Raw genomic sequence first — 72,089 nt, forward strand, 5'->3', positions numbered from 1 at the left:
TCTATAAATAAATTTTTATTAACAAGTGTTAACTCTTAGTTATGAAATTAAAAATATTTTGACAAGTAGCATGCAAAATTCTCTATTAGCCAGTGTCAGACATGATGCAGGCAATTTATGACAATTTAAGCTTTCCAATCTAGATATGTAAAAGTCATAATTGTTTTTTTGAGTTTTTATAATGACATGGGCAGAAAATAATGCAAGAAATTGAATAATTATTATCATTAAAAAAAAATCGCCATGAGCCTTTGATAGAAAAAATAGTGGAAGATGGTTAACATCTCTATTTATTTCTCTTGGCTTGGTAAAACTTCTACTTGGCCACATTTTCATAATAAAAAGTTTCAATCTATAAAAAAATCAGTAGAGTGAGATCGACTTAAAAGTAATTGTTGATTTGACGGTTACAACTATTTTAGCATGCATCCATTATGCGATTAAAGTAAATATTGAGACATTTTATGATCACTACGTGAATATGTCATTATCCGTGAGGGTAAATTAAAAGTGATGATTACCAAACGTATACCGACAAAAAATATTGTTTCTGAGAATATCGTTATTACCAACATGAGTATCTGTGACGATACTGACAGTTAAAAACATTTTTATCTTCGCAGATAGTTTGTTTGTATATCATACAATTTTTTTTAGTCCGAGAGTTCATTATATTCTATGATAACAAATAGTTAATTAGTAAAGAATTGTCTTTAACAATTTCAAACTTTAATTGTTCTTGAAAGTTCACTATTTATTACTACAAGAATCTGTTTCGTATAAAAAAATAGTAATATTTTATTGAGAAATAAAAATTAACTATTGTTGAGGATAGAACCACATAAATCGCTATTTTTAAATGTATGAATATTACCGACAGGTGTATTCGTAAGAACACTGATAATGTTAAACAATTTTATTCTTGCGGTTAAAATAAATTCTCATTGGCAGTAAATAGAAGAAGAAGATTAATATCCAGTCTTAATTTTTTCGTTTTATTAATTATTGATGTTGACGTGTTACATGCCACTAGGTAAGCACGCACTGGGGCTCTATATCTGCTCCCATTTAAATATCCTCTTGGTCACCTCTGAAGTCTTTCATTTGGGCTGTTAGGTAAGTTGAACCTAATTCTCTATTGGTGTCTTTTTCCAAATTTAATCACCCAAAATCTAACCTGGTGCCCATACAGAGAGAATACAGAGAGAACTCCACCTCTATAATTTTTTTTTTTTTTTTATAATTCTTCATTTTCCTGTTACCTGAAAAGAACTGACCGATCCAGTGTAATTACTTGTCAACATAATTGGATGCATATTGCTGAACAATGACTCGGAAGAAGGTTCTTTAAATTAATAAATAAACTAAAATCCAGTGAAGAAGCAACACCACGAGATTCTAGAAATAACCAGATAATGTGTTAAGTGGAAACAAGGCCATTTAATTTATATCTGGCAAAAGCAATCCCCTTCCTCTATTTGACCAAATCAAAACATGACACCAATCAATAAAACAGTAGAACATTCCAAGATGAGACTAATTAATTACTATAGCGGTTTGTGTGTATTGTGTGTGTGAAGCGAACCAATCTGGAATCCCAATTGGCTGAGTTGTGATACATGCCGTGTACCAACTTGGCATGACTCATACCGACCTGGCCAACCCATTTATTTAATTTCTTCTGATAACTGTGGTTTTTAGTATATCTCATCTTCACCGAATATTTTTAATTTGGTCATCAAAAGTTCAGTGGTAGATATCGAAAAGATATAACCGTAGATACTGAAATTATGAAATTTGATGGATACCAATTTGATTGAAAATATATATACTGTATTTTTTTTTTTTTTTTGTATAATTCTGAAAAAGTTGGGTGGTTGTTCCACTGGTTGAAGAGATAGACATCTGTGTTGCCTAGCAAAACAAGTTTGAATTCTTCGTTGGACAATTAATATTTCTTTTAGATAATTCCTAGCGATTCACACTATAGAACCTTTGGTTCTCTGTTTCAAATTTTTGGTGCAGTTCCCATAACAGGTCATTGACAGACACTAGTGGAAAATAAGCAATCAGGATCGGTTATATAAGTCTATTAGTATCGGAATATAACCGATCTTGATGAAGGCGATACTGATACTATCAGGATCGGTTTCATATTTTATAACCAACCGATCTTAATAAATATTATCTAGATCGGTTATATCACAGAACCGATCCAGATAATTTACTATCAAGATCAGTTATACATAAAAACCGATCTTGATAGTTTAGTATCTGGATCGGTTTTCCCTATATCACCGATCTTGATATAATTTTTCAAATTTATATATTCCTATATTTTGACATATCAAGATCGGCTGAACATAAAAAAACCGATCCAGATACTTAACTATCAGGATCGGTTCTTATGTATAACTGATCTTGATAGTAAATTATCTGGATCGGTTTCGTGTTTTTATTTGAAACCGATCCAGATACTTAACTATCAAGATCAGTTTTTATGTAAAACTGATCCTGATAGTTTAGTATCTGGATCAGTTTTAATTTTTTTATTTCAAACCGATTTTGATAGTTCAAAATATAATAATAAAAAAATTTCCAAAATTATATCAAGATCGGTTTCATATATAAAACCGATCCAAATACTACTATCTAGATCGGTTTTGTATATAAAACCGATCCAGATCTATCAAGATCGGTTTTGTAAATAAAACCAATCCAGATAGTTGTATATGGATCGGTTTTATTTACAAAACTGATCTTGAGAGTAGTATTTGGATCGGTTTTATATATAAAACCGATCTTGATATGTTGAAATTTAATTTTTAATTTTTAATTAGTTTTCTAGATCGGTTTCGTAAACAGAACCGATCCTGATGTTTTGGTGAATCTAAAAAATAAAATTTAATTTAATAGGCCAGATTCCATATATATATATACTGGCCTAATATGCTACAGATACAAATCACATAAAAATATTGAAATAGATATGCATACAAACATACACATCCAAAGTTAAACATCATACACATCCTAAGTTAAACATCATACACATCCTAAATTATTACAAACAATTCATGTTCATGCAAATTAAATTTACACAACACATCCTAAATTATTGTTGTACTTCTTGTCGACTTGACCTCATTTAGAAAATATTGAACCCACATTTTTCGTAAGTTGCTCAAGCGTTGCACAGTATGTTTAGCGGGAATGTTCTGCATTTTTTAAAAGATGAAACTGCATGCACAATTATATTTGAAGCAACAATGTTTAATTACTTTTTGAAAGTATATAAATGCATACCTTCAAGTTTGGAAAAGAATCCATGTGTTCGTTTATTATGTCTTCCACGAGCAACATGACATAATATGCACATTCCCAGCTGGCAGGTTGTTGTGGGCACTATATAACAAGTTTGAAAATATTGAAATGTATGGTAATAAGCATTCAACTGGCTTTTATGTCTAGATGTTAACTTTTTTTTGCATCTAGGTCCCTATAATCATATATCTCAATAGGAACTATTACCTTGCAGTCGTTATGAATCTTTAAAGAAGTCTCCATTACCCCGACGAAGACACTGTTGAAATATAAACACATTGAACAATCAGTACTTACGAGAGATATTAAAAATGATAAAAAAATCTAATGCATTCTAGACAAGCGTAAAATTTCAGAAGGCACTTACTCCTCGACCGCAGCAGTGATCATTATCATTTTTTTACTCTTCTTGTCGGAATCGTACACGTACAATGCACTTTCGCTTGGCATAAGCACAGCCAATATCCAATGATTTCTGCATGTTAGGTTTGTAGCATGTCATATTCTATAATTTATATGAATAGAAAGAAATATAATGAAATTAGAATATATATATAACACTAACATCTGATGATAAGGTATAAAAATCAATCTCTTGTCCTGATTTGCTTTGAGTACTTCCCCTATGTATCGAAGAACACCTCCTCGGTCATCATTCAGCATGTTGGCATTCGTTCTCTCGGGGTCCATGAAACCAACATGCTCATCGGGAAACTCCTCCTTGATGAATTTGTGCCAGTACCTAAAATAGAAAAAAAGGGATACAGGTGTTCTCAATTTTGTGAAATTAGAATTAAAAGTACTAAATTATGTAATTATTACGAATATTAACCCACAGCATCCAGATCTGAATTACTGGTACAGTGAGCCACTCCGACGGTGCGAGCAAAGCCGCATAATCATCTGGATAAACGGATATGGGGTCTGGTGAACAGAAAAGATCAAGTGGCGGATCAATTGTGAATGGATTGCCATCTAGCTCCGAAAACAGATCACGCAGATGCTTGAATGTTCGTCCCAGCTTGTCAAAGTTGATACCATCAAACGCCTTGCAGTGACTCGTTGCGTTCCGACCTCCTGGAACCTGTACCTCTTTGCGTGGTTCCTTCAAAGTTTAGTAATAAATTGAAATAAAATCCATAATCAATTATAACTATGTCATATATATAGATACAAATTAAGAAGTATAAGAACTTAATAATATACCTCATCTGAACCGACCACTATCATGGACATCGGCCATGCAGTGAAACTGCCGAGGACCGATGCAAGGGTTAACTGCTCACCATTTGGTACAGGATCAAATATTTGCACTCCGGGTTGCCATAATTCTTTTAAATCCTCAATCAATGGCGCTAGATACACATCTATGTCGTTCCCGGGCTGTTTGGGTCCTGATATGAGCAAGGTCAACATGATGTATTTGCGCTTCATACATAACCAAGGCGGAAGATTATAAATGCACAATAGAACCGGCCAACTGCTATGCTTGCTGCTCATGCTACTATGCGGATTTATTCCATCTGCACTCAGCCCAAGCCTTAGATTTCTAGAGTCACGTCCGAATTCGAGAAACTCTCTGTCAATATTTCTCCACTGAGGAGAATCAGCGGGGTGCCGTAATTTCCCATCTTTCTTCCGGTTTTCGGCATGCCAACGCACTAATTTCGCATCTTTAGCATTTGAGAACAAACGTTTGAATCTCGGTTTTACGGGGAGGTACCACAATGCTTTTGCAGGAGGTCCTTTATTCGGTTTACAATCATCACTTTTATCACTGGCAATCTGCTTTGGTTTGTAACGTGATGCACCACATTTTGGACACTCGTGAAGGTCTTCATACTCATTTCGATATAATATACAATCATTTAGACAAGCGTGTATTCTTTGAACTTCCAAATCCACTGGGCACAATATTTTCTTCGCTTCATAAACATTACATGGTATCTCGTTTCCATCCGGAAGCATTTCTTTCAAAATTTGTAATAACTTAGTAAAACTTCTATCACTCCAACCGTTAGATGCTTTAAGGTTATATAATTTTAATACACCTTTCAATTTTGAAAATTTTGAACAACCAGGATACAATTCCTTATTAGAATCTTCGTACAAATTCTCAAATAAACAATACTGCTTATCATTATCAAAATCCTCTTCTAAATCACGTAACATTTGATCAAAATTATCACATCTATCTACCACCATATCATCATTTTCTTCGGTATGGTATTCCTGATGCTGGGTACGAGTGCCTATGTCGGTTTCCAATCCACGGAGATTATTCCCGTCGTTATCACCGGTATGGTATTCCTGATGCTCAGTACCAGTACCTGTGTCGGTTGACAAACTCTCACCGTGACATAACCAACACTTATATCCTTGCTTGAATCCACGACGGATTAAATGGTTCCTCACTTGGTTCGGGTTGGAAATTTTTTGACCATTGTTACAATCCCGACAAGGACATGACATCAGTTTACTCCCCTTGCTCGCCATATCTTCCATAGCAACTTTGATAAATTCCTCGACACCTGTATTATATTCATCAGATAGACGTGATGCTTCGTACATCCAACTGCGGTCCATCTGCAATTATAATAAAACCCAATTAATTAAGAAAAAGGTTGGGGTACTCAATGCTGTTCACAATAGGGCTTACATGGGGCCGGGTTACCATCCTATCCCACTCTGTGAATACTTTGTCTCAGTAGTGACCACATGTTAGTCGTGTTTTAGCATTTAAGAAAATTTCGGCAGCATTTCCCCTTAGTTCCCCGAATACTCGGGGAACTAAGGGGAAATGCTGCCGAAATTTTCTTAAATGCTAAAACACGACTAACATGTGACCACATCCTAAAGGAGACAAAGTATTCACAGAGCAGTCCCAAAATGGGGACTATTCAAAATTAATCCCTAATGAATTAATTTTGAACGGGTATCATGACCTAAAAGCATTAATCATGCAGTTGTGGCTCGTAAGACAATACTCTAGCTACATACCTAAGCTAATATAAATACATCGATCTATGTACGTACTCTAGCTGTACACTCTTACCAAAAAAATACATTAATGCACAAAACTAATTAAACATGAGTTCTAGGTTAAGTTGTAGTACTTACAACTTTTTTTGGGATGCCAGATCGAGTGAGATTAAGATTGCTGCACCAAATCTCTCAATAATACCCAATCTACATAATTAAACCGGAAAATCGGAACCTAATTAAGAGATGTACATATATAACATATATGCTATATATCATGCATATATACAAGTTGAAATAAAAAAAAAATGCTCAAATAGCATATATATATAGCAAACTCAAAAGCGTGTGCATGCAAATCTTGAAATAAGAAAAGGTACGTATTCAAACTTATAAAGAAAATCTCCACATATAAATAATATGTAGGTCATATATATAATATATTTGCTCATAAATTACACATATAGCATGAGTAAGGCTTGGGTGCTATGGATAGCATAGAGGGCTACCGTGCTACGGCTCACTATTCGAGTTTTTAAAATCCAAACGGTCGATCCGAACCGTTCATCTTGTTCTTCATATTAATATGTGTTTGGAGACCAAATTTTACATTTTTTGAAATTTTTTTACTATTTTTTTAGATAGGTAGAAAATCAAATATCTTAATGGTGCATAATGTTTTAGATCAAGTGATTTTCTACCTAGCTAATAAAATAATAAAAAATTCCCAAAAAATGTAAAATTTGGTCTCCAAACACATATTAATATGGAGAACAAGATGAACGGTTCGGATTGACCGTTTGAATTTTGAAAACTCAAATATTGAGCCGTAGCACGGTGGCCCTCTATGCTATCCATAGCACCCAAGCCTTACTCCATATAGCATATATAGCATATATATGCATGTGCATCCAAATCTCCAAATTTAAAGAAAAACTTGAAATGAGAAGAGGTATTCAAACTTAAAAGCTTGTGGAACGAATAAAAGAGCTAGATCAACACTTATAATGTTTAGATTTTGAACGGCCGGGGATCATAACTCACTTGTATAGGATTTAGGGTTTAGGGTATGAAAACCGAATCATATATAGCCAATAAATGGTGCTCCATTAATATCAAATTAGATAAAAGAGATGATCAAATCTACCTGAGAAAAGAGAGCTGAGATAGCTGAATTAATGCAGGGCGAAATAACTGTTGTGCTCTTTAAGAGGGGCGAGACCTAGGAAGAGAGACGACTATCTGACAAAAATTAGTCTGAAATTAGTCTGAATTCAGTATTATATGCACTATTAGGATCGGTTGTTAGTAATAAAACCGATCCTGATACTATCAGGATCAGTTATTCTAAACACAAAACCGATCCTGATACTATCTGGATCGGTTTTCATAAAAACTGATCCTGATAGTGTATGAATAGTTTGAAAAATATGTAACTTAAAAATCTGGATCGGTTTTATTGATAAAAACCGATCCAGATAGTATCTGGATTGGTTTCATTGCTAATAACCGATCCAGATACTATCTGGATCGATTTTGTTGAGAATAACCGATCCTGATAGTATCAGGATCGGTTCTAATAAAAAACTAATCTTGATAGTATCAGGATCAGTTTTGAATGACAACCGATCCAAATGATTGAACTATTAGGATCGGTTTTTTATTAGAACCGATCCTGATACTATCAGGATCAGTTTTTACGAAAACCGATTCTAATAGTTCATAAATTAAGATCGGTTGTAACAAAAAACCGATCTGAATTGTTTTTAGGATCGGTTGTTTTGTGAAAATTGATCCAGATACTTATTAGGATCGGTTTTCTTATCTAACCGATCCAGATAGGCCGATCCTGATTCCTGTTTTTCCACTAGTGAGAATATTTAAATTTTGAAAAAGCCATTCGAGTGTTGTATACGATTCATCACACAAACTGCGTCAAAAACTAGTATACAGATCCAAATTCTTACATTTGAATAAAATTGACCCAATTTTTGGTGTTATATTACTTGTAGTCGGTACAGAAACTGGTAAAACAGCGCTTCTTACGTGTCACCATAAGCAATCGATGACGTCATCTTAGGAAAGCCACTTAACAGGTTCGGCACCAGAGCTCTCAATTCATTAAACGGTGGCAACCTATCTGATATTATTTCACACGGCACAATGTGTTTCTTGTACTTTTACTAAAATTTTAATTGAATCAACAAATGGCATTTGTGAACTTTACTCTTAAACAAGTGCCATAATTTTTTTTGAGTGAGTCTATGGTAATATGCATATCACGATTTGGCACCGTGTTACGGCTTTATATTCGAGTTTTCAAATCCTAAGGATCGATCCGAACCGTTCATTTTGTTCTCCATATTAATATGTGTTTGGAGACCAAATTTTATATTTTTTGAAATTTTTTTACTATTTTTTTAGATTTATTGAAAATCACTGTTTTTGGATGGTCCAGAATTTTCAGATCAAGTGATTTTCTAAATATCTAAAAAAATAGTAAAAAAATTTCAAAAAATGTAAAATTTGGTCTCCAAACACATATTAATATGGAGAACAAGATGAACGGTTCGGATCGACCGTTAGGATTTAAAAACTTGAATTTAGAGCCGTAGCACGGTAACAACCCGTGATATGCATATTACCATAGACTCACTCATTTTTTTTTTGACAAACATACATTGCTTGTGACATTGAACAAGATCAAGGGATCACTTTTTCTATTTTGGATCGTAAAATCGAGGGATGCTTTTACTATTTTGAAGCAACAATTATCAGATCGAATATTTTCTGAGCTTAAAAGAATAGCTAGAATAAATTTAAATAGCACCTACAAAGAAGATGAATAAGTGCAAACCAAATACAATATATTTGTTCAGATAATTTCGACCCATTCAGAATTAATTTACAAATATAATAAGGAGAGACCAAATTCCCACATCTAATTCTTATATTTGGTGTGTCCCTATCCTTCGAAAATTGATTAGTCTAGTGGAGCCACTAATTATAAAATAATGGGTTGAGTTTATGGATTCTTTGAGAATTATGAGATAAATTCAAGAAAATTCACAAGTGAAAAAGGGTCATTGATAGGCTTATATTAAATAAAAAATAATAACAACTTCAGGAGCCAAAGTTGTCCATCCAATTTTATTTGATATATTCCTTTGTCAAAACTATCAGAAATTTTTTGCTAATTAATAAATCTGCCATTCGGTACAAAGATGCATGCATCGGAATCTAAAATAATTAAGCGCCCCAAATTTGATTATACCATACACAAAATATTCCGCATAATTTGCGAGCATCTGAAATGCTATATATATATATATTTTTTTTGCTTTCAAATGCCCGTAGACCTAAAATGCCTTTTACGACTCTAATTAAACACAAAAGATGGGAATATGTTTTTATTCTCATATGCTTATCATGCATAGCACATATAAATTAAGTTTGTGAAACTTCACGCATTCCACGTTTAGTCTACTTGTGGGATGATGCATACTGGTGGATAAGTGCAAGGCATCACAACCAAACTTTGTAAACGCAACTACACATTATCCTTCTGAATTTTTTTTTTTTTAATGAAAAGAAAATTCAAACTCTAGATGAAGAGCGTGCTAGAGCATCACTGATTACGTGTATACTGCGTTGACTTTGAATCCATCTCCCTACACACGGTTCTATGCAGAGTATCAAACAAGTTACTTGGAAATTAATTCAATAAGCTCTGGCGGTTAGTTGAACAAAAAGTATGCAAAATTGGGAGCAAGATCTCTCCTTGGAACATGAAGTTGTTAATATAATAATTAATAGTGATGCATGTATCTCACTAACTGAAATGGAAATAGGAAATAGAAAGTACCAACTGCGAACAAACAAAATTTCATTACATACATATATGCATCTCAAATTGAATATTCTCAACAGTAAATTTAATTTATCGCTTCAGAAACCCTAGCTAGAGGCATCAATTCAATCAAGGAATAGGAAATTATGAAAAAGATATATCAACAAAGACTAACAACCACCTACAAAGAATGAACAATAATTCGCTGTACACCACCAGAAATAAAAGAAATTAAAGAAGAGCAATTATTCAACCATATACTACAGTTCTAATGTTCTACTAAAACAACGAAGTAATTATTCTTTTCCTTTCTTTGCAAATTTAGTTCAAGCTTCAATCATAAGTCTCGGTTTCTTGAAGGCGAGCGGGCTCAGAACCTCCTCCTCCTCAGCCGGTAAGCACCTCCTGCCGCCATCGAACTCCACCTCAGGTACTGCTGGGATATTCAGATCAAACCTCATCTTACCACTCACTTGCACCTCTGCCCCAGCCGCAGCCGAAGCTGCCACAGAAGACGCCGATGCACCACCACCAATCGTTCCTTCGTAGTGGCACCTCTTGTGGCCTCCCAGTGCCTGCCCAGTCGGGAACGTCTTGTGACAAATCGAACACTCATGCAAACGACCGCTGCCAGTAACAGTACCAGTACCAGCACCAGTACCTGTACCAGATCCAGTTGAGGAGGTAGCGACCTCATCGGAGCTCATTGCTTTATTACGATGACTTGCCTTGTGCCCGCCTAGTGCTTGGTATGAGCCGAACGCCTTCCCACACACCGAGCACTTGTATTCAGCAACCTTTGACTCTGTCACCGCTGCATGCAGCTGAGTCGTCTGAGACGGTGCTTCTTGCACGTACCGACCGTCGTTCGATAGCATGAGGAGACATAAAGCGAGGTACTCTTCTTCAGTTGGGGGATTGTTCAGGAGCTTGTGGCTTAGAGATGGAAGGTTTGCGCGCCTGGAGCGTTTACGCTTCGCCCAGGAACCCTCTATGTGAGGCACCTCCTCTGATGTCTCCGTTTTAGTAGTAGTTGCTAGAGCTTCAACTGCCATGGAAATCTTCTGTTCTTTTCTTTTTCTGTGTGTTTTCTGAATATGGAGGTTTGAGAGGACAAAAGAGAGGGGAGAAATTAGAGAGAGTGAGTGTGGAATGGTTGGAATTAGAGTGGGTTGAGGGTGAGTAGATTTATATTAAGAAGAGGAGTGAGTGAGGTGGGAAGTTGCGTCAGGTCAGTGGCAATTAAGAATTTAGAGAGAGAATAGTATTCAAGTTTTTTTGTTAGTTGAATGCAAGTAGGCTGAGAATAGTATTAGTTGGTCCTTGGGCGTTAAGAAATAGTCTTGGCCTCTTGGGTCAACTAGAGAGAGAGTGTGTAGACTTGGTTCTAGATGAAAACAGCGGCTGGGTTGATGATGTCAATGGTGAAGCAATTGAGACCTGAGAGAGGGAATGGAATTCGTATCCCCTCAGGTTACCTGACTGAGTAGAATTGAACCGGACGGTCCGAAAATGGATTGGCACGAATCTCAAAGCACAAACAATCCTGCCCGTCTGTCATCCCGAATCCCGACTTGCTGAGAGTAAATCTGAACCGTCCGTTTCAATTGTGTTGAGTCAGGTACCTGGGAGGATACGGAACCGAGGGTATGGGGGGTGGTGTGGCGGCTTCTGCTAGCGAGTGGTAGGTCGGCCAGCTATTCTCTCTTCCTAAGGTTACGCTGTGTGCCACGTGGCTTTATACTGTTAGAGGCGGTGGTGCGAGATGATCTCGGAATTAATTATGATTTTCTGTTTCACTTCTGTTGGTGTAATTTGTGTACTACCCATGTTTTTCAAACTGTTAATACAAATATGATAACTTAATTTTATTATCATAATGAATATTTTTTCAAAATTCCGAAATTATCACTATGTGAGTGCTTTTATTTGCATATATAGACGAGAGTCTGTTACATGAAACTTTTATGATACTTTAGCAACAAAAAAAGAAAATATTTTTTTGATTAGTTCATTATTAGTTTGGGGATGCTCTATGAAAGGTAAGCATAGTGATTTTCTTGCAAAGTAACTTGGACACGTTTTTCTTGCTTCCCTTTTAGGAATTGTATTGCTAGCTACCTAATTAGTAGAAGTACAGTAACTGCGCGCCGTTTGCTTACTACTAACCACTTCTAAAATATAAGAATACTAGAAGCTTGTTTGGCTTGATCTTCTCCTAACCAATAGTTGATAATCACTAAGATCAGAGAAGTTGAAGTTTTTATTCATTTTTGTATAATAATTAATATGAGAGTTGAGACCTTGAAAGTTGCATGTAAATATATATATATAAAGAGGTTTATTTTATTGAGTCGACTCGAGTGTGAAGGGGAGTTGGAGTCGTCTAGAACGAAAAGTGTGTACACGTGGAATTATCACGGTGGAAATTCGCATGTAGTTAGCGGTTTGGTGGCACCGTACGACAAGTAAGAGTAGAGTGGTTCCTTCTATCACTGATTTTATTATTTATCCAGAGCTAGTTCTCTGTTTTTTTTACCTCCAAATTTGAATCGATCTGAAAAACCATCAAATTTAAATATATGTCAATTTTTTTTTAAATTTTATTAGAATACGTGTCTCATTGTTGTGCCAGAAACGGACATGTCAAGTGTGATATGATATTAGAAGTAACTGTCGTAGCTAATACATAGAATGAAAAGTGAGTAGGTAAAGTTTTTTTTTTTCTTGGTTTTTTTTTTTTTTTCAAGAATACTAAGATTTAATAATAAATTGAATTAACAATTAATGGTAATTTTTGCTCTGTTTTCTACAACGTTAAATTTGAGAAGTCAATGAAGTATATCTTATGCTTAATTGTTGTTTAATAATCTAACTTCAAAATTTTAACATGAGTCCAAATTGCCGGCTTTTTTTTTATTCTAGTCTCAAAGGGTAGGACACTATTGCTCTTATATATAATGAATAATTTATACTTCATAAAAAATGGTTAAGGCTTCTAAGACAAATAAAGTCTTTTTTGAAATGCTTGGTAGAGACTACTAAGACAAATAAAGTCATCATCAATTTTAATCATTTCACCAACCATTAATTATTTCTAACTTAACATATGGTTGGAAATGATTTAATTTCTTACTAATAAATGTTGATATATTAAAAAATTAATTACCTTTATTGTGTAAGCATCTTTCAATTTCTTTTTTATATATATTTTTTATTTTACATTATGTTTAATTACATTATTCTCAATTTTAGAGTTAAATTATATTTTCAATACATATGTATTTTATTTTCAAAAACAAAGTTCGAAATAATAGTGCTAAACTTCATCATAACTTGTGATAAAATTCATGTCCAGGAATTCCAAGATTTCACGAAAAATTTATTAATTTCTCAAAAAAAAAAAAACCTTCTTAGTTCTTAGTAGTTGACTTTTAAGCAACCCTCATGGCACTGAGAACATTTTATTGCAGTGTGTCGGCTCAAATCAGCAGTCCTATGATATATGATTAGGGTTTGGTTTATGTTAAGCTGTCATTACCTTTGTCCAGCTTTTCTTAACTGTATGAAATCTACCTTTTATTCACGTTCCACATGCCTTGATTCCAAATTTCATGGTATAATCATGTGATCTGGTGTATGCCACCTACCAGTTCAGTAAGGATATATAGTCCCTATACCTAGGGGTGTTCATTGGGTCCGGTTTATTCGGTTTTGAACCGATCGAACTGAATTAGTTCGGATCAAATGGTTTGTTTTTTTTCGGTTTAATGGTTCGGTTTTCTTTTCAAAACCGAATTATAACTTCGGTTCGGTTTGGAAAATTTCAAAACCGAAATAACCGAACCGACCGAACTTTTATATATTATGAATTTGATCCGGATCGTCTCGGTTTATTTCTTAATCAATTGCTTTAAATACTTCGATTTATTTCTTAATATCTTAATTTATTTCTTCATACCCCGGTTTATTTTTTAATATACTTCAGTTTTTATAAATCAATTGTTTTAAATAAACAAATTAATATATTTCGGTTTGAACCGAACAAACCGAAATAAAACTTTAATTCGGTTCGGTTCGATTGCAATGCTATTTCGGTTCGGTTCTATTTTTAAAACCGAATTATAACTTTGGTTTGCCTAGTTCGGTTCGGTTTCAACCGAACCAAACCGATAAACACCCCTACCTACGCCACTGCTGGACATTGTTGGATAGTAATTAGTATGGTAATCTGAATGTAATTATGTCAAATTGTTTAATTGAAAAGCTTTTTTTTTAATCTCAAAAATTCTATGTTTTTAACTTCCTAAAATAATGTTTTCAAGTTTAAAATATGGTTACAAGATCTTTTGTAAATATTTAAAAACGAAAGAAAAATAATCTCTCATTTTATATAAAATATGGGATATCTATAATTTTGTTTTAATTATTTGGTTTTAGGTACCTTGCAAAGTATATACCTAAATCATTGTATAATTGGTAAGATATGCCAGATTTCTTAAGTTACCATCAAAATATTACAGATACCTTGCTAGCATTATTCTGTTACTAAATTTTTTTAGATAGAAAAATAAAGAATTAGCTTCTAAATTTTATTTAATGTCTATAAAAATTTCTAATTTAAATTTTGAACCCACAATCTTTTACACGAAAAAATGTTATCTTTTATCACGAGATCAATTCTTTATTCTATTGCTAATTAAGGTGTTATTTTTTATTTCAAAACCTATGCTTTGTAATAAAATTTCAGTCGTTGACCTGAGTTCTGAACGGTGCAGTCATACATTATTTATTTTTCGATAAATGGAGCCAGCATTGCAGAATTCTCAGTCAAGACTCAAGAGTGGCAGTTGGATATATCCAGTCGGTGGCTTGGTTTTAATAATGCGCTGTTCATGTGCATTGAATGAATGAATCTCTCCCAAAGAATACTTCACAATGAAAAAAAAAGGAGAAAGAACGAGGACGAAAACGAGAAAAAGAAACAGAGAATTTTCTTCAAAAGGAGGAGATTTTAAATCGCGTTTTCAGAATGAATCAACAGTATTTCGAGGAAATTTGTAAATGTAAACCCACATGTGTAAAAATAACTTTGACATTGAAAATCAATTACAACCGTTGACTTCTATGTGAAGCCAATTCAAACTGATTTACAAGGTTTTCAGGTGTGTTTGGTTCAGAAATTAATTAGAAGCTTCTTTCCAAGAAGAAGGAACCAAGGAGAAAAATAAAGAAGAAAGAAAACAAAAATATTACCAGAAAGAAGCTGCATAATTATTGAAGGGAGCAGATGCATGATACACCTGTTTTGGATAAATTTTCATCAACATATTTTAGATTCATACTTGTCCCTGCAAAATTAGTACTTCCAAAAATATCTAAATGATCACTTTTGCCTTTACAGAAACCAACACAACATTAATAGTGCTGTATCGTTGGCGCTTGGCATCACAATTCTTTAGTTCAAGTTTTTATTACATGAGGATTCTTCAAATAACTTTATTTTTAAAATTATAATAACTTAAATTTACAACTTAAATGTTAAAATAAAATTATTAGAAATGATTTATATCACTTTTTCTATGTACACATAAAAAATTTTGATATTTCAATTTTGTTTTAGTTAGTATCAAGAGTACTAGTTTGCAAAATACACCGATGTGGTTAAATTCTGGATGGTTATTTTGCAACTTATTGATTCATATAAAATTAAAATGAAAAAGTGATAATTCTTTATGTATACGTAGGAAAAATAATATAGATCATATTAATAATTTTATTTTTTTACATATAATTGTAGAAATTTTATCATTAGAAAATTAATAAACAGAGGTATAATGGAGGCATCAAATATGAAGGCATTTAAATCCTCTTATAATATAATTAAAAAAAACTTTTTCTTGCATATCTCCATTTCTCCATTCCATTATTAAGCACGTTGGGTGTCCGATCAGCTAACGGTAATAATTGAAAGATATTTGATATTATATTCGAATCAAACTATTATTTGATATCATTGGTACTTAAAAATACAGAATCATCACATCATCAAATTATTATGAGATATCATGATTCAAGGTAATTAAAAATATAAAATTAAATAAATTCTCTATGGGCATCTCTCAATTTTTGAATAATTATTATTCTTATTGATACTTTTTTCTCTTTTCTTTTGAAGGTTGGCAAAGGCCAACAAATATATTAGTAAGAAAAAAATTATATGTACAAAGCACAAGGCCCTGAATAATTACATTGAAAAAAAAAACTAAAAAAGGGTCAGGAAAACCCTAAATCCCCTCTCATCTCCTGAAGTCAAGGTAGTTCAAATGGTGGCGAGTATTGCTAGTTGAAGCACATACGCCTCCGCCTCATCTAGCCCTCGAAAACCTCTCGTACCTCTAAATAACGAACAACCATTGCATGATATCGATTGTCGTATCATTTAACAAGATATTAACTGGTTTTCTCTTATTGGAGAAAATTTTTATGTTTCTTTTTCTTCAAATAGCCCACACGCCTGCTACCCATACCATCCTCTGTTGTCTTGTTAGTCGTACCGTTGAAGACGTTTTAAGTTCTGTTATTGATATTTTTTTCATAAAAATATATATTTTTCACTTATAATATGTCTTATAATATGTTCCGTTACAACGCACATGCACAATATTGTACTAGTATGTTTATATTTGTTTTGTTATTATTGTTTGTTCTCAAAGTGAGAGTGCAAGAAAAGATGGTAATAAATCTAGAATTTGAAAATAATCCGGTAAAATTTTAAAAGACGTATTCAAATATGGTGCCTAAATAATTCGCAAGGTTTAAAATAGTTCATTTTTGTCATAATCCTAGTAGTATTAATAAATCAAATGATGATTACTAGTCTCATTGCGTAATATGTCTAATAAAATAGTCAAATTAGCCTCTATGTGCAATTTATTATTTCTACAAGTAATAATGTTTCATCTCTATAATCAATTGGTTAATTCATCCAATAATTCATAGCAAGAATTAAATGAAGAATTCGTAGCAAGAATCAAACAAATATCATTAAAGCTTACTCAGGTGTTGCCATTGGAGATATCATTAGGTTTTTTCAGGATTTTAAATAACATGCTATAATATTTTTGGACTATAAAGATTATGGTGCTATTGACGCTATAGCATGTTATAGTGTGCTATAGCGGTGCTATATGAACATAGAGCTATTTTTTAACCGTTTCGTTATGACGCGATAAACACTATTTAAATCTTTGAGTTTTTAAGTGAAAAGAACAAGATCTTGTGCAATAAATATGAACAAAAAAAGAAAAAGTAAAGAACATATCACTAAGATTTTGCAAGTCTTATATAAAACTTTGAGCGAGTCTATGGTACTATGCATATCACGGGTTGTTACCGTGCTACGGCTCTATATTCGAGTTTTCAAATCCTAACGGTCGATCTGAACCGTTCATCTTGTTCTCCATATTAATATGTGTTTGGAGACCAAATTTTACATTTTTTGAAATTTTTTTTACTATTTTTTTAGATATTTATAAAATCACTTGATCTGAAAATTCTGGACCATCCAAAAACAGCGATTTTCAATAAATCTAAAAAAATAGTAAAAAAATTTCAAAAAATGTAAAATTTGGTCTCCAAACACATATTAATATGGAGAACAAGATGAACGGTTTGGATTGACCGTTAGGATTTGAAAACTCTAATATAGAACCGTAACACAGTGCCAAATCGTAATATGCATAGTACCATAGACTCACTCTAAAACTTTTGTTTGTGGAACTATTTCTAAGTTCCAACAAAAGGAGTCCATTTCTCTAGTGGAATCTCAGGTCAAGGCCCATGGGCCGAATCGTACAAAAGTTCAGCATATGACATATGAGCCATTTCCCATAGTAATAGAAGAATATACTAAAAAGAGGAAATAATGTATTAACATCAAAATTAGGCCCAGCTCATGGCATCTAGGCTTTGCTATGTGCGCTCACCAATAAAGTAGCGTATAATAGATTAATAGTTCTCACTTCTCACTTCTCAACGACAGCGAATAAAATCAGAGATTTGTGGGACCCATTAAATGGACTAAAGTCTTAACCCAAGTTAAACCCCTCCTTTCAAAAATATGCAAATGGAGATTTCCATCAGCCGGGTGTAAAAGATTAGGGAACTGGAGCCATCCGGTTTCGTCGAAACTTCTGAAAATAACACTTTCGTTTCTATTGGCAGAAAGAAACATGAGACCCCGTTACGTTACTTTTACAAGGTACTGCTGAGCATGCTTCTTTTTAAGTCGCTGAATTGTTCGTCTTCACACCTCCAATCGCCGGTCCCCTCCAGTCGTTTCTTTCCCTCCGTCATCGTCCGTACACCTAGAACCCTATCGATCCGCCGTATCCGTACGAACGGATCTATTTCCATGGCATGTACAGATGATAGCCGCCTTAAGCGGATCGCCGCGTCGATCCGGGTTATCCCTGATTTCCCCAAACCCGGTAAGTTGAAAACAAATTTGCCCGAAGCACTTCGTATTAGATAAATTTGTATCTGATTTTACTTTTTGGGTTGGAACAGGTGTGATGTTTCAGGATATAACGACACTGCTGCTTGATCCCCAAGCTTTTAAAGATACCATCGATTTGTTCGTGGAGAGGTATAAAGGCAAAGGCATTACTGTTGTTGCAGGTCAGAAATTGTTCCTATGTATTAATTATGGGCTTACTGTACCTATATTTGCACATAGACCGGTACGTAGTCTGACTGTTGTGTTTCAGGTCAGAAATTATTTTATTTATTCTAGGTTTGCAGGGTATATAATCTGACTTTATTTTGCTTCGGATCAGAAATTCTAACGTTTATGATACGTAGGAGGTGCATAATGGTGCACAGTCTAAGTATTATAATATGGAGGGGGGGTTTACATGTTTGTCTTTTTCCAGAGATCAACATCCTAGCTTTTTTTAAATCCTTATCCTGCCAGAAACCTTAATTAAACTCCAAATTAGCCAAATAGACAAAGCCTTAGTACTTGAACATGTCCTATACCACTTTCTTCTTTTGTTCAATGACATCTCTGTGCTGCATTGGTTTATTATACTGGTACCTGATCTAGCTGCTCATGTACGCAGCTTAGTGGAGTACTGACAGATTAGAGGCTAAGAGCTGAGTGTGTTATGTTCTGGATTGAGAAATTAATTCTTTACTTGAATGTGATAAGGTGCATGTAATTTGATAACAGGTATTGAGGCAAGAGGATTCATATTCGGGCCTCCAATTGCCTTAGCTATTGGGGCCAAGTTTGTTCCCATGAGAAAACCTAAGAAACTACCTGGTACATTTACTTGCTTTGATTCCGGAATTTGAATATTTCACTATTTCTTATATTTTTCTCCTTTGTCTTGAAACATAAAACATCAGTATTTTACTACCCAATATGTTGAAACAGACTTGTGAATGTTCAAATTTTCCATATTTATTTTGAACTATTGAGCATGCATTATACATAAGATATTTTAATATTCTAGTGGGTGTCCATAAAATTTTCGAAGGAATATCTTGTAATTTTTTAAATAAATTTTCTACATATCTTAGGTGAGGTGATTTCCGAGGAGTACTCGCTGGAATATGGTACAGATAAAATCGAAATTCATGTGGATGCAGTACAGTCTGGAGACCGGGCTCTTGTCATAGATGATCTTGTTGCCACTGGAGGGACCTTAAGTGCTGCCATTCGACTTCTAGGTTATCTATTATCTTTTCTTATCATATATACTTGTTAACAGTTCTTTGATTTTTATTGAAAAATGTACAACCTTTTAGAGAATAAATTAAAATAAAGACATGAGAAAGCAAAGTTGCAGCCTGCAAAATTATAATCTGGTACTATAATTTGCCTTCACATTATGCAATCTCATTATGCTCGTTAGTGTGTGCTATACATTTTTTTTATTGGCATTTGACTAATATTGATTTTACACATCTGTTTTTGTAGATTAAAATAAAATTTTGTTATTTTTTTTTGTAGAGCGTGTTGGTGCAGAAGTCGTTGAAAGCGCTTGTGTTATTGAGCTGCCTGAGTTAAAGGTAAGATTTCATCGCATGCACTAAAAATAATATTAAAAAGCAATATTGTTTTAGAAGTCTCTGATTTTTTTGTTTGTTTTTGTTTTGGGAGTTCTTTTATTTAATCAAAAAAATATTCTATGCAAGTAATACATGATGTGTGCTAATTTGTTATGAAACAGTTAGATCTATTTTGCGAAAGAAACATATTCCCAATTGGATACACACTTGTAATTAACATTCACTGCCAACAAACTCTCCTTTTTCTCACTTCCAAAGCTTTAAAATATTTCATATATACTGTAATTATCCATGAGAAATTAGCTCGGTATGTTACCTGTGTATATATAGGAAACTATTATTTATGTGACAAAATTTTCAGGGGCGAGAAAAGCTAGGAGATAGCCCCCTTTTTGTACTTATCCAAGCGGAAGGAGTTTGAGCAAGATGGCACATTTATGAACTTTTATGTTTACATTCAGCATTAGCAAAGACTATGTTTACATTAACTCGTATCAGGGGATAGAGTTTCCCTATTTATTGTTAGCATTTTATTTAGTGATTTGGGATTGTACTGAGGAGATTGTGTTGTATTGCTTTGTGTGTGATGCAAGTAAATCTCCTTTAGTGAATAACATGCTAGTGAAGGATTTCCCTATTTATAGTTATTGTTAACTTCATTGTCTCTCTCTTTTTTAACAACTTATGACTGATTATGTAAAAACAAACAAAATGTCAGGAAGAAGGAAGAATGAGAAAGCTGCACCTTACAAATTTATATTTCGAGGGATCTGCATCATAATGTAAATTTCGAGTAGAACTAGGGTGTTCTTAAGGGGAGCAGATCACCTGCCCCCCGGGGTGCAGGATTTTCCTGCCTCTTCAGTCACTGTGGGGTGGGGTTGGGTTTAGAGTGGGTGGGGCCGGGTTTAGGGTTTGGGGTGGGTGGGGCCCACTAACAGTGACTCTGGGGGCAGGAGATTCGATCCCGTTCTTAAGCTCACCAAAGTGTTTGGTGAGCTTAACTTCAAAATTCATCAAATTTGTTTCAAATGACGAATCCGGATTATTGGAACCCGCTTATCTTACGAGTGATGCGTCTACATGTGAAAATTTTAAACATTCAAATTAATTTAGTATAAAGTCAATCGGTCAAAATTAGAAGGTTAATAAATTAATTTTAGTGCATTCATTTTTTGAATGTTTTTTGACCGCTTGACTTTATATTAAATTAATTCGAATGTTTAAAATTTTCACATGTAGACGCATCACTCGTAAGGTAGGCGGATTTCAACCGTCCGGATTCGTCATTTGAAACCGATTTGATGGATTTTGGAGTTAAGCTCACCAAACACTTTGGTGAGCTTAAGAACACTCTAGTTCTACTCGTAAATTTCAAGCTTTATTTTTCATTTAAGTTATGCTGATTTTAGAAAATATTAATTATGTTTTCAATTTCAAAGAATTATGCTTTTGTATTTAAAATTAAGTATGCCAAATATTTTACGAAACAAATTCCGGTTCCTTGTGGATTTATTTTTATTTTGAGTTCCTACATTATATGTTTTGTACTTGTTTTTTTTTTCTTGAAAGCGTCTAATTGTTCACAGTTTGTTGTCCACAATTTGTCCACAGAAGAACTGACATTTAACTTACGCGAATACTGTAAAATTATTCTTACATGTTGTACATTTACACAATATATCACATAAAATATGTCAATTAATCAAAAAACATCCAGTTAGTATTCCAAGTGGTCTCATGATAGTTAGAAACAAATTGCAAGTTGCACAACAAGATAAAAAAAAAATGTACTTTCAAAGGGACCACTTGCTGTACTTTCCGAAATTGTAGTTATAGAAAATTATTGGCAGTTAGTATTAGTTATTAGCAGTTATTTTGACAAAAAAAAACGTGCTAAAAAGGCCAAATTAAATTATCCGAATATTTTTATTTATTTATTTAATGAACATACAAATAAATCATCAAAATAATGAATACTGTAAAATTGACCACTTAAACTATAAAAATAAAATGTACAAACTATAAAATTGCAGTCATGCAAAATTCACAGATGAAAACGATAAAACATAATGTTGAAAATATCAATTTTCAATACTGTAAAAATATTAAGTTAAACTGTAAAAGCAAAACGTAAAAACTATAAATTTTCAACAATGTAAAATTAGCAGATGAAAACGATTAAATAAAATTTAAAAAGTATCAATTTTCAATAATGTAAAATTGTCAACTTAAACTGTGAAAACAAAACGTAAAAACTATAAAATTTCAATAATGTAAAATAAGCAGATGAAAACAATAAAACAAAATATAAAAAATATAAAATTTCAATACTATAAAACTGTCAACTTAAACTACAAAAACAAAACGTACAACCTACAAAAAACCAATACTGTAAAATTAGTATATCTAAACTATAAATCAATTACATGTATACAACATCCAGAACATTCAAAATAAAAAGACAAAAAATAAAAAACAATAAAATGATGCATATCATGTAAAAGTGTGAACTATACCCGGTAAAATATTCTACATAAACTTTAAACCTGATTCATATATCTTGTAAAATATTGTATAGATCCTATAAATCTATTAGAAAAATATTGAAAATTTAAATTCTGCCACTACTCTTCAATTCAAATCGCAAATGATGAAGATCAGAGATGATTCGTCGTGTTCTTCTTTTGAAAGTGAAATCAAATATTGTAAAATAAAATATCGAATCATGTAAATTCTTAAATCAGAAAATTTAAATCGACAACATTACGGAACGATCTATCTAATTTTGAATTCAAATATCAAATTCAAATGAAACATTGAGATAATGCGAGATTCGTTATTGAACAATAAATAACACCATTGAAATTCAAATTAAAGTTCAAATAATGATAGATCGGCTCCCTTAGCTTTCTATATGCAATTGCTGGAAAAAAAAACTCTATTGATTTACCGACGAAATTTGGCAACTTGAATTTAATTGCACAAATAACTCAAAATTAATTTGGCGAAATAATCTATTGATTTACCGACGAAATAATGATATCTCCTTTAGATGAAAGATTGTCTCGATGCTCCAACAAAATTAATTTGGCGAATTCATCGTTCGTCAAACGAATTTTGCAAACGGATATATTTTTTTGAACGCGCGAACTCGATGATGCTCCGACGAATTTAATTTGGCGAATTCGTTCATATGTTCATCAAACGAATATGCAATTAGCGGAGGTGAAAGAACTATAGAAAGAGCAATAATATATGCATACCAACTTAACGTGAGAAAGATTATTGTTAGAAAAGAACGGGAAGGAGAGCTCGGACATGCCAAATTCGGGTCGATAACGATCGGAGATGTTTCTAGGAGAAAGGAAAAAATGCCAACTTTTAGATGGAGTGGCAGCGAGAGTTTAGATTTTAAAGAGAGATGGAGACTAGGTTTTGCACAAGGAATTGTAGAAAAATGAAATAGAGACGGAGGTAGTTAAAGACAGTTGAATTGATAGTAAATAATATTGTGAACAGACTCTGGACAAAACAGTGTGGACGAAATTTTTTTTTCTTTTTTCTTTTAGTTTTGTATGACAGGTACCAGATGTTTGATACTGAGCATTTGTTAAATTTTTTTATTCCTGTAATGAAAGAGTGAGTCTATGGTACTATGCATATCACGGGTTGTTACCGTGCTACAGTTCTATATTCGAGTTTTCAAATTCTAACGGTCGATCCGAACTGTTTATCTTGTTCTCCATATTAATATGTGTTTGGAGACCAAATTTTACATTTTTTGAAATTTTTTTACTATTTTTTTTAGATATTTAGAAAATCACTTGATCTGAAAATTCTGGACCATCCAAAAACAGTGATTTTCAATAAAATCTAAAAAAATAGTAAAAAAATTTCAAAAAAATATAAAATTTGGTCTCCAAATACATATTAATATGGAGAACAAGATGAATAGTTCGGATCGACCGTTAAGATTTGAAAACTCGAATATAGAGTCATAGCAAGGTGTCAAATCGTAATATGCATAGTACCATAGACTCACTCTAAAACATATTCACTGTTGCTGTTTTGTTTCTTATGTGGCGATTTTCTTACTATTTCTAGTTGGTTCAAACCAAATAATTTATATTTTTGGCGTACAAGGTACAACACAAAATATTAAAATAATAAACAAAAAGAGAACTAAGAGATACATCATTGTTTCCGAAAAATGTTTGTAGAAAGTAGAAACTAAACATTTCAGTTTAAAAAAAAAGGGGCACATGAAAAGACTCATTGTAGCATCCCAACCGTCATCACTGTCTTCATCCTTTTCCAAGAACCTATTTGCACGGAGAACGAACAGATTTACCTTCTTTATAAATGAACTCTCATTCACCCATTCACGCATCACTCATCAGCGAGACAGCAACAATTTTTTTTTTTTTTTGCTTCCATTTCCCCTTTTCTCATTTGTCACCTTACTGTTCGTATACATGGAGTGCAAAACTGAGGGGCCAGTGATTGGTATTGACCTTGGAACAACTTATTCGTGTGTCGGCCTGTGGCAACAACAACAGAACCGTGTTGAGATCATTGCGAATGACCAGGGAAACCGTACTACCCCTTCTTGTGTTTCCTTCAAGGGTTCTGAGAGGCTTGTTGGTGAAGCAGCAAAGTATGAAGCTGCCCTGAACCCCACAAATACTGTCTTTGGTACGTCTTAATTATTACAATCTCTAATTATATACGGTAATTCAATAGAAAGGAATTTTTTTTTTTTTTTGAAGTTTCAAGTTTCAACACACGTCTCGTTGTTGAGCAGATAATCATTACACACCAACTTTCGTAGGATCCTTTAACAATATTTTTTATATTGACAAATCTTGAATGAAGTCACTAAATGAAATTGAAGTCTGAAACTTTGAATCCGATCAAATTCACATATAGAGAGAGCCATAGATGCAAAACTGATCTAGTTCTATATTTATGGGTTTCCAAATTATTTAGTAATTCGCAAAATTAACAGTCTATATTAATTTAAATTCTTTGATGGAAAACAATATCGTTTTCAGATTGAACAGTACTTTAGTTGCCACATCTATATGGTTAAGAACATCTATTTGTCTGATGTATGTGTTAACTGTTGCCATGCTTGTCACTTTTGTATCTTTTATTTTATTTTCTTGAGCATGAGATGAGGATCTCAAATCAATATATTGGAATTTTAACTTATGGCCTTTCACATGTAAACCAATGCACTGATCAACTGTGATCGGTGTGGTTCTCAGTGAGAATAAGACAGTTTGTTAGATGCACTTACTGTTGGACTGCCTGGTATCATAAGTTGGTTGTGAACTTGTGAAGGGTACACATGTAGCTAATCGGATTAAGCCCATTAACTACTTAGGTAATCGATAAAAAAATAATGCTTTGACTTCTACTTTCTAATTCTCTAACTTGTAATTTCAGATGCTTTAACTTATAATTCTAATTACCAACTATAATTCAAGAAATTTATTTTGATTTTAATACTAAATTTAACACGAATTACAAATCAAACATCCACAGGAAGGTAAAAAAAATTGCAGAGGGCAAAATCGATCGAGACCGATAGATCATCACTAAAACTCAAAATCTAGGAGGCTGCCCCCCTGGGACCATGTGGGTCCGCCCCTGGTACCAGATGCTCGATTAGTTGTTTTCTTTTCCTTTGAGTGTTGTATGTTCTTTATGGACTCCGTTTATTGATTTCTAAACAAATCTCTGATCCCTTTCTTTCGAAAAAATAATAAACAAGAATGCATCTCTAGATTTGCAAAATGAAAAAAAGTTAAAAGTACTTTGTATTCCCTTTGGAGAAAGAATAAACTAAATTTTGGTAAGAAAAATGGTTCCTTTATACAGCCTCGAGATAATAGAAAATTTTAACCAAAGCACATTTTATTTATTCTGTTTTATGCAAGTTAAGGTCATACTAACTGAAAACGGTTATTATAGAGTCACAGAAGGTTTCAAATTCATGTAATACACTAATACTGCATCCTATTATTTATTTATTTATTTTTTTAGAAAAGGAGGAAATGAAGGAAGAAAAGAGAAATGAAAGGGTAGAGGAATTAAATTTATAATAAATGGACAAGATAATATCAAATAAGTCTTATAAGAATTGGTGTTTGTTGAACCAATTATGCAGTAGCTGGCACTGAGGCACTTTATTAGTCAGATTAAGGCATTAAGCTGTTCTTATTTTAATTAATGATCATGTATGACTTTTCCTCGCAGCCGTGAAGCGCTTGATTGGAAGAAAATTCTCTGATGTCACTGTCCAAAGTGACATCAAACTATGGCCCTTCAAAGTTACCTCTGGCAGTTGCGACAGGCCCAAGATTGTGGTCCGGTTTAAAGGCGAGGAAAAACTTTTTGCCCCAGAAGAGATATCCTCCATGGTGCTCGTGAAGATGAAGGAGATCGCTGATTCTTTTGCTGGCTCTGCAACAAAAAATGCGGTGGTCACTGTCCCCGCTTACTTCAATGATGCGCAACGCCAGGCCACGAAGGATGCTGGCCGGATTGCTGGTCTCAATGTAATGCGTATCATGGATGAGCCCACTGCAGCTGCTATAGCATATGGTTTTGGCAAGGAAAGCGACTCCAGTGTGGAAAAGAATGCGCTTGTGTTTGACCTAGGTGGTGGCACCTTTGACGTCTCTCTACTTTCCATCAAGGACAGTGTTTTTAAGGTAAAAGCCACTGCTGGAGATACACATCTCGGAGGCGAAGACTTTGACAGCCAAATGGTGAAGCACTTTATTGATGAGTTTAGAAGGAAACATGGGAAGGATATAGGAGGTAATCCTCGGGCTTTGAGCAGGCTGAGGACTGCATGCGAGCGAGCAAAGAGAATGCTCTCTACTACTACTCGTACCGCAATCCAGATTGACTGTCTTTTTGAAGGAATAGACTTTGACTCCTCCATCACCAGAGCACGATTTGAGGAGCTTAATATAGTCCTCTTCAGGAGTTGTTTGGAGACAGTGAAGAGGTGCCTTGAAGATGCGGGCACTATCAAAGAGAGCATTGATGTGGTTGTGCTTGTAGGCGGTTCGACTAGGATCCCTAAGGTCCAAAAACTTCTCCAAGATTATTTCAATGGCAAAGAGCTTTGCAAGGGCATCAACCCCGACGAGGCCGTGGCGTACGGAGCCACATTACAAGCAGCCAAGTTAAGTTGCCAAGGCAGTGAGGATGTCCAAAGCCTAGTGCTAGTTGATGTCACCCCACTGTCCCTTGGCATAGAGACCAAAGGAGATGTACTAACTGTCTTAATTCCAAGAAACACACCGATTCCCGTCAAGAAAGAAAGAATCTTCACGACATGTTATAATTTTCAGTCGGCTATCGATATTAGAGTATATGAAGGGGAGCGAGCCAGGACTGAAGATAACAACCTCCTTGGTCAATTTACCCTTGATGGAATCCACTTTGCCCCTCGGGGGGTGCCCAATATCAATGTCTGTTTCGAAATCGATGCAGATGGTATTCTCAATGTTACAGCAGAGGACACTTCTACTGGTAAGAAGCGACACATGACCTTGATGAATGTAGATAGGCTGACTAATGAAGAGATAGAGCTTATGATAGAGGATGCTGAAAGGTTCAAGGCTGAGGATGAGGAGAACAGGAGAAAGGTTTGTGCCAGGAACAAACTTGAAAGCTTTGCATACGCATTGAAGAATGCAGTTGAGGAGAGGAAGGCCGTTAAGAGTATGCCACATGTGCATAGGGAGTCCATCAATCGTGTGGTGAAGCTTGTCATCAAGTGGCTAAAGCACAAGGAGCTTCGTAGTGAACATGTCTACGAGAGAAAGTTGGAGGAGCTAAGAAACAAATGTTTACCCCATGTTGCTCAAATGTACCAGGAGTATTATGTAGACTTTGATGATGAAGATGATGTATCTACTAGATTTGACCAGCTGAGAATTGGTTATTTTACTCGTAAACCTAAAACTGAGGGAGATGAGGGTGAGATGACTGATTAGCAAGTGCTAAATCAAACTTTTTTGGGATCAATAGGATTCTGTCTTATATACAGGAGTACTTTTATCATTCGGTATCGTATCAGAGTTAATTTTTTATCTGTTGGTTTAATTAGTAGTGTCATATTTTCAGTTTTATGCATGAGTTGAGTGGACTTTGTTGGTGTAAAACGATACTATGGAGTAATGTAAGCTTATTAATGAACTAATTTATGTGTTTTCGTTAAATCATTTTTCTCCAAATAATTTTTTCCATTTAACTTGTATATTTTTATACTATCTATATTTCAATTTGGTCATGTTGACATACTATGGAAGCAAAATTTAAACATCAGCTCAGTTGGTACCAGTAAACTCATTAATGCTGAAATGATTGTGCTGGTAAGCAAGTACCCCACTTTAACAAACTCTATTTCTATTTCATTAACAGTACTTGTATCCAAAAAGGAAAAACAAAACAGACAATGGAGAGAAGAAAGTAAAATTACAAGGGTGCCGTAGTACTACTACAAACTTACAAGTGCACCCTCAGATCTACTAAGCTACAAAGGATGCATTGAATTTCGGTGTTTAATTTTGTCAAGACATGGATTCAGAGTTTTGCCAGCATGTGCATTTACCTAAGGGGCCTAAAATGTCAATATTTCAGCCTAACACAGAAGAAAGTGCATTAACCTAAGGGGCCTAAAAATGTCAATATTTCAGCCTAACACACAGAAGAAAGTGGTTAGATCTAGTATCCTTGATGACCAAATTTTTTGTGTAAGACAGATATGCCAATTATTATGAAATAATCCCTGTTCGTTATTCATCCTGGAGGCAGATGTCACTCTTCCTTCCCTTGTTCTTTATCCTCCCGTCAAATCCAATCCAAATACTATTAAAATATGAAAAATGGAAAGTGCATACCAGCAAGTAGAAATTAGGTTGTTAGTTAGCTTTACTCTGCTGGAAAAGCACCCATATGACCTCCTTTCTAACTCCTAGAGCCAACATTTCATTCCAACGCTGCAGTCTCAAGGAAGCAACACTTTGGCACATAATCTCTTACAATCTACTAAATAATGTGAATCAGTTAAAAGTCTCAAAATTCAACATTAGTTTCCACTCTTTCATTTAAATTGCCAACACAAGGTATAAATCTAGTTCACAAGCTCAACTTATCCATATTGGACTGTGTACCAGTACCAGCTGAAACAGGAAGTACCAATTTACATGTACAGACTACAGACTAGCCAAGTCATTATATCCCAGTACTTTCAGATGCGAGGACAACCACAAGGAATTATCAGCCTTAGGTAAGAATTCAATTAAGATCAGTGAAGGAAACTAAGCAATAATAATACAGTATTATGCCATCTTCGAAAATGTGCCATACAGTACTGAAATTTGAATCCCCAGAACTTTGGAAAAATCATTGCAACCATATTTAGCAAGTGTTTGCACGGAAAGGCACATCACATAACGTACAATCATACTTGGCTCTAACTTCGGCATTAAAAAAATAAGAATGAAAAAAGCACACTGTTATTAACTGCAATTTTCCTTTTCATTCACAGTTTTAAAGCTTGCTCAATTTATTCATGTGCTACTTACAGGAAATGCAAGTGCAGGATGAAGTCGATTACTCCAAATACAAAGATAATAACTAACATTAACAAAAAATGGGAAAGAAAAAAATCATCTTCTCTCTTGTACATGTCAGCAAACTGAGGGGTGCCGCAACACTTATAATAAGTGGGCACTGTGTGCACATGCACCTACACGTATTCAAAGGGCTGGTGGGGAGTGACAAAGAGAAGAGGTATGAGCTGGAAGCTGTTGGCTGCTCTGCTGGCGAAATAAAGGATGCATAATTTTAACACCTTGCAAGTACAGAGGAGTCTGCATTTCTATCAGTCTAGATATCTGCATTTATTAAGATGCGTTAGTAACTATTACTTGATTCAATTAACAGTATTCTACAAATCGAATGTGTTTTTCTTTAATTTTACTTACAGCTCTTCGAAAGGCAAACAACTCTTCTTGACCAGACATGATAAACTCGAGCCCAGTGGATGTGGGCCTCGTTCCTAGAGTGCCTGCTGCCGTGACATCTCTCCTTAGTTTTCCCCCTTCAATATCCGTCTCAAACTGGAAGCTGCATTGGTGCATCTTATCATCAGTCATTTTTGCTTTCACTCATTTTCAATTATAAAGCTTGAATGGTCTCAAGTAAAAAAGGCCTTGCCTTTCCATATCAAAGAGTGTTCCTTCTTCAGTGCCCTGAAATAACTCGTCAATGGAAGATGATGCCAGGCAGAACACCCGGCAATGATAGTTGTATAGCTCATCTATTAGTGTTATAAATCTTCGAGCCTGAATCACAAGAAAGCACCAACAAATAACAAAAAAGAAATGGTAAAGCAAAATTAATGACCCCTATACTTAGGGTGGATATCAGAAGATATACCTTATCACGAATTTTCATACTCATAACTGGAACTTGTGATATGAACACCGTGTGATAATTCCTAGCTACTGCTATATAATCTGCTGCACCAACCTGAAAATTCCACATCTTCAAAAGATGAGTTCACAGAACTATAAATAAGAATGAAAATGAATGAGCTATATATCCAAAACTGCAAAGATGGGGGCGTAAATTACAGGTCTTCCACACAGATACTCAAAGTCAAACCTTGCCACCCCATTACAGCTCTCCGCAACCTCCAAAGACCTGTGGCCAAACAAATAACCCAAGTATCAGCATTTCTTTTGCTAATATCAAAAGTTAATAACTTTTCAGCAAAAGTGTACCAACATTACCTGCCAAACATCACTGGAAGAACAGTGGAAATAACACAACCTCCAGCTTCACTGCAGACTTCCTGCCATGCCAATTCAAAGTTTGCCTGGTTTGTAGAATTTGGAGGCCAGAAGTAGTGAACCTGTGACACAATTCATGTCATATCAACAAATTGAGCAAGATATTATTACTTAAAAATAAAATAATGATTAATACTGGTATAATAAAAGTAATAAAATGAAATAAAGTATTGAGAGGGTGGTAACATTAAAATTAAAGCACCTGATCAGCTTTATCATTAGGAATAAGGCGGCGGTAATCAGTGTCGCTGCCGACATGAACTGTCTTACAATTATCATCCAACTTGGCCAAAAAATCTAGAAATATCTCCCTCTGCATCCCATCCTGTCATCATAACCCATAACCACCAAAAAGAAAGTTTACATGAGTAAATAAAACAGCACATGCAATGGCCACAAGTGATGAGACATATCAGACCTGATTCAACTCCTCAGGAGCTCTGTTGCTGGTAGCAACAAGTACAGTGCCTGTGCTTAATAATCTGCTTAATATTCCCGATAATGCCACTATAGCAAAAACATCTACCGTCTGTTTAGACAAAGGAATGAAGGATTATTAAAGCATTGGTAGTTAATCTTGTCCATAAAAAAATGAATTGAATCTTGTGAAAGGTCAGTACCTTGTACCAACCTGTATCTCATCAAAGCAAAGAAGACTAGCACCGCATGTGTTAGAGAGTCTATCAATGAGGAACTTATCAGCAACAGCAGAAAGAATGTGCTTCCTTTGAACGTCTTGCTTATACTTCTCTTCTCCAATCAACCATTCTTTAACCTTTGCATCTAAAGGAAGGCTAGATATCCACCTAAAACCCCCGCCCCAATTCTCACTACTTGCTTCCTCTTCGGCCTCTCTTTCTTTTTTCCAAATCCCATGCATGTGTTCGTGTATCTCTAGCATAGCCTATACAATATACATACATGTTGAAGCTTTTTTTTAATTTAATTTATTGAATTTTATTTTAAACCCTTCAGAAATTGCCCCGCCCCAGATTAAAGTAGAGATCTTTTCATTTACCTCATGAAAGTGAAATCGCTTCCTATGCTGAACGATACCTTTGGTAGCACCGTAAAACATATCCATGAGCATTGTCTTCCCTGTCAGCACAGGTGTCAGATTGATCACCAACCCATTAAGATTGAAACAAAGCAAATTGATAGACATAACAACAACAACAACAACAACCAAGCCTTTAGTCCCAAACAAGTTGGGGTAGGCTAGAAATGAAACCCAATCACAATCATAAAATAAAGATAAGTAGTAATAAAAATAATAAAATAAAAGCATAAAAATGTACCACTGCCGACGTTTCCATAGAGATAGATTCCTTTAGGAGCAATGGGTAGAAGAGGCCTCTGACCGACCAAGCCGTCTAATTTCTTCTCACGATTCAAGTATGAGACCCATTTTCCCACTCCAGGCTCCACTGCCCCCCTCCTCCTAATGCACATGACATGTTCATATTTTAATTAATTTGATCCACTGTTGTATCTTTCATAGTATAGGAAAAAAAATGACAACAAGAAGAATCAACTGATACCTTGACATCCACTTGCCAAGGAAGCCATTTTCATTTCGGTCTTTCCCTTTAATCCAAAGACCACCTTTCTGCTTAATCTCAGCCTCTTCTAAAAGAAGGCGGCGCCTCTCACTCTCTCTACCCTCCTCCCATCTCGCCATCTTTGCCTGAACCCAAAAGATTTTGTTACAAAAGCGCTCTTCATGGTCCGTACTTTTACATTAGTTATGATTTCAAATTACATGAATTAATGTATGAAATAAAATTACATGGTAATCTTCCATATCTATTTCATACTTGCGAAGTCTTCCCAGTAAATCATCCAGCTCTGTAGCAACCCTCTCTTGGTGTATATCATTTCGAAGCTTGCCTTGTCTGACCAGCCTTTTGTACAGTTCAAGTGGCCCTTCATCCCCATTATACATAATAAATCATAAAATCAAGAGGTTGAATTGCAAAAATGTGATCTAATCAACTAATTGATCATCGAGCTTGTTTTTGGCTTTGATGATTGGTTCACATCAATTAACTTCCTAATTGCAATTTGATGCGAACAGGAAATAAAAAAAAATGCCAAATAAAACTAAGCTACAAATTATTTGTTGGTGTTAATCCAAGCACTACGCATGTAAGCACAGCGGGCAGCAGCTAGTGAAACTAAATTAATGGAACTGATATTAGCACGAGGTGAGGACGGGATTGCAAAAATAATCGTAAAATAATATAAGTGCCGATAGTGATACCGATTGTCTTACCTGGCCTTGGGGAAGAGAGCGATGGTGGTGATCCATGGCAGAAGCGACGAAACAGAAACGAAGCGTACGACGAAGATGATAGCGCCCCTTTGATTCTCATTTTTTAAATTCAATTTTTTATTTTAAATTCGACTTCTGTTCCTCCCTTGCTGTGCGTTCTGTTTGTGTATGGTTATTTTTGCTATTTTATAATATATTTTTTTTTCTTCAATTTGGCGTGGAAATTGGAATCTGTTCTAGCCTTCTAATTAGAAATTATAGCAATGCGGTAGTCTTTGCAAATTGTAATTGCTTGTGGGGAAAACGAGATGGTGACCGTGAGCTGTATGAATTGCTGGCTTGCTGCTATCCATCCAAGGGAAAGTTCAGCATAATAGAAATTTATTGCATCTCAATCACATCAATGTTCTAAATAGTACGCTATAGTGATGCTATGATGTTTTTGGATCATAAAATTATGGCGATATCGATGCTATATAGACATAACTATATTTTTTTAACCGTTTCACTATGACACGATAAACGCTATTTAAATAATTACTATTTATTAAGACAAGGATCATACTGAGTAAGACAGCCATTTTTTTTTATTGGATTGATATAAACGTTTGTATTTTTGAAATATAATGTAAATTGTAAACTGTTTGTTTGATGTAATTTATATGTTAAATATTAAGATACGAATTTTATTATTTTTAATTTTATTTACTATTTGTTGGATTTTCAAAAGATAGTAAAAAAATAGTAAAAACAGTACAAATTTTGAAAACACAACTCTACGAAATTTTAATATGTAATCTCATTGTGTTGCTTGAATTAACTCTTTCGATGTGAAAAAAAAAACATGCTTTAAATTATGCATCTATATTTCAGTTAGAGTACAAATGTTGTATAATAATCTAACATAAAATTGATTGTATAGTTTTTTATTGGCCTTGCACCGCATTTAAAAAAAGAACACTGATATTTGTAGTTATAAATATTTGATAATATTATGTCAGATTTTCAATAGGCACACGTGTATATTGATGTAAAGGTTTTCAATTAACTCCCAATACTCGTAATGAATTTAAACATGCAACCTTTTTATACTTGAAGTAATAATGCCTAAGCTAATTGCGTTTAAGTGCGGTTCTTTAAGTACATATAAAATGCTCTTGATAAGAAGTTGGTCAAAGTTTTAATTTTTATACAGTTGCGATCTAAATATATTTCTTTAAAAAATATTCGTAATTAGATTTTTGACTAACTGTGATTTGAGTTCTTTATTATTTCGGCCCATAGAGTTAGTGGATTCGGACCGTTCGTTTAAAGGACCCTTCAGTTTAAATAGACATCGGATCGAGTTCAGTTTGACTGGAATTAAATATAAATCGTAAAGCTGTGGGCCCACCGAACGGTACTCTGTGACATGGCCCATCCGGGTCCGTCAAGCGGGGCAGGCCGAAGGAAGGCTATGGGCCCATGAAATCACGGGGGAAATTTTGTGGTTCGATTCGCAAGTGTGCGAGTCTATATTCTCTGAAGTAACAGAATATTTCTGCTTAGATTTAAACCGCCCGATCAGAATCGGGGCCAATCCGGTCCGAAGAGGAATGAACGAAACCTCTTTATATTCGTGTGGATTCTGATCGGATGGTTCCGATCTAAACAGAAATATTCTGTTACTTCAGAGAATATGAATTCAATGTGAGAGGAGCAGAACGAAATATCTTCGCACGGGATGAGCTTCGTATTCCCAATTTGCGTCAGGTTAACCAGCACCCAGAATGTTTTAATGGAAATTGAAGGTTCATAGTTGCCGGAGAACTGCTGTCATATTGTAGTGTAGAAGAGAATATTACATATCCCTCCTTTTCCCGTCTGATCAAAAGGCCTATCAAGCAGAGATATTATGTTGGGTGATTGCTACAGAAGGGGAAGAGAGCTGTCTGTGCAATTAATTGGCGTCCGGATGCTGTTCTGTTGTGCGAGTGGCGTTGCGTTCGATGCCATTGCTTATTCTACAATCAACTCAGGTGATTATTTAGGTGTGCCCTGAAAATATAAAAAAAAAGAAAAAAAGAAATTACCCTAGCAAGGTGAAAGCAACTGTCAGACTCTTGTTTTCTCTTTTTTTGAGGTTGTTTGCAAGAAAGAGAATTGCGTCTATGATTTGAAGGGGAAGTTCATATGCTATGTCTATTTCCATGCCGCACCCGTTGCAAAGTTGATCCTCCTGGGAAGCATGGAGAGGACTGGAAATGCATGATGACAAACTCACTATTGAAGGCTTTGATTCTAGGTATGACCCCCTTGTTGGCTGTTCATTACCTAAATTGTGTAAATTAATTTGTGTACATTTTATAATCAAAATAGAAGGTGCATCTGCTATGATTGGTAATTTTCCAAAGTAATCAGTCTGGCCATGCCGAGTGTTGGGATGGTTTAAGTTGAGATTGCAAAATTTGGGCTATAGATAGTGTAGAAAATAACTATCGCAGGATTTGGAGATTCCCATTTCTTTGGTTTGTGGGTCAATGAGATGAGAATGAGACGTTTGGAATTCTGCCAACCTTCAAAAAAAGAGAATGAGACATTTGGAATGTTGGTGTGATTTTTGGATAGTCATTCTTCCATATTTTGCAGTCCAAAATGTACAAGTAATAAAATATTATCTTTTAAAAAATTGTGTCCACATTCATTTGCAACCCGAGGCTAGTTCCCAAAAGCACCAGTTCTCCTTTTCTCTTCTTCTGAATTTGCAGATCAATATCTTCTTTTGAACAACAAACCTTATTCCATGCAACATACACTAGATGCCTCTCGCATGGGCAGCGTGAAGAAAATTGAATTAATAATTGCATTAATCCATAGAATTCATTTTGTAAAACAGAAATGTTTATAGCATCTTGATTATTTTGTGATTACTATGAATCAGGAATTATTTTTGTCTTTTTTTAAGAAAACTTAAAAGTTGCACTTATAAACTAGTCTGGCTAGTATGACATCGGTGTCATATGACACAAACTCCAAAACTTACTGGATAGATTTCAAACTACTAACCCAAACCACTCAAACTGATTTACTTTATGAGTGATGCGTTTACATGCAATTTTTTTTTTTTGAGTTATTTTAGTATCAAGTCAAGCCGACAAAACTGTTGAAAAATGAATACATTAAAATTAACTTAAAAAATCCCACATTTGACTGCTTGACTTGATATTAAATAAATTCAAAAAATTATAAATTTTGCATGTAAACGCATAACTAATGAAGTAGATCGGTTTGAGCGGTTTGGATTCACCATTTGAAGTTGATTCAATTGGTTTTGGAGTTGGTGTTTTATGGCTGAAATGACACTGATGTCATATTAGCCAGACTCCTTATAAACTGCTTTACTTACCCTTTATACTTTACTAGATTAGTCTATTGTAAGTTATGGTCCAATCAAACGAAAACAAGTGCTTATCGACAACTTCTCTCTAGTGAGTAAATTTTCTGATATGATTCATGCTGTCCCATTAAAATGGATAATTCACTGCACCTCTAAAGAAATGGGCAACAATTTGTAGTTCATTGTCCTTCTTTTTTTCAGTCTTTCCCGTGAAATCCAATCACAGTTGTTCAAACAATTAACCAACCATTCTAAGTTCTAACATCCACAACAAATCATAAGTAGCAACCACTAGTACGACTAATGCCCCTAGGAAACCAATTTTCATATGGTTTGATGTTTAATCTGGTTTCTACAATAATTGAGAAGAGAGATTGATATAAAGGAAAACCGAAGTTGTCCATCTTTTATTTTAATAAACAAATTTATATGGGGAGCACAAGCAAATATGGTGTCTTGATTATACGACAAATGAAAATCATCCATTCTGAATTTCTGATGAGTTAATAAACAAGCAACCAACAATCATAACATAATAAGTCATACTTAATAACAAATATTCTAAACTCCTCATCATAATAGTAATAATATTAAAATAACGTTGCCTTCTCCTATTAGCTATGGATTTGATCATTTCTGCCACCTGCAATCACATATTCACGTGAATTAGCCTCCATTAAAATTATGCTATCACTCGAATTAGCCTCCATCAATTTTTCTACATATATATTGTTGAGAAGCACTCGTGGTATTTAAGTTGATAAAAGTATAACCAAATTTGTATATTATTACCTGCACCTAGGCAATAGGGAATTTCAATAGAGCCTTGAAGTAATACATCAACTTCTTTAACAATGTGAAGAGGAATTGGTGTAACCAAATAAATTGTGTCTCTCTCAATGTCTATAGATCTCACAATTCCTGAAATATATGAAGTCATGTATCTAGTAGCATATTTTTTTTTATCAATAATAGAAGAATAAAGGAAACCAACAAAAAATATCAGTACATTTTACAAAACTGGTACTAATGGAGAATTACCACCATTAGCATTTCAATCATCATAAATATTACCATGCACATTATAGATAGATAGACCTATATTGGATCCTCTGGTAGCATACTGTTTGCATTAGTAACACAACTGATGTTTGCACTACAGTTGGGTTGACCACCATATGCCACCTTTCAAATTTATACCTTTTCTATCACCACAAAACATACACCAACTATATGATTTTTAAAGTAAATTAGTGAAATAAAGGGGATAAAAAAACCCTACCTAATCCAACACACCAGGGGGTTGAAACTAGAGCTGATGAAGGAACGGAGGAACTAATTGCAAGGCCAACAATTCTATTGATCAAGCTGTGGCATGTCATTTTAGTTGAATCCTAGAAATGTGACCATTTGATGAAACTTAAAAAAATCTTCAGACTAATAACATAGAGATGTAATTATTTTTTGTTCATTTTAAATAGGTTTACCTGACAATGAAGATAAGTGACATTGATCTTTGAGAGAAAAATTTCGAAAGGAGTAATAGATGCTAGATGTCTTCTCAGCTCAGAATAACTTGGTATCTCTAGATCTTTAGGTAAGCACTGCCTGAAGTAGGCAAGAAACCTTAGGTCCCTCATGGTGCGTGCATCTTTTTTGCTTGAAATCCTAAAAATACAAAATAGAAGTTGAAAAAATTTTAGAATCTCATATCTTAAAATTCGGAAGCTACATGTGATGCATTAATTGATAATGCAATAATTAAATTGTAAATAAGCCTTACGAGTGAGTATTTTTTTGTGCTGAACATATCTCAATTATCTCAGCATTTGATTTCTGACCACCAAACAACCAAAATGCACCACCTGGCAAATTCTTACTTGCTTCTGAGCACTCCACCTTCACAACATGAGTTGGAGATATGTACCGTAGTATATCCACCAACACATCAAAACCAAAACCTACAATTGTCCCATCAAATTTCAGGAGACCGCAAAATATCAAAACTAGATAATCTTCTATGCACTCAATAACATGGAAAATTCCCCTCATAATACTACAAACAGAGTAAAACAGTTACATGTATCTACCCTGTGATCATTTTTTCCATAAAAAAAAACTACCCTTTCTTCCTCCTTTTTCAAATTTCATGTTTCATTGAACTTTATGTTTTGTTAATCTATATGAAAAAGGAATAACCGAGAAAAATTTACCTTTAATCCATCCTGAAGTGTTGACAATCAAAGGCACATAAGGTTTATGAGATTCAGTAAGGTTGTCAAATTTGTAAAACTTCTTACTAAAGTAGTTATACAGGTTGAATATATAGAATACATAATCCTTTGCATTTGCTTTTGCACAGACATCACCAAAATATAAGCTCCTGAGAGATAATTTATATCATAAATTTTTTAGTAATAATAGGAGTAAAAGCTATATGAAAAATATAAGATAAAATATTTTGGCTAATGAAAAGAAAATGTAGGATGTGATTTATTACTTTTCTGGTGTCTTCAAGCATAGAACTGTCAAATCTGTAAAATTCAGGAAATAGTGTAATATTTCACCAGGTAAAAAAAATAATACTAAGATAACAAAAAATAATAAAAAATAGGAAGTAAACTAAGAAATTACTATAACCTGGAGTTTCTTTATCTATAATGTGAAGAGATACACAGCCAGGTGTGGTGAACTCAGGTTGGCCCACATCAGTATCCAAATAGCCAACTCTCTTATACCTAATTAAAAGAACATAGAAAAGTTTTATGCGATATTGAATGATTCTTTACCGTAATGCACTTCCAAGTTGTGATCTTCACACCTTGTAGATACAAATTATTGGGTTTGTGAAATTAAATTTGACTAGATACAAATTTTGTAGAAAAACTTGACATTATTTTTGTGCCATGATGCATGTGTACACCTAATTCTGTACAGAAATATTGGCTGAAGCCCCTAATTTCCATTGGACAATGAAAGAAACTTGCAAAGGTTATACATGCAAAATCCTGGTTTTCACTTTCTGCCAGGTATACAAGATAAAAAAAATTTGAGGTGTATAACACAAATAAGAGAATTCATGGGTATAAATGCAACAAAAAAGAAGTAACAATTGCCTTTTAAATAGAGTATCCAGAAGGACACGGCTGAAAATCGATTTGCCACAATTTCCCGGCCCACAGATGAAAACAATTGGAGGAGGGCATGTGCAAGAATCATAGGCGATTGAATCTGCCACTTCCTCCCACGACGAAGGGATGCGCAGGCCCCTGTAAATTGTGGAAGAAATTGATGGAGGAGGCAAAGAAGGAAAAGGAGGAGGTGTGACGGTGAGGTTTGCTAAGCCCTCGACTGCTTGATCAATTTCTTTGTTAGCCATTTTTGTCTCTCCCTCTATAAATTTGTAGGTGTTGATGATTTTTTTCTCTTTTTTCCTTTCTTTTTCGGGTGTAGATGGAAATATGTTGTGGGGGGGGGGGGGGGGGGGGGGGGGGGGGGGGGGGGGGGTGTTGATATAGTGAGGTTTTAGTGAATTTCACAGGGGTAGGAGATTACAGAAGGGATGATATGGAGGTTTACTTGGTGTGTGCCAAATGCAAGTAATCATGAGTTGGAGATTTGGCACTCGTTGTAAGTAAAGGATTGAAACAAAGAACACAATGCACAAAACATGAGTGTGAGTGAGTATTTGTGTGAATGAGAATCTAGTCAACTGTAACTGACGCAGTTTTGGAAGATATACAGCTTTATAAAAAGGCAAAAAGAAAAACGAATAGGATTGCAATAATTAACAGCTGAAAGGATAACTGCGAGGCCAACAAGGCATGCTGCTTCGGCGTGAATTTATACACCCATCACACATTTAATACCTGGCAAATGAATTGTGACAAGGCCAACAACGCATGCTGCTTGGGCGCTAATTTGAGTTGAGAATAAGATCTGTGACAAGGCCAACAAGCCAACAAGGCATGCTGCAAGTTAAAAAAAAACGGTCCGGATTTATCAATACCTGAAGTGATACAGATTCCTCGCATATTACTTTTGTAAGTTACCGGCATACAGACTTACAGCCCTGGGAATTTATGTCGGCTCTATGAACGAGATTGTTGCTGGTTAAATTAGATGGGTCAAGATTTGTCTAAGCTAACTTGTGACTAATTCAAACAGGACAACATGCCACAGACGATTTAGAGTAAAGCTATGCTAATCACATGGAATTCGCATCCTCTGAGATATCTCATATTTTGCGTGACTTTTTGGAAAATCAACCGTTGCAATACGTTCTGTGCCAATCTCAAAGCTCAAATAATACTGGATGCACACTCAATCACATGGGGGCCTTGCGTATCCGGTGCCTATTCGGGGATAGCGCAGGGCCAGTATTATTTATGCTTTGAGATTCGTGCAGAACATATTTGACGGTTGAGTTATTAAAAAAATACGCAAAAGACCGAAGTGTCCGGTGCCTATTCGGGAAGGGAGCAGAATTAGTCCGAATGGCATCGGACCACACCTCATCCAAAGACTTGCTTTACCGTATGATCAATATCTCTGATATTAATATCTTATCAAAGCGGATTGCCACTGCTTAAAACAGAAAAGGAAATACATTAAATTTGTAAATTTGTGTAGACACTAGATCCAGTGCCAAAGCAAACGGAGAACTTCATTATCTTCTTCCAATATTATTTTGAAAGGTGATTATTTTCCTCCAACGCTATTTATCGATCATTTTCTCACCCAAACTTTTTTTTTTTCTTAAAATAACATTTTAGTTGATGATAATCGATTCATGTACAGGTGAAGAAGCATAGAATGAAAAGAACTGATTAATATTCAAAGCTATATTGTTTTTCTAAACATTTTATCCATTGTGTGTTTGAATCAATTGACAATTAAGTGGTTAATCACTTAATCCTTTGGTAGTCCTTGTTTTATGTGTGCAGCTATTTTTACAACTCATTGTTATACTCACAGGAACCCATCTCCTCTTTGAAACATATATATATAAATCAATAATGATTTAAATGTTATTTTAAAAAAAAATCGGGTCAGAAATTCATAAAACGCTGGAGGAAAGTAAATTAATGAAAATATAAGTTGCAAAATGATAGTTGAAGAAGATAATGGAGTTCCCGTAATTCTGTTTGCTTTGGCACTGGATCCAGTGGCTACACAACTTTACAAATTTAATGTACTTCTTTTCTGTTTTAAGTGGTGCCAATCATAGTCACAAGATTCACCAATTAAATCTGAATTAAACCTGAATAATTTTTTTTTTTGTGATGCCGAACCGAATGCCAAATTATTAAGTTGACCAAACTTTGACTAAATTAAACCCGAATAATTCTCGAATTTTACGAAATTTTTCTGAATTTTCCGAATTATTCGCAATTTTTTCCCAAATTTTTCCTAGAATTTTTTATTTTTATTTTTTTACTCTTTTGCAGGACTGAGATATCTGGTCTGAATAATTCTAAATCATTTTCGAATTATACCCGAATTATTCCCGAATCATGAATTTTTGACGTCGTCACACCTAACCCGAATAATTCATTTGTCACTATGGTGACAATTCACTTTGCTAAGATATTAAAATAGAGATGATCACACGGTAAAGTAAGTCCTAAGACGAGGTATGGTCCGATGCCATTCGGACTAATTCTTCACCCATTCGAGAATGGATGAGTATCCTGTGCATTAACTCAAAAGAGAATCTTTCGAGTTAATGAATCTCAACTGTTTGATTTTAAATGGAGCCAATTTGCGTTCTGTCTATAATATATGAGCTCTTTAATATTAGTGCAAATCTAATATGCATAAATCTTAAATCAGATCAGACGGTTGGGATTCATTAACTCAAAAGATTCCCTTTTGAGTTAATGCAGAGCATATGAATTCTTCGGGAATAGCACGGGGGCCAGTATTATTTTTGCTTTGAGATATGCGCAGAACGTATTTTAACTGTTGAGATTTTCCAGATAGTCACGCAAAATATGAGCTATCTTTGATGCGAATTCTGACAACAGGCCTGCTGCGTAGGTCAGGTGTTGAATGTCCTATGCAATCTTCTGTGTAGCCAGTTTCATGAGAACATAGCAACAGAATACGCGTTTAATTCGCGAATTATTCATTTTTAGCTATCAGCGGATCAATACGCGTTTAATACGATGATTCACGAATTAAGCGGTTAATTCGCTAATTTAACAAATTTTATGTTTTATTTGTGTTAAATTCGCAAAAATTCGTCCCCACCTTTATCTTGTAATTAGGAGAAATTTTGAATTCGTTTGGTATTCGTGTTTTCCTAGGGGTCTAGGGCAGCTGGACCACGTGAAGCCCAAACCTTTTGCATCCTGGTTGAGATCCTCTCCAATTTGAAAAGAGTTCAGTGTATGCTTATTGAAGATCTCAACGGTTGGATCTGAAATTAATGGTGTAAATTCTTTTAAAACCATTCAACCAAATTTGAAAAATAGAAGGGTAACTTTGAGTATTAAATATTTCTAACTATATGCAGATGTAGTGGGTTTTAAAGTGTAGACTTGATCTTCTGTGTTCGTTTTTCTATATAAAAGTTTGTATTCAAGTTGTTATTTAATGCCAAAATTAAAATTTTTTCTCTGATTTAGAACTTAGTTTCGTTCTGTATTATTCCCGAATTATTTTCAAATCACGAATTTTTGACCTCGCCGAACCGAACCAGAATAATTCATTTGTTACTATGCATGAGAACAATTTTAGAATGTGAAGTAACTCGTGATAGTGAAAGATATAGAGACAATTAGTGTGGGAAAGATGGCATGACGGAGCCGGCTTCGTTACGGAACGACACAGCACGTGTTACTGTTCTGTGCCGTGACTCGCGTGTCTCGTACCGTAACTATTCACGTGCCATGACCACCCCTTGACATTTTGGTCACGACACGGCACAACACGTAATCACGCGAGTCACGTGTAATTAGGACCGTTAGGACTTAATCAAATGATGAATCTTGAAGAAACTAACTTAAATTATGAAAAAAATAGTTAAACGTGACTAGTTACGTTTGAACATGGCACATAAATAGTCACGGCACGCGAGTCACGCTGCCGTGACTCGCATACCGTGACCACCTCTTGACATTTTAGTCACGGCACGGCACGCTCTGTAGACACTATTGACTCGTGACAAGAAGAGGGTGGGCCCCACTAATTTACTCCTCGAAGGTTCAATGAATTTCGCTCTAATTTGGAAGGATAATATCGCTATTGAAGATGCATCGAGTACGTTGGTTACTATTCAGAACGGTTACGATTTGTGCTGGTGTTCATGCTAGGTTTCATCTTTTTCAAGTAACCTTCTATGAATCTTTTATATTATAAAGATCGGGTTGAGTTAAAATTATTCTCTTCATCCTTACGACAAAACAAAGTTTAATATTATGAGAAGGGATCCACTTACATCTTTTTTGGTGACACCGTATTATACTTTATATTTTCAAAGTTCAAATAGCTGATTCAAACTGTTCAACATGATGAATATGTTAAAATGTGCTTGCAGATCAAATTTTACATTTTTCGAATTTTTTACTATTTAATAAGATTGGTACAAATCAAGGTTCTAAATGGCGATTATAGCGGCATAGCGGGGAGACAAAAAAAAAAAAGCTATTGCGAATAGCGTAGCTATAGCGGAAGCTATCACACATAGCGATTTTCCCTTTTCAAACTTTATATTCTATATTTCTACTAATTATCAACATGATCAATATTAGAGAATTGATGTAACAACTAAATGACAACTAATCTAAGTATATACTATTTATCAAGTACGCAAATAAGAATGAAAAAAATCTAAAAAGTAACATTATTTAATAGTTTATACTTCATGATATTACATATTATAATAGACAAAGAGCAATTAATTTTATAAGGTAAATGAAGTCAATATACATATTTAAACATTTTATAATTATAATAATAATAATCAAAATCAACTTTCAATTGAAACGAACGATAATAATTTTACAAACGAATACTATAAAAAGAGTAATCAAAATGAATAATTAGTATTTGAATATTTCTCGATATAGAATGATAGAATAAATCACAAATAAAAATATAAGCATATAGTTTGGTTTAGTATACTTATCGTAGAAGACCATGTAGCATTAGAAATAAGAATAGAAGTACAGAAGTCCATATAAATTGCAAAAAAAAAATCATGTAGCATAGCGGTAGCTATAACGGGTCTCATATAGCGGTAATAGCGGTCAGCTATTATAGCTATAGCGGTCGTAGCTGAGTTAGCGCAATTTTATCTCATAACTTAGCGTTTATGGTCCGGAAAAGCTATAGCGCCGCTATAGCTAGCTATTTAGAAGCCTGGTACAAATATTCAATGGTCTGAATATAGCGATTTTGTTAAATGCTTAATAATATAGTAAAAAAAATTCAAAAAAAAAATATAAAATTTGATTTGCAAGCACATTTTAACATATCCATCATGTTGAATGGTTTGGATCAACTATTTAAACTTTGAAAACTTTGAAAATAGAGAGTGTAATTCGGTGTCACCAAAAAAGGTGTAATTGGATCCCTCCTATAATATTATATACATATTAAGTTAAGAGTAAAGCTTATATAATAAACTTATAGACTACAAATTTTTATTATTTATTATGATTTATGAAAGATAATAAAAAATAGCCTAAAATATTAGCAATATTCTTTTATTTTTAAGTCATTTTTTTTTACTATCTTTCCTAAATCATAAAAATTAGTAAAACAAATTTAAAAATAATAAAAATTGATCATCTACAAATTCATTATATAACTAATTTACTGAACTAGCTACTTATTAATAATTTTATGTATAAATTTATTCCGTGAGGAAAGGAAAATGACGAAATAAGAAACAAAAAACTACTCAGTGTATGCCGATTTTTTTTATTTATATCCAAAATAAAATATAAATTTAAAAAAATAACCAACTAGTTAATGAAATTGCAAAACTACCCAAACCGGTTAACCATTAACCGGACTCAAATCAAATTTTCGGTTATTGGTTTCCCGGACCCATTGAAATAGTCCGGTTAACCATTGACCGGAAATTTGATTTGAGTTCGGTTAATGGTTAACCGGATTTGTGCATTTTTTTTTTTTTGAAAACAGAAATTTTTTATTTTTTGTATTAAAATATTAGAAATGTTGAATATATTTCTTTGAAAATAAATGGAATACAATATAATTTGATTTATTAGAAAGACTGCAACTAATAACCCCGATCAATATTTTTCAGGCCGGATTTTTCGCGGCTGTAAGAAAAATTAATATATTTCTTTATGTGCTATTGGAAAAAAATAAAAATGCTTAGATTCTGAGTTATCGATCCTGGTTCAAAAGTCACTTCTATGTAATCCAGAAAATATCGTGATTCTTCTAGGACATTTAATTTATAAAAAGTTGTATCTATTTTGAGAATTCTTTTTTAAAAATAATAATTAAATAAATTAAAGTTTTTGTTTTTTTTTCAAAAATAGATACAACTTTTCATAAATTAAATGTCCTAGAAGGATCACAATATTTTCTAGATTAGATAGAAGTGACTTTTGAACCGAGATCGATAACTCAGAATCTAAGCATTTTTATTTTTTTCCAATAGCACATAAAGAAATATATTAATTTTTCTTACAGCCGCGAAAAATCCGGCCTGAAAAATATTGATCGGGGTTATTAGTTGCAGTCTTTCTAATAAATCAAATTATATTGTATTCCATTTATTTTCAAAGAAATATATTCAACATTTCTAATATTTTAATACAAAAAATAAAAAAATAAAAATTTCTGTTTTAAAAAAAAAAGAAAAAGAAAAAAAAGAAAAATGCACAAATCCAGTTAACCATTAATCGGACTCAAATCAAATTTCCGGTTAATGGTTAACTGGACTATTTCAATGGGTCCAGGAAACCAATAACCGGAAATTTGATTTGAGTCCGGTTAATGGTTAACCGGTTTGGGTAGTTTTGCAATTTCATTAGCTAGTTGGTTAGTTTTTTAAATTTATATTTTATTTTGGATATAAATAAAAAAATCGGCAGTGTATGCCACTCGATCGGGAAGTATATTATAAAAGAAATATTATTGTCAGCTGCTAAAGTCAATAGGCAAAAATAATTAAACAAATCTCTTATGCAAGTATTATTTTTCCCCGATGTCAAAAATTATAAAATATTATTCGGTATAGAATAGTCAAATATTTTTTAAATGCATAATTGCAAACTTGATCTACTCCTTAATCCTTATTAAGTGGTGACTAAAATATATATGTAGCAAGTTTGACCATTAAAATTGTACGCACTTGAAATACAGTGAAACATGTACCAAATCGTATCACTCTTTATAGAAATATTATGTGGATATATAGATCTAGGATTTTATATTGAACCATTATTTTTTTTTAAATTCAAGATTGTCAATTTAAGAATGATCAAAATAATCATCATATCAACTTACTTAAAAAACTTTTTTCCTTCATTATAAATTATTTATCAAAGAACAAAATTGTTGAAACGAAGAATCATGAATGGCCCAATGAATTTCTTTGAAATAAGTTATTTAATTTTCTGGAACCCACAAATCTTTGCTTACAACACCCAATTAATGCATTCTTATGCATCAATCTAACAAAATTGACCAGAATTAGCACCATTGCCAGGTTTGCAAATGCTGGACATTGATAACAACTAGCCAATAGCCTCAGGTTCAGATACATAAAATGTATTTCTTAATTTACAAATTTGGAACTTTTTTTTTAAGAAATTCTTAGTCAAATAAGAACACGTCTTCACAGCTTGCAGAATATAAATAACTTTTACATTTTTTTTTCTTTCATATTTTGAGTTATTGACTTATTTTTTGTCATTGCATGAGAAGGTTATTACGTCCCATCTGATCTTCTAGAGGTACATACCACAGTATTTCAGAACTTTTTTGAATTTATATTAATGAATGACAGGCGATATTGGTTATATATTGATGCTAAATAAGATTTAATTATTTTGGTTTATGTTTATCGTAATTACTGGTTCAAAGAAATGGGCAAATCCAGATTCAATTATTAGCTGTTCAATATTTGTTCTAATTATAGTTATATAAGGTCCTCATAAAGCAGCTAGCATTGATCAACTAATTCATGATTTGTGTAGTATCTTTTGTAATGAAAAATAGTATATCCAAACAAATCTTTTTTTTTTATTAGTATATCCAGCTTGTGCTGCATTTATCTAAAAGATTATTTATGTAGGGTATCAACGGACAAATTAATTGATGGTTATTAAAATGTTGTTGCATAGGTGGATTTGCTCGGCAACCAAAGTGCAAGGAAATGCTTGCCGATTTTTTTATTAATATCCAAAAAATAAATAAAATTTTAAAAAATATCCAAATCCCGAATGAATTTCAAAAACTACCCAAACTGGTTATCCAATAACCGGATTTGGGACAAATTTACGGTTAATGGTTTTCCGGACTCAAAACAGTACATCCGGTTAACCATTAACCGGAAAGTTATATATATATATATATATATATATATATATATATATATATATATATAGAGGAGGGTTCAAATGCCTCCATGTTTTTGTGCCTCCATCTCTCTCCATCATTTTCAAAGTTCAAACAGTCGATCCGAACCGCTCAATCTAACCTCCATACTAAAATATGTTTGGAGGCCAAATTTTATATTTTTAGGAATTTTTTTACTATTTTTTTAGATAGGTACAAAAATACTGTTTTTAGATGGTTCAGATTTACTGATTTTGTACCTATCTAAAAATATAGTAAAAAAACTCCTAAAAATATAAAATTTGGTCTCCAAACATATTTTAGTATGGAGGTTAGATTGAGCGGTTCGGATCGACTGTTTGAACTTCGAAAATGATGGAGAGAGATGGAGGCATGATGGAGGCACAAAAACATGGAGGCATTTGAATCCTCCTCATATATATATATATATATATAATTTTTTTTTAAAATAACATATCCGGTTAATGGTTAACCGGACTTGTATTTTATTTTTTTTTAAACAGAATTTTTTAAATTTTTTGTATTGAAATATTAGAAATGTTGAATATATTTATTTAAAAATAGATGAAATACAATATAATTTGATTTATTAGAAAGACTGCAACAAATAACCCGGATCAATATTTTTCAGGCCGGATTTTTCGTGGCTGTAAGAAAAATTAATATATTTCTTTATGTGTTATTGGAAAAAAATAAAAATGCTTAGATTTTGAGTTATTGATCCCGGTTCAAAAGTCACTTCTATGTAATCCAGGAAATATTGTGATCCTTCTAGGACATTTAATTTATGAAAAGTTGTATCTATTTTCGAAAAAAAATAAAAACTTTAAGTTATTTAATTATTGTTATTAAAAAAGAATTATTAAAATAGATACAACTTTTTATAAATTAAATGTCCTAGAAGGATCACAATATTTTCTGGATTACATAGAAGTGACTTTTGAACCGGGATTAATAACTCAGAATCTAAGCATTTTTTTTTCCAATAACACATAAAGAAATATATTAATTTTTCTTACAGCCGCGAAAAATCCGGCCTGAAAAATATTGATCCGGGTTATTTGTTGCAGTCTTTCTAATAAATCAAATTATATTGTATTCCATCTATTTTTAAAGAAATATATTCAACATTTCTAATATTTCAATACAAAAAATTAAAAAAAATTTGTTTAAAAAAAAAAACAACTTAAAAAAAAAATACAAGTCCGGTTAACCATTAACCGAATATGTTATTTAAAAATAAAATAAAAACAATATATAAATTTCCGGTTAATGGTTAACCGGATATACTGTTTTGAGTCTGGGAAACCATTAACCGGAAATTTGTTCCAAATCCGGTTATTGGGTAACCGGTTTGGGTAGTTTTTGAAATTCGTTCGGAATTTGGATATTTTTTTAAATTTTATTTATTTTTTGGATATTAATAAAAAAATCGGAAAAAGAAGCCTACTTTTATTAGCTCTGGAATCAAAGTGGTCTGATTCTTTGTAGTCTTTATTCTTCTAAACATGAATTTTTTTCATTTTACACTCTAGATTAATATTTTGAACAGGAAAAAAAAAATACACAAACAAGAAAAAACGCAAAGTTGAGCTCTCTTTAATTGTTGGCATTATGTGCATAATAAATCGAACATGAATTTATGTAAAGTAATATAAAAGAATTATGTATTGCTTTAAGTATTTTGTTATATTTTAGACACATTAAAACATTTTCTTCCAATGAGAAGAGAAACTTATAAAAATATAAGTCATTTGATTATAATAAATAAGGAAAGAAAACATGATTAATTAACGCTCTATTTGACGCAACTGGCCAGCTATGCCTATTCTGTTGTTCTCATTAAACAATTTTCTTTTTATAAGAATAATTAAGTTTAGACAGAAAGGTGGAAAGTATTAATTAATGTCAAAAACAGTATAACTATGAATTTTTTTTGTGTGATCTAAATATAAAAAAATGAGCACTGAAAATAGTTGTGATCTTATTAATGCTAGTTGAAGTGAAAATAATTGTTACTAAAAATCTATGAAAATAGTTGTAATTTTATTTTATTTAATAAAAAATTATACTTGACAACCTGCTAAGGTTTTAAAATAAATAAATAGTTGCAACTGTTTCTCTATTATTTTTTAATTAAAAGCTGCCACTAGTACAAATAACCCCTTTACTGACTGTTAAAAAACCCATTTACTGACTGTTATTGAGGCGTCAGTGATGGCGCCGCCAGTATAGGTACTCAACACTGACGGGTAAAAAACAGTCAGTGTAGATACCCTACACTGACTGTTTTTAAAAAAACAGTCACTGTAGGTACCCTACACTGACTGTTTTTTAAACCGTCACTGTAGGTACCCTACACTGACTGTTTTTAAAAACAGTCACTGTAGGTACCCTACACTGACTGTTTTTAAAAACAGTCACTGTAGGTACCCTACACTGACTGTTTTTAAAACAGTCACTGTAGGTCCTAAAAACAGTCAGTGTTGGCGTAAAATTTTTGGCATGATTCTGCTTGTATCGGGGCTAGCCTCCATATTTTTGCTAGCCATATATATTACTATTCAACATTCATTATCATTAAACAAAATATCATGCAAATAGTTTTGTAATATACACAAAAGATGACAAAATATAAACAACATACCATATTGATTCACAAACATCCAAACAATATAAACAAAATTTACATAACACATAAACTAAACTAGAAGGAGACCTCATCTTGCTTCAGCAATTGCTTTGGAGATGAATAAAAAGTATATCTACATGGAAGTTATACACAACAAAAATTAATAAGTTGTATAGGACTTTTACAATTTACAAAACTATACTATCAAAATGAGGATTGATAAGAACCAAATCAGCATGCATGAAGTAAAATTGAGAAGAGAAAATTACTTGAAAAGCTGGTGTCTAACTAAAAATCTATACCATATATCAGGACATGTAATAAGTTAGATGAGTATTAAATAAAATTCACAAACACAACTGAGGTCCTGATGCCTAACTATAACAATATTTCAATGGATTGAAAAAAATATTGTAATTATAAAGATAAGGACATACATTTGCACATAATACAATGAACATCTACAACAGATTTGCAAAAATAAATTAAGCATTGACATTAGATTTGAGAATGTATTTTTGTAAAAAAAAAAGATTAGAGGAATACCTTAATAGATGTATAAAACCAAAGATACTCAAGCAGATGTATAAGACAGTAGAAAAAACCTGAGGAATTTTATCATGGATTTCTACCACTGAAAGCAATCAAATAGCATATGAGCATATTAGTGGATAAGAAAATATTATTTTTAAGTAACAAAAGTAACATTGTATAGCATATTACAAGTTGTAAAAAATCATGAGCACGTCAATTATTGTAGAACTTCTACTGAGAATCATTTATACCATCACAGAACTTCTTCTCTATCTGTTATTCCTTTTGTTACTCTATTGGTAATTTATCCAAGCACATTATAAGTCTAAGAATGACATGGAAAATTAAAAACAAAATGAGGATTATATAACTTACATGGATCAGTAGTGGTGGTTATATACATAAGAAGCCAATTTGACCAGATTATTTGCCTCATAACAAGCTTGACCCTATTGTATGAACGAACAGTCGGCTCCATCAAACTGGTGACAATAAATGAAAGAAATATTAGAGACAAATATGCATGTGACGAGATTAAAACCAAGCACAAGATTGAATGCTAAGACAAACGACACATATCTTGAAGTTCAATCACAATATAAATCACAAGATCTCTGTTCTTACAATATAAATCAGAATTTTCAATATTGATGTTCATCCGGGTTTGGAGCACTAAGAAGTGCTTGAATACTGAAACAAAACAAAAATAATAACCAATTACTTTTATATGTAACAAATCAAAGTAAAATATGATAACATAAATTTTGAAAACATTAAGGATTACCTTAAAAGAACGGTACTAATCTGGAGAGCAGGAGTACTCCATTTGTCCTTTAATATTTCAACAGACGTTGTTAGTGTTTATATAAGAGTATTCTACAGGGTGACATTGGCTATAAATTATGATGCGAACTAATCATGCCCTCAATTAATGGAGAATCAAAAGATCTTCAGGGTGACATTGGCTATAAATTATGATGCGAACTAATCATGCCCTCAATTAATTTTTGTACCTAAATATCTCAACTCTAAGGTAATCAATGGTACCGTGTACTGCTACATGAGGCTTACCGACCTTGACACACACAGCTGAAATCTGAGAGAATTTGACAAGTGTGGTGTTTGCAATTAGATGAGCCACTGATTCCAAAAGGTACCGTACCAGTAAAGTAACACTGGTACCATGCCAGTAAAGTAACTAAACTGGGTTTGAATATAAATAAAGAAAGTAATTAAGGTTAAATAGATGGTCCCTTTGTAGTTGAGGCCTACTTAATTTTTCAGTGTTATACGCATGCCAATTAAAAGTAATTAATCTCCCATATGAAAATAGAGTTTGACTACGATGACCTTTCTCCAGTGACAAATCTGACAAGGGCGACCTTCGCCTGAGTGTCCTGCTCAACCGCGATGCGAGAGATGAGAGGTCGGTGTGGTCAAAATAATCAGCGAAGGAGTTGAAGAAATCGGAGTCGACAGGATAGAGATGCTTATCAAGATCGAGGAGAACATAAACGGCGTCGTTTCCACTACCTCGTCGCCGAACGGATGCTCCAGCTGAGGGAGCACATCTCCTACCTGTTGCTTCATTTGCACTGAGGTGTTTTGATTTGGAACTGTGACCTTAGTTAGGAGGGAATCCGACTTAGGGTTTATGTCTCTCTGAGAGGGATTTGGGAGAGTTTGTTTCTCTGAGAAGGGGGAAAGTTGAGAAGGGGGAAATTAAATTTTCTTGGCGGCTGATCGAAAAAGATGGTGGGAAATTAAATTTTTCGGGAGGGAGTAAATACAATTGAGTTCCGAAATAAAAACAGTCATATCAACTGTGACGGTTCCGGAAAAAAAATAGTCAGTATAGTGTATCAACACTGACTGTTCCGAAATAAAAACAGTCAGTAAAGATATCAACACTGACGGTTTCTGAAATAAAAACAATCAGTAAAGGTATGAATACTGACGGTTTTGAAATAAAAACAGTCAGTAATGGTATCAACACTGACGGTTTTGAAATAAAAACAGTCGGTGAATCAAAAATTACAAAAAAAAGACAATAAAATCAACATAAAAGGAAGTTTGGAATCAGACCGTTCATTTTCATGCGGAAAATTAACGGTCGATCTACAGTGAAATCATTCCAAATCTATTTTAAAATGATCAAGAGAGAATATTGAACGTAACCAATATAAAAGTTTGTAAGTTTTATTATGTATGACATTCGATCTAACACGAAGTGTTTATGGCCATACGATGCTTCAATTTTCAGTCAACTAGATGGATGGGTTAATAAAAATAAATTTTAATCAAACTTGGATGCAAGACAATAAATGCAGTTCTCTTTAATTTAAACGGTTCCGATCGACCCATAGACGACATATTCTCGTGTGTCTTCATTAACTCACGAAACAAGAGTTTATGTTTCATGTTCATATGCATAAAAGATGTGTCATATATGCAACATGCATGTAATGCTATATAATTTAATGTGTCAAAATTATTTAATTAAGTAATAAACATGTTATAACATTTATTATTTCATAAATATTACTAATATAATTTCCATTACAAAATATTTTATAAAATTAAAGTCAAATTTTTTATGTTAATTGCCTAATCACGTATTATTACTAATCATACTTATTAGGATAAAACCAACACTGACTGTTAATAAGATAAAACAGTCAGTAAAAAGTTCAATAGTGACGGTTCTATCAAACCCGTCAGAGAGCTAGGTTTTTTATGAAACATAACGGAGAGAAATACTGACCCTTTTATTAAAAAAAACAGTCACTGTAGAGTATACTATCAACACTGACCCTTTTATTAAAAAAACAGTCACTGTAGGGTGAGGCAACACTGACCCTTTTATTAAAAAAACAGTCACTGTAGAGTATACTATCAACACTGACTGTTTTATTAAAAAAACAGTCACTGTAGGGTGAGGCAACACTGACCCTTTTATTAAAAAAACAGTCACTGTAGAGTATACTATCAACACTGACCGTTTTATTAAAAAAACAGTCACTGTAGGGTGAGGCAACACTGACGCTTCCCTTAATACAACAGTCAGTGTTGGTGTACATCTCAACACTGACTGTTTTTTAATAAAAGGGTCGGTGTAGGTTGTGATCAACACTGATGGTTAACAAAAAAAAACAGTCAATGTTGATTCACTGACGGTTGTTTACAATTGAACAGTCAGTGTTGAAATTCTTGTTATTTACGATTTTGCCACGCAGTCTCTACACTGACTGTTGCACATTAAAACCGTCGGTGATTGAGGGTCAGTGAAAGTGTTTTTTGTACTAGTGTGCATGACAACATTTCATTCTTTACCATTTTTGTTTATTTTGTCAAATATGCCCTTGGGCCATTCTTTACCATTTTTGGCACCTTTAGTGCATAACTAAAATTTAAAAGTTTTGTAAAATTTGTCTCTTATATTATGTCAAGTGTATTTAAAAAATTACTTGATGTTGATAGGAGGATGTGAAAGTAGCAATGTTATCAAAATCGGATCGGGTGTTAATCCGATAAAGCTTTGATTTAACGGTTTATTGATTGGACTGGCGGATCAATCGATTCATCCGTTGATTTTTTAAATGATTATATACATATTATGTTTCAGATATATATATAAAAATAAACCATAATTTCACAGCAGTATTAATGTGCCATAAATAATTAGATTAGAGAGATACATTCTGTCTCCAACTTGTCTTTGATTTCCACAACTATTCTACCTCCTGTGTAATTCTTAATTTAAGGACTCCTTAAGGATATGTGGTTAATTAGCACCTCCGACAGATCGGGTCTGCTGTATCTTCAAGGAAACATTTCTCTTTTATTTTATATTTTTGGCTTTTTATCTCCTTTGCGTTATTTTTAATTAATCGTAAATAAATACATATATAGTATTTTTGTTGCTCTGAGCAATAGTAATTGTCGATGGACATTTTACAATTAACAGCATGAGAGTGTAAGAATCAATACATGCTGTCGGTTCAATGATCCACCATTATAGGTGTACAGGGTGTAACATATACTAATTGAGTAGTTACTTTTTCTGAATAAAAGTTATAGATCAAGTTAATCAATTATAAAATATTTATAGAGGATTCTTTCATTCAGATTTCACACCAGTAATTTTTTATACATGGAGTTGTCTTTACTACTAGATTAAATGCTGGTTTTCAATTGAGTAGTTATTTTATATCCATTTCAATGGATTTTTTTTAAATTTCTTTAGTAAAGATTGAAGTTCAAACTATCTAAGTGTTTAGTTAATATCCACAATATATTATTATATGAATTTTAAATGTGTAATGTTTTATATGAAGAACATTGTATTTGCTACTAGAATAAATATTAGTTCTCAAATTTGATTTTGGTGTTTAATTTTGTGGATAGTAATTCACCAATTTGGTCATGATTTTGGAGTCTATACAAAATAACTTTTGATGCAATTTATAAGATAATTTGTATGAAACAAGTTGCAGATTGTAACCATTTCGGAAGAATATTTCACCGGATGGGAACTCAAAACTAAGTGGCCGAAATATTTTGTGGACTTTGGTGAATCAATAATTTCCGACATAGCATCAAGTTTTTCTAAAATGATAAGATTTCACGTGGTAATGGTATCCTTTTCTCTTTGTTTTTCGGCATTAATTTCCCAGCATTCTATAAAATAGTGCCGAGAGTACCCCTATGCAATATAAAATGTTTGTACTTAAAAAAGAATAGAAGCTCATTACCAATCAAATGATTGTACTAATAAGAAAACCCAAAATACGGAGAAGCTCACTCATTACTCGACAATCATGCCTAACTTAATGTATATATTAGGGGGAATTTCATTACAACTTTCAAAAACTTCATAATTACGTACATCCCCTTTAAATTTCATAATATCATATTTACCCTATAAATTTCAAAAACTTACAAATTTAGCCATTTTATTATCTTTTCTATTTAAACTCATTTTAAAAGTACTCATTTTATTCAGTTTTTTGATTGGTCGATATCCGAGTACAAATGATTCATTTTATTACTTGTGATGTACACACAAGCATATACCTACATTTCACTGTGTAAGCACTAGAAGTAGAGAAATGAACCATTTGCCCTTCAAAATTAGCATCCATAATTTATCCACATCAGTGTATTTTAATTTACAAGCTCTTGCACAAACAAACAAAAATTGAAAATTTATATTTTTTTTACATGCGCATAAATAAAATGATTTAAATCAGATTTATATATTCATTTTATTTTGATATTTAAGTTTTATAACTTTAAAAATTGAGATATAATGAAATGAAAGCACACAAAATAAAAAATATTTGAACCCTCCTCTATATATAAAACAAAATATTATTTTTGTGTTGTGGTGAACATACTAAACTTAGAATTTGAAAATCTTGGAATTTTTCTCATAGCAAATTAGGTTCTCTTTAGTTCAAAAATGTGAAAATATTAAATATTGGTGTAGACAAAACAATACGGATCACATATAATAATTTACTTTTTTTTTTATTTCTAATTATCGTATGGTTTAAATAATATGTAAAAAGTATGTAAAAAGTAAAGACATATAGAAGAGTTGGGAGATTAAATCTAAAGAAGTGCTGCTAAATGCAATGTTTATATATTTGGAGAGAAAGATGTTCAAAAACATTTACAGAAGACACAAAAGAGATACAAGAGTTGATTGAAGAAGTATGAGAGCAATGGAATTACACTGGGGCAGACTCACGTGTATCCACGGGGTAGCTGTTAATTTCTCTTGGATTTTGAATTTTTATAAAAATATATAGGTCTGGATTGAGTTTGCCTCCCTTGAAATTTTTTTTGTCCCTCTCTAGAATCATGACTTATAATTTGGTTAAATTTTGGATTAAGTTAGAATATTGAAAATTATAAGTCAGAGCATTAGAAATTATAAATCGGTGCATTATTTTTTTATCTAGTATTTGATTTGCTAATGAATTTGAACCGATTAGCTATTTAAACCTAATTCACTATTTATTTACCTCCTCTGACAAAAATTCTGAATCCGCCTATAAAATTATAATCACTGATGAGTTTTAGTTTCAGATAATTTTGGTTTAACTTTGTTCTTCAGTTTTTTTATTTTGGTTATGTTTTAGGTTCAATTGACTTGAACCGTTATTTTAAGGGTTAATTTCATGTACCCTTCAAGAGTTGTTGAATTAATTACCCCTCTACTCTTAGTTATATCTCACATATCCCTCAACTCTCATGTATAGCCATGGTATCGAAATTGGCCTACAATATTTTAGTCGGAGGATGCACAATAATGGTGCTCTTTGCAAAATTTAAATTAAATAGAAAGAATAAGGGTATAATGGGAAACAAATAAATTAGATAATATTTAATTGAGGGTTATTAATTCAAAGGATAAATAGAAAAGAAAAATGAGAGTTGAGGGGTATGTGGGATATAACTAAGAGTAGAGACGTAAATAAGAAATTCAACAACTCTTGAAGGGTATATGATAAATTAACCTTTATTTTGAATATTTGTTAAAGGTTCCAGACCCTTTCAACTTCAGCTTTTGCTAATAAAATTAAATAAGGACTTTGATCCTTATTTTTTTCTCAAAAAGAAAGTAAAAACATGACGGATATATAAAAAAAAAACTGATACTACTTGAATTGTATTTTCGTTATTTATTACCGTTATTAGACAGATATAATCAAAACATATATATTTTCATATGAAAAATTAGCGGACACTCTTGTTTAATTATGTATACATTCAAATTTTAATAGAAAATTAAAATTGTTGTTGTATTCCGAAAAAAAGGAACTCAAATCATTAATTCAACTTAAAATATTTAAAATTTAAATATTTCCAAGAGATTATTTATCGAAATTTAAAATCTGTGCCTCGTCGGTGCATGTATACTGTTATAATTACTATTTTTTTGGTTTCCTAACCATGTGTCAAGGAGAAAAGATCTATGTAATCTTTGCCAGAATATATATTTACATAAAAGTACAGCTGCATGGTACTCATGCTAAGTATGTATTAATTTGGAGAGTACTACTGCGTTTATTTTTATATTTTAGGATAAGATACAATGTTCATAACCAAATATTTTTATATTTTAGGATAAGATAATGTTCATAACCAAACTGACATACATGAATGCATGCTTGCGCGCAGTAGTGTAATTAAATTAATTTATATCCGGCAAATGTTGTTGAGATGTGCCTTAATTAGTGATTGAAAATGTGAAACAAGGTTTGGAAAATTCTAATGTTGCACTCATGGTTAATAATTTACTGCAAAATAGTTTTTTTTTGTCAACTATCTGCTTCAATTTTTTTAGAGTAAAATTGGCTAACCTAATTATGTTGCTAATGTTAATTAGGTAAAACCGACACATTTCATAATTAAGATCTACTTCCCTTCAATGGTGCCTTCCTCTGCAAAAGTAAAAAGAAACTAGATTATTTTGTTTGCATGAGATAGGGATTAAAGGTTTAAAACCATCTTAATTTAATAAAATGTACTGCATTTTGAATTTTTCTTTCCTATATGAAATGTTAGTTGGAACGACTGGGTGAGTAAAATCTTTGGAAATATATTTCGTGGTCGCAGGAGGCTTGTATTTTCACCAGACAAAATTTATACATGCCTGTTTCTTCCTTCTCTGTGTGTGTGTGTGTGTTTTTTTTTTTTTTTTTTTTTAAATAAAGAATGTCAGAGCCCTCGCTGGATCGTGCAGGCCTTAATCAATCTTTAATAATCTTAAAAAGTACGAAATGATTGTTATGTCCAAGATCATGCCCCATCCCATTATACATCGCTACCATATTTAAGATTCAGCTTAAGAAAATTATAATTCAGTTTAATGACATAAGAATTCATTTTAAGAAAAATAATTAAATTTATGATCGGTTGAATAATAGCATAAAAGGCCAAAAATTAAAATAATTTATACTATCAGGGGGTCATGAAGCAAACAATATATATATATGTGCTTTATAATTCAGCATACCGAAGTATGACGTTAAATAACTTAAATCAATTGATTTATTTGAATTATATTTTGTGGACCAGTTTCATTTAACGGATAGTGATTTTTTTGCGATGAAGGTGGTGAATTGTTTTTAAACATTTAAAAAAAATGTAATATATAATAGTGTTTTAAGTTTTTTTTTGAAGTACATGGTTGAGAACCAACTTTTTTATATATTCTAGTTAGTGCTTAGTTTCGAACATGTGAACTCCACGAATAATATTGTCTTAATTGAAAAATTATGCTTAAATAAATTGTAATATACGCTTTAAGCTGTTAATGATAAAATGTAATATATGCTTAAAAAATTATGACAACATTTTGACGTGCCAAAAGTTATAATAAAATTAAAAGAGACACTATAAAATGGGAAATTTTTAATTTTATATTGGCCAATATGTTGGGATTTCGGGTAGGTTATAGTGCAACAATTCGAAACAGTTCAAGATTTGTTCACTACCCGAAAACCAGAATCCAAGTATAAAATTAATCCTAGGATTAAAACAGAGTTTACCACTAGACGCGCAGCGGAAACTTCAAGTCTAGCAGTAGCCTTCTTTTCCTTTCCTTCGTGTCTCCTTTCCTTCGTGTTTCCTTTCCTTCGTGTCAGATCCACGCAACAGCCTAGCAGTCACGCCTCTATCAGTATCCACACGAACAAAGTTGATAAACTTCTGTAATTCGATATGCTAGTACCGAATTAACAGCCCCTCTTTTATCTGTCTCTCTCTTTCTGTTTTTCCGAAAAACTGAATGATAATAGCCAACCGAATTCTGAACAGATCACAGCATATTTATAAATTATATGCACCAGTTCGTTTGAGCCTATTCATGGCATCAATTCGTTGAACCCTTTCAGAAGACTTATCCATTTCAGATCAAATCAGAATATCAGAAATTCGGGCCTAGCCCAATAAAGAGTTGATCCATATTAATTATTAATATGGCCCATAAATATTCTGGCCTATAGTACATTTCTAACAGTCTCCCACTTGTACTAAAGTCAAATATTTTTAACTTGTTTTCAACCTTGTTCTTGTGTGTGACCCAATAGGTTCATATAATGTTGGCAGTGAGCTGAAAATCCTTTTCGGCACACAAATCATAAGCGGTCCCTAGCAGGGCATTATGACTACCCAAATTATATGAATGTCAATATCCGACAATTACCTCACAATTATTTATGTTAATCCCTTTATCACTTGATATCTTGATTGTACTCAAAGCAGGATATGTGTCAACTTTGTACAGTACAATCTTTGATTTCTCATACCAAAGTTAAATTGACTTTCATATGATTGACCATCAACCATATAGCACGGCCATGCATTTCTCAATTTACCTTTCTAGAGGGGCCCAGAGACATCATACTCTCAATACATGAGAGGGATAAATTCCATCTCGATCACTCACATTTCTTCACATGATTCATAATATACCCAATTACTACTTTTATAGTTACCTGGTTAGGGCTAACGTTTGATAGCATCAAAATATATAATCCTCATTGAAGAAATCAATGATGATCTCAGGTAAAAGGATTCAACAAAATATTGTATAAAATAACTGATAACACATAATAATCCATACAGTATTTTATAGCGGGTCTGTCCAATCCCATGTTTATCAAACATGTATCTATGTGATTGCATTGAATATCCCATATTAATGATCCGTAAAACCTGATCATCTACAATCAATCCACATACTAGTCCATAAATTATTAGTGTTCCGACTAATAATAAAGACTAGGGACTATTTAGAATAATATTGCATTCCATTATAAAGTTTTACGATCCAATTCATCGAATTGATGATAAATAATAAGCAATAAATTATTCAAGGAACATTACATTGTTTTATTCATAAAACATAAACATACAAACAAACATCTAAATTATAAACCTCTGTAGCACAATAATAATCACTAGAGCCAAGCACTCATGTATCTAATACCTATAGCTCTAGTATGCATATCATGCTTAACTTGCGAAAGAGGTTTAGTCAAAGGATCTGCCACATTTGCATCCGTTGCTATCTTGCATATTTTAACATCACCTCTATTCACAATCTCTCGAATAAGGTGAAAACGACGAAGTATGTGTTTGGATTTTTGGTGTGATCTTGGCTCTTTAGCTTGTGCGATTGCTCCATTATTATCACAATAGAGATCAACTGGATTTTCAATACTTTTAATCACACCAAGTTCAACAATGAACTTCCTTATCCAAACAGCCTCTTTTGCTGCTTCTGAAGCAGCAATATATTCAGCTTCTGTTGTAGAATCGGCTACAGTCTCCTGCTTGGAACTCTTCCAACTCACAGCTCCTCCATTGAGACAAAATACAAATCCAGATTGCGATTTAAAATCATCTTTGTCGGTTTGGAAGCTTGCATCTGTATAACTAGATACAACAAGCTCTTCCTCACCTCCATAAACAAGAAATGCATCCTTAGTCTTTCTCAAGTACTTAAGGATATTCTTCACTGCTATCCAATGACCCTCACCTGGATCTGACTGGTATCTGCTTGTGACACTCAAAGCATATGAAACATCGGGACGTGTACAAAGCATAGCATACATGATAGATCCAATTGCGGAAGCATATGGAATCTTACTCATGCAGTCTCGCTCATCTTGTGTCGAAGGACACTGATTCTTGCAAAGACTTATGCCACTTGACATAGGTAAAGATCCTCTCTTTGAATCTTGCATGTTGAATCTTTTCAACACCTTGTCAATGTATTGGCTCAATCCAATTAGTCTTTTTGATCTATTCCTATAGATCCTTATTCCCAATATGTAATTTGCTTCACCTAAATCTTTCATTGAAAAACTATTTTTCAACGAAGACTTTACTGATTGAAGCAATGGAATATTATTTCCAATCAACAGAATGTCATCCACATACAAGACAAGAAAAACAAGTGCGCTCCCACTAGTCTTTTTATAGACACAAGGTTCTTCTTTGTTCTTGATGAATCCAAATTCCTTGACCACTTCATCAAAACGAATATTCCAACTCCGAGATGCTTGTTTCAATCCATAAATAGATTTTCGAAGTTTGCATACTTTCCTAGCATTATTTGGATCAGCAAAACCTTCGGGTTGTGTCATGTACACATCCTCGTTCAAGTTTCCATTAAGGAAAGCAGTTTTAACATCCATTTGCCAAATCTCATAATCAAAATATGCGGCAATTGCTAGAAGTATCCTAATTGACTTAAGCATTGCAACTGGTGAAAAAGTTTCATCATAGTCTATCCCATGAATTTGCTTGAAACATTTTGCCACCAAACGTGCTTTGTGAATGTGAACATTCCCATTCATGTCAATTTTCTTCTTAAAAATCTATTTACACTCAATGGTTCTTACACCATTAGGTAAATTAACCAAGCTCCAAACTTGATTATCTTCCATGGATTGCATTTCATATTTCATAGCCTCAAGCCATTTATCAGAGTCCGGGCTTACCATTGCTTCACGAAACGTGGTAGGCTCATCGTTGTCCAACAACAATATGTCGCGTTGTTCTGATATGAGCAACAAATACCTCTGAGGTACGCGACGTTCCCTATCCGACCTTCGTAATGGTAATGTCTCTTGTATAGGTTCCACAATGTCTTGTGGTTCCTCATGAGTAGTAGGAGCATCTTCTTGAGTATCTCGAATTTCTTCGAGATGCACATTACTCCCACTAACTCCTTTGGAGAGAAATTCTTTCTCTAAGAAGACACCATTTCGAGCAACAAATACTTTGTTCTCTGCCCTATTATAGAAGAAAAATCCCTTGGTTTGGTTCGGATATCCAACAAAGAAACATTTATCAGATTTAGGTGTGAGCTTATCAGACATCAATCGTTTTACATAAGCCTCACAACCCCATATTTTAAGAAAAGACATACTAGGACGTTTCCCAGTCCATATCTCAAATGGTGTCTTCTCAACTGCCTTTGTTGGAACCCTATTAAGTGTGAAAGCTGCCGTTTCTAGAGCATATCCCCAAAATGATAATGGAAGATCAACTTGACTCATTATAGAACGAACCATGTCCAACAATGTTCTATTCCTCCTTTCAGACATACCGTTCCATTGAGGTGTTCCTGGAGGAGTAAGTTGTGAAACAATTCCAAATTGCTTCAAATGATCACCAAATTCTTGACTCAAATATTCGCCTCCTCGATCTGATCGAAGAGCTTTAATTGTTTTGCCAAGTTGATTCTGTACTTCATTCTGAAATTCCTTGAATTTCTCAAATACTTCTGATTTATGTCTCATTAAATAGACATAATCATATCTACTAAAATCATCAGTAAATGTGATGAAGTACTGAAAACCACCTCTTGCGACTGAACTAAATGGTCCACATACATCTGAATGTATAAGTACCAAAAGGTCATTCGCCCTTTCATTTATCCCAGTGAAAGGTGTTTTAGTCATTTTTCCCAACAAACAAGCTTCGCATGTTTCAAGTGATTCCAAATCAAATGAGTCTAGAAGTCATTCTTTATGAAGCTTCTTTATGCGTTTCTCACTTATATGTCCTAAACGACAATGCCATAATAGAGTGGAATTCAAATCATTTGATTTGAGTCTTTTGGTTTGTATGTTATAGACAGGAACATGAAGATCTAGAATATAAAGCCCATTATGTAACGAAGCTTTGCCATAATACATATCATTTAAATAAAAGCAACAGCCACTGTTCTTAAATTTAAATTCAAATCCAAACATATCCAAACATGAAATAGAGATAATGTTTCTACTTATGGCAGGTACATAATAGCAATTATTTAATTCTAAGATCATCCCGGAAGGTAGAGCCAATGATGCAGTGCCTATGGCCAAAGCAGCAACTCGTGCTCCATTGCCGACACGTAGCTGTACCTCTCCTTTATTTAACATTCTACTCTTTGCGAGCACCTGCATATTTGAACAAATATGAGCTCCTGATCCAGTATCTAATACCCATGAATCAGTTTGATAAGTAGAAATGTTAATTTCTATAACAAAAATACCTGAAGTGGAAGCTCCACTTCCCTTCTTGTTATCTTCCTTGAACTTCTTGCAGTCTCTCTTCCAATGACCAATTTCATTGCAATAGAAGCACTGCGACTCAGCGGCACTGGCAACAGGCTTTCTTTTGTTCAAGGTCCCACCCTGAACTTTGTCTTTGCCTTTTCCTTTGGCCTTTCCTTTGCCCTTTTTGCCTTTCTTTTTGAAGTTCGTTTCCTTCTTAACCAACAGGACATCATTAGGTTTCCTCAGGTTTTGTTCGGCTGTCTTTAGCATTCCATGCAATTCTGTCATTGACTTCTCCAGCCCATTCATGTTAAAATTCAGAATGAATTGATGGTAACTTGAGGGCAAGGACTGGAGAATAATGTCAGTAGCCAACTCTTTACTGAGGGGATAGCCCAAACGGTTCAGATTCTCAATGTATCCCATCATCTTGAGTACATGAGGACTAACCGGGCTTCCTTCTGCCAGTTTGCATTGATATAATGCCTTTGATGTCTCATATCTCTCAGTACGAGCTTGAACTTGAAAAAGTTCACGAAGCTGCACAATTATGTCATAGGCACTCAATTTCTCAAGCTGCTTCTGAAGCTCAGAGTTCATTATCGTGAGCATGAGACAAGTAACATCAAGGTCATCATTCACATGCTTATCAAAAACTGCTTGTTTTGCGGCAGAAATTTTACCATCTGTATCAGCCTTTGGTTTTTCAGGAACGGGTTTCTCTAGAACGTATTCCTTTTTCTCTTGCTTGAGAATTATGCGTAAATTTCTATACCAGTCTAAAAAATTTGGACCAGTGAGTTTTGCACTATCCTTTTCAATAGCAGATCGCAACGTAAAAGTAGATGTATTTGCCATAATCTACAACAAAATAAATATGCAGAAATTTAGACTTAAGTTTATGTTTTTAGAAAAACCTTTTAACTAAAGTTTTACTCCCACTATGTGTTTTAAAATCAATGTCCCATATAAAACCACATAGCGGACCAAGATCCATATTTCACCAAATTCAAGTGAGCTTTGGCATCACTGCTTGAATTTAGTTATTTAGGTAAGCACTCCCATGCTAATTACATCTAATATAACTCTTGGTTTGTTCGAGGTGACATTTCATGTCCCGGCTCCTCAAACCTATGCCTCAAGGCCCAAAAACGTTTTGATAGCCAAGTTAAGTGAAACCAATTCTCTATATATAAGTATCCAACACTTATATCCTACCTCATTAAGATAACTAATGATACCTTGCTTTGGCAAGCCCATCAATTAGCGATCGAAACCTTGATAGGTTAGAGATTTTGGAAAGGCATGAAACTTAATTTTTCTTTAAGGGACTTTGTTGTTTATTTTGAAAACATGCTATATAATAAACAATTAAATAATAACATGAGCCCAATTCATAAGTGGAATAGTATGATCCATGGCATGATAATCTTCATTGTAAGACTCCACTTGACAATAGTCACCATCCATCCTTCATGTAATCTTCTTTATTTTAACCAAAATAACTACTCTAATGGCAAATAAAGAAAATACATACATGTCCTAATTTTAACGGTTCGCAGACCGTATAAATGATACATCATAAGCGACATGCAAGTCACTTTTAATTATATAATAAATTAATTCACGGGGCACCTCAGGCCGCATTTACACACATCATTCACACAAGGCAACGGGATCATACTATTCACATATTCCATAACTGCAAAACAAAGTTAGATATAGAATCTAATTCTAAATATGGGCTCATGTATAAAACAATACGAGGGGGTTTCCTTACCCCGTATATAGAAATTTTTTATGTAATACAGTATATATTACTTAAACAATTTCTCTTCAGATTCATAAAATAATCATATATCAGAATCAGTCTAACTGATTCGGTTTTCATAAAACAGAACTTTCAGATTAATTTTAATTAACCTAAAATTCGAATCAATCCAACTGATTCAATTCTGTCAGAACAATCTAATTGTTATGATTATTTAATTATTCCTTAACCCACACATAAATCGCCAAATTAATTCGTATAATTTTAATCAATCCAATCGATTAAATTGATACGTTAATCTAATTAACAATCAGAAATCCAGAATTAATTCTACACAACCTGGCTCTGATACCACTGTTGGGATTTCGGGTAGGTTATAGTGCAACAATTCGAAACAGTTCAAGATTTGTTCACTATCCGAAAACCAGAATCCAAGTATAAAATTAATCCTAGGATTAAACAGAGTTTACCACTAGACGCGCAGCGGAAACTTCAAGTCTAGCAGTAGCCTTCTTTTCCTTTCCTTCGTGTCTCCTTTCCTTCGTGTTTCCTTTCCTTCGTGTCAGATCCACGCAACAGCCTAGCAGTCACGCCTCTATCAGTATCCACACGAACAAAGTTGATAAACTTCTGTAATTCGATATGCTAGTACCGAATTAACAGCCCCTCTTTTATCTGTCTCTCTCTTTCTGTTTTTCCGAAAAACTGAATGATAATAGCCAACCGAATTCTGAACAGATCACAGCATATTTATAAATTATATGCACCAGTTCGTTTGAGCCTATTCATGGCATCAATTCGTTGAACCCTTTCAGAAGACTTATCCATTTCAGATCAAATCAGAATATCAGAAATTCGGGCCTAGCCCAATAAAGAGTTGATCCATATTAATTATTAATATGGCCCATAAATATTCTGGCCTATAGTATATTTCTAACACAATAATATTACGTCAATTTTGTAGATGCGCTTATGATTTTGACAACAAAAGGTTGAAATATCAATACTTCTAATGAGGAGAATGTTAAAGTTTGCTGCTTTTTTTTCCAACAAATTCTTGGAAGTATTCGATACTGTGGTATCTTCTATCACAAGGGAGGAGAGTGTGATGCCGACTTCACAGACAACTAGGATATATCAGTGTTGTAAAAAATATCTGTTTAAGTTGATTAGTCGTTGGTGGTAATCAAACCGTTACGAATTTTTCTGATTAATCGGTTAATTATTTATGATTATAGCCAATTATTTCTGATTATTACTGATTAATTGCTTGACGGTATCCGATAACCGCATTACTGTTATTTGCAACACTGAGATATATACATGTCCTTCAAGAAAAGACTGTACTCAACTTAATTTTCCTCGTTCACTTAAATAATCAAATAAATAACAGGCTAGCTGAGATGATTGTGTTTGATTACACTGAAAAATATGAAGAACATCGTCGATCTGCTCAAGCATTAATTTTGGGATAGTTTAAATGCTGAAAAAAGGAGATTAATTCTTATAGCCCATTTACAAAAAAAATCAAAACAATACATCAATTGCCACGGACCATCTTTTCCTATTCTTGATTGGCAAATCATGTAATTTCATACTCTTTTGTATCAAGTCAGTCTAATAATTGGTTAAAACCATATCTCAATCATGCATTTGACAAAGCTGTCTACCACCTTGCCTACACGAATCCAAATTATACCTACCCGGGATCCTGGATATATACGCTGATGCGTATTATACGTGAAGTCTTATGGTATGATTACTTGTATATTATATATCTTCCCTTGTATATAGTTCCAAGTTCCAACATTTGTAATTATCTTGTTTTTTTTCTTTCTTCTTATTTCAATAAACTTCTACTTCCAACTCATGATTATTTTGTTCATGTTAATATATTACTTAATTAGAAAGTCAAACGCCTTTTTTTAATGTATCTGTTTTGTCTTTTTTATGATCAACATAATTAATCAGTTCTTCACATTTGAGAGAGTATAAATATAAGTGCAAACATAGACTTGCATTTCACCAAACCACCTCTTTTGAAGTCATAAGTCATAAGCCGCAACTCACAACCCTCCAATTCTACTCCAAGCTTTAAATTCCATTCAAGTCTTATTGCAGTAGGATGGAGTGTGGAGGAGTCATTTCAGAGGTGAATTGTGTCCCTAACTGTCACACCCCCAATCCAGAGGTGCGACGATTATTACCGTGTCTATTTACCATTCAATTACAGAACATAAGACATGGATCTTTTTATGCATTGCCAATAACATCCATTATTTTTGCCACATCCCAATTTATTTACAATAATTATCTGACATTTTATAGTGGATGATGCTAGAGATATATTCTCTGCACCATGTCAGATATAATAATCCCAAATCCCATACCTTTAGGTGGCCCTGCTGTCAAATATTATCCGGAAGCGCTCTTTATCTTTGTATAAAAACCTGTAACCCACAAGGGGAAACAAGTGAGAAATAATAAATTATTTCTCAGTGCTGATTGCCACTCAGATTATTGGATTCGAAGGAAATCCATATTCAGAATGAAATCACCGCACGAGAAATTATCAGTTCAGTTCTATAATGACGAATGCAAATGCTCAATAACAGTATCCAATTGAACAACAAAAATTATATAAATAAATCAGAACTCTAAGAATCTTATCAGAATAAATGGTTTGGGTCAAAATCTCTTAATACTTTAAGTATGGTAACGTTTGGGACCTAATCTTTATAGCCACTAAGTCTGGTAACGTTTGGTTTCTTAACTTTACAATTTCTAGTTTAATCACACTGATAGATACTATAACATGTATCTGTCGTGTCAGGGCTTATACCGTTCTAACTATCCCGATATCTGATTAACGGAAACATTACGGAATCAATATCACAATACTATCATTATCAGAAAGAAAATCAATGATAAGACAGTTATCACAGTTCATTAGTCTTACAGTCACAATTCACATTTATTCAATATCCCCTATCCAACCGGTACTGGATTCAGTTGGGGCCATTCACCATATGCGCATAAGGGTCCTGGAGTAAAGTCTAGTAGCTAGCTAGACTTTACGATATATTAATCCTTTTTCTCCACTATATGGAGGTTCAAGGATTACAATATTAATATTCAATCAATTCAATTACTGTGGTCTCAATCAATCATTTGCAATAAGAATCATCCAATCGATAAACAATATCAACATGACAGTCAATAGACTTACCTGTAATTCAGTTTCAATTTTATTGGGCTATGCATATGATGCAACAGTTCAATCAATACAGCAAATCAAATATTCCAAATGCACAGCGAGTTACGATTTAATTCCTAGTTATGAATCTCAGACTAATCCAATAACCTCGCACCTGATATTGTAGGCAAGTATAAGAAGCGTTCAATCAGTGAAAGATAGATGCTCCCATAAATCTCTTCATGTCTAGCTTCTTAGTATTTACACCTATCGAATTAACAAGATGAACTTAGTATTTTGATGATGTTTATTATTAACTCACTTAATTAATCATATAATACTTTAGTCCAGTCCCATTTAAACTTATACCATAAAACACAAATACATTGATATCAACTTGTTGCCGGTGTCACGATAGCAGTAATAGCAAAGAAGAAACATTTACAAGAAGAGTAAGGTAAGAATTTAAATCATTCATGACACTCTTCTTGTATTTCAAAAGAGAGAACTATGACACCATATTAAGAGATACATATCTAAATCAATTACTTATGTGTAATAAGATTTTGATAATCCAAATCACCTAACATTGCATACATACTATTTTAAAGATTAAGGCTCTGAGTTAAAAATCAAAGTGGAACCAGTTTCTCTATTTTAAAGTACACTAATTATCCAATAATCATTATGCCTCTTGACCACTTTACTTCAAATTCTATTATTAATAACTATATATACCTCAAAAGTATCAAATAAGTTTTAAAACAATATATGCTCTAACTGAAATGACTATTCCCCACTTTTACAAATACTTTATACATTTTTAATCTAGCATTTTCATGAAATACTCATGAGAAGAGGACTCTTGTTACAAATTTCTACATCCTGTCACAAAAAGGTCCCTGTCCAGGGACTGTTTTCTAAACTAACTTATTTTCTGTCACAGTTCAGTCCTCAAATCCTGTCAGAAACGTATTTTTGCATTTTAGACCCTGGCATTTACCAGAATCCATTCAAGGTAGTATAGGATGCTGGAAATTAACAGAAAAGACCCTTAAACGATGCAGAATTGTTCCAGAACTGTACAGAAAATCAGAAACTTATAAAACAGACCCTGAACAGTATCAGAAATTTATTTTCTTTTCATCTCAATCACTACAGAAATTATAGTTATGCACTTGAGATTGTTTAACGAGTTCCAAATCTTTAAATTAGAATAAAAAGGAAAGAGACAAAAAGATGAATACCAATGGATTCTATTGATGCACCTAATCACAAGCTTTCTTACTCAAATCAAAAGCAGCATACTCAATCAAGCTCAAGTATTTAATCACTAAGAATATTAATTCATATATGAGAATAGGAGAAGTGGAAGAGAAAGAGAGGAAAAACCCTATGCTATTTTTCTTTTTCTTCTCACCGAACATAGGAGAAAGATCTTTAATTAAAAGGGAATTAAGATGGGATGTCAACCAACATAGGCCACGTGGTCTTAGTGCCACCTTGATCAATTTTTTTTTTCCTTTTATTTTTTTTTCTAATTTTTCTTTCCTTTCGAAGGAGAGAAGAAATCTCCTTGATTAAGGAAGATTCAAGTAGCTGGTGTTTCACTAGACATACGCCACGTGGCATTTGCCATTTGGTTATTTTTTTCTTTATTTAAGTTTTCCATTTTATATATTTAACCTTTAAAATTTTCAAGCTTTCCAAATTAGTCCAAATATTAAAAAGATGACTATAATTAGTACTAGTTGTTTAATCCTTTATTGTATCAATAAATTTGTCTGACTTTCGAATATTCGAACATTTTAGGATATCAAATTAACAACATCTATCTCGACAAAGTACCTTAATTATCATATTCTGCTTAATAAAAATGATATTTCACACTAGAATGTAATTTATTTTATTAAAAACATATTTAAGTATTTCGTATATCATTCTCAATTATTAATTTTATATACATATTTTGTGAAATGTTACACTAACAATGCATCCAACCAAGCTGATGAATGTGAGATGATGTCTCAATTTTTCAGCTCAGAATTGAATTTCGACGTGCAATCCTTCTTCTGGGCTGATCAAGCGGCAAATGTGAATTATTTTGAACATCTTTTTGGGCATGCAAATTCAACCGATAGCAACGGTGTTAACAATGATTGCTTCATTTCACCCCTTGTTAGTGAGTATGAGAACTATTACCAAAATATCTCCAATGATGCCATTGGTATAAACATGAATTCATATCCTCCATATGTGGGCTTGAGCTTGGTCCAAGAACAAAATGCAAATACATACCTAAATTTGACCCCCAACCCAACAAATACGGAAAATTTCTACCCAAACTCCGACGAAGATGCGAGCAAAGAGGAAAAATGTGACTTGAGTATGAATTTATTGCAGTCAGTCGGCCTTTCAGAAATGACAGCACGACCAAAGAGAAAGTTCGATGAATTAGATAGCCCCAATGGGAGTCCCGAAAAGAAGGCTCCGGTAAGAGATACTCCCCTTCTATTATTTTAGCACATATGACATA

At 33.4% G+C, this 72,089-nt stretch overlaps 6 protein-coding genes and 1 long non-coding RNA gene across 9 annotated transcripts in view; 4 read left to right on the forward strand and 3 right to left on the reverse strand.

The window, feature by feature from the left end:
- Window positions 1–10,175: 10,175 nt before the first annotated feature.
- On the reverse strand, window positions 10,176–11,591 carry LOC144572262 (zinc finger protein 1-like). The gene has a single exon (XM_078321754.1). The coding sequence runs from the start codon at window positions 11,209–11,211 to the stop codon at window positions 10,483–10,485; it is 729 nt and encodes a 242-aa protein (XP_078177880.1). The 5' UTR covers window positions 11,212–11,591; the 3' UTR covers window positions 10,176–10,482.
- A 6,760-nt stretch (window positions 11,592–18,351) lies between these two features.
- Window positions 18,352–20,993, forward strand: LOC144572312 (adenine phosphoribosyltransferase 1-like). The gene is made up of 6 exons (XM_078321843.1): window positions 18,352–18,648; window positions 18,728–18,838; window positions 19,392–19,484; window positions 19,745–19,894; window positions 20,178–20,236; window positions 20,598–20,993. The coding sequence occupies exons 1-6, from the start codon at window positions 18,432–18,434 to the stop codon at window positions 20,655–20,657; spliced, it is 690 nt and encodes a 229-aa protein (XP_078177969.1). The 5' UTR covers window positions 18,352–18,431; the 3' UTR covers window positions 20,658–20,993.
- Window positions 20,994–24,685: 3,692 nt separating this feature from the next.
- On the forward strand, window positions 24,686–28,291 carry LOC144572564 (heat shock cognate 70 kDa protein 2-like). Its single transcript, XM_078322188.1, has 2 exons — window positions 24,686–24,934; window positions 26,504–28,291. Exons 1-2 carry the CDS (start codon window positions 24,715–24,717, stop codon window positions 28,258–28,260), a joined length of 1,977 nt encoding a protein of 658 aa, XP_078178314.1. The 5' UTR covers window positions 24,686–24,714; the 3' UTR covers window positions 28,261–28,291.
- A 1,370-nt stretch (window positions 28,292–29,661) lies between these two features.
- LOC144572404 (AFG1-like ATPase family protein) lies at window positions 29,662–33,696 on the reverse strand. 3 transcript variants are annotated; one of them, XM_078321973.1, is made up of 14 exons: window positions 33,401–33,696; window positions 32,915–33,051; window positions 32,667–32,812; window positions 32,424–32,566; window positions 32,144–32,223; window positions 31,757–32,029; window positions 31,544–31,654; window positions 31,328–31,450; window positions 31,066–31,187; window positions 30,907–30,976; window positions 30,710–30,802; window positions 30,488–30,615; window positions 30,256–30,397; window positions 29,662–30,165 (listed from the first exon to the last, which is right to left on the reverse strand). In XM_078321973.1, the coding sequence occupies exons 1-14, from the start codon at window positions 33,498–33,500 to the stop codon at window positions 30,028–30,030; spliced, it is 1,806 nt and encodes a 601-aa protein (XP_078178099.1). In that variant the 5' UTR covers window positions 33,501–33,696; the 3' UTR covers window positions 29,662–30,027. The 3 variants fall into 3 exon arrangements, with proteins under 3 accessions (XP_078178099.1, XP_078178100.1, XP_078178101.1); XM_078321974.1 differs by lacking the exon at window positions 32,915–33,051 and having other exon boundaries at window positions 33,401–33,568; XM_078321975.1 differs by lacking the exon at window positions 33,401–33,696 and having other exon boundaries at window positions 32,943–33,057.
- Window positions 33,697–35,104: 1,408 nt separating this feature from the next.
- Window positions 35,105–40,243, forward strand: LOC144572313 (uncharacterized). Its single transcript, XR_013517712.1, has 3 exons — window positions 35,105–35,418; window positions 35,523–35,684; window positions 39,904–40,243. It is a non-coding gene; the product is annotated as an uncharacterized LOC144572313 (long non-coding RNA).
- On the reverse strand, window positions 37,462–39,742 carry LOC144572759 (polynucleotide 5'-hydroxyl-kinase NOL9-like). Its single transcript, XM_078322432.1, has 8 exons — window positions 39,669–39,742; window positions 39,417–39,559; window positions 39,277–39,310; window positions 38,990–39,159; window positions 38,560–38,737; window positions 38,264–38,444; window positions 38,059–38,170; window positions 37,462–37,697 (listed from the first exon to the last, which is right to left on the reverse strand). Exons 1-8 carry the CDS (start codon window positions 39,740–39,742, stop codon window positions 37,495–37,497), a joined length of 1,095 nt encoding a protein of 364 aa, XP_078178558.1. The 3' UTR covers window positions 37,462–37,494.
- Window positions 40,244–71,543: 31,300 nt separating the features above from the next.
- LOC144572746 (uncharacterized) overlaps window positions 71,544–72,089 on the forward strand; it is a 1,447-nt gene continuing 901 nt past the window's right edge. Inside the window, exon 1 of the mRNA XM_078322421.1 lies at window positions 71,544–72,046. Coding sequence (XP_078178547.1) covers window positions 71,573–72,046 — 474 coding nt within the window. The 5' untranslated portion in view covers window positions 71,544–71,572. The remainder of the gene's footprint in view (window positions 72,047–72,089) is intronic.

The sequence above is a fragment of the Carex rostrata genome, chromosome 20 (assembly GCF_964058835.1).
Source record: "Carex rostrata chromosome 20, lpCarRost1.2, whole genome shotgun sequence".
Classification (NCBI taxonomy): domain Eukaryota; kingdom Viridiplantae; phylum Streptophyta; class Magnoliopsida; order Poales; family Cyperaceae; genus Carex; species Carex rostrata.

Bases quoted from the DNA above. Each gene is read 5' to 3' on its own strand.
- LOC144572312 (XM_078321843.1), top strand. From the start codon at position 18,432: ATGCTTCTTTTTAAGTCGCTGAATTGTTCGTCTTCACACCTCCAATCG. The intron at 19,485-19,744 runs GTACATTTACTT...TACATATCTTAG, and splicing joins AAAACCTAAGAAACTACCTG to GTGAGGTGATTTCCGAGGAG. The intron at 20,237-20,597 runs GTAAGATTTCAT...CAAAATTTTCAG, and splicing joins TTGAGCTGCCTGAGTTAAAG to GGGCGAGAAAAGCTAGGAGA.
- LOC144572262 (XM_078321754.1), bottom strand. From the start codon at position 11,211: ATGGCAGTTGAAGCTCTAGCAACTACTACTAAAACGGAGACATCAGAG.
- LOC144572759 (XM_078322432.1), bottom strand. From the start codon at position 39,742: ATGGAAATTAGGGGCTTCAGCCAATATTTCTGTACAGAATTAGGTGTA. The intron at 39,160-39,276 runs GTAATAAATCAC...ATTATCTCTCAG, and splicing joins TGCTTGAAGACACCAGAAAA to GAGCTTATATTTTGGTGATG. The intron at 38,738-38,989 runs GTAAATTTTTCT...GGACAATTGTAG, and splicing joins CACTTCAGGATGGATTAAAG to GTTTTGGTTTTGATGTGTTG.
- LOC144572564 (XM_078322188.1), top strand. From the start codon at position 24,715: ATGGAGTGCAAAACTGAGGGGCCAGTGATTGGTATTGACCTTGGAACA. The intron at 24,935-26,503 runs GTACGTCTTAAT...TTTTCCTCGCAG, and splicing joins CCCCACAAATACTGTCTTTG to CCGTGAAGCGCTTGATTGGA.
- LOC144572404 (XM_078321973.1), bottom strand. From the start codon at position 33,500: ATGAGAATCAAAGGGGCGCTATCATCTTCGTCGTACGCTTCGTTTCTG. The intron at 32,813-32,914 runs GTAATTTTATTT...TTTTGGGTTCAG, and splicing joins TAGATATGGAAGATTACCAT to GCAAAGATGGCGAGATGGGA. The intron at 30,977-31,065 runs GTAATGTTGGTA...GTTTGGCCACAG, and splicing joins CTTCCAGTGATGTTTGGCAG to GTCTTTGGAGGTTGCGGAGA.